Genomic DNA, 60,948 nt, shown 5'->3' on the forward strand with positions numbered 1-60,948 from the left:
TCTAAATAAACCAAGATAATTTAGAGATAATATTCATACTTTTGACCAATCAAAATTTAATCATTGGTCATTTAATTTATCTCTAATAATTATATTAATTTAGAGATAAAAATTAATTTTAATTATTTAATTTATTTCTAAATAAATTAAGATAATTTAGAGATAATACCTTACTTTGGCCAATCAAAGTTCAAGGACTTAAGGCCCGGCCAATCAAAAGACTTTTAATGAGTTATCATAATTTATCTCCAAATAAATTAAAATAATTTAGAGATAATTCATAGAGACTACATTCCCATCAAAGTCTACCACCTAACATTATAAATAGGGAGCTCCTCCAAGCCATTTTCATTCATTCTGAAGCATTCGAAGATTGAGAGCATTTTAGAGATCAAAAAGTAGAAGATTTCTGAAGTGAAGATCAAGCGACAGCGAAGTTCATGATCAAGATTAAGTCATAAAGACCCTTGAAGCGAAGATCAAGCAAGTTTGTGATCAAGACTAAGTCCAAGTTTGTGACTCTTGAAGACGAAGTGAAGAAATTAATTAGAGGAATTTTTAGAGATCATCACTCGCATCATCAAATATTTGTATTTGTCTCATAATTTTCAAGTCCAGAAATTTGGATGAGAAATTTGTGTGTACAAATTTTTGGCATGCCTAGTGGGACAATCTCTACCTCTCATCTTCTTTCTTCAAGCAAATCTCCAAATCTCTCCAAGTCGAAATGGCTCCTAAGAAGAATCTCGCCAATAAACCTACTGTCAAGCCTACTAGAGTGAATCTTGCAGTCTTTACAACCTCATCATCAAGCACAGATGCTCTAACACATCTTTATGGTACTTGGACAAAGACAGAAGCTCTTACTAAATTCTATAAGCAAACTTTCCCAATCCTCAACCAAAATCCTTTATATGATGCTTCTTCCCCAAGTTTTGAAGAAGTCTTTACCATGCAACTTGCTTCCTCTAAAGGATTAAGTACCAATCAACTCAAGGAACATGATGGCTACTTAAGCAATAGCTCTGTTTCATCATTCGCTCGCCAAAGTTCTTCGTCAAAAAGATTCTGGAATGATGGTTGTCATGACAACTAGAACAGCATCTCTTGAAGAACAAGTTGTGCCTTTTGAGAAGATTGTGGAATCCCTGACAACAAGCATCAAAGAAAAAGATGAACAAATTACCTCAATGATGGCAAAAATTAGTAGCCTTACTGGAAAGGCATCAATGGATCTTGGCCAAAATCAGCGCCAAGATAATAAGGAGAATTCCACAATGGAAGTGGAAAATAATCTCCAACAAAAATCTAATGAAGTGGTTACCACTAACCAATTGAAGGAATTCATTAAAGAAGCCATAAAGGAATAGGTGGAAAATGTCTCTCAGCCTTCATACACTTATGCCAAGCCATATTCTCAGAGGATTGATTGCATGAGGATGCCACTAAACTATCAACCGCCAAAGTTCCAACAGTTTGATGGTAAAGGAAATCCTCGTCAACATGTTGCACACTTCGTAGAAACTTGTAACAACGCTAGCACTTATGATGATCTTATGGTGAAACAGTTTGTTCACTTTTTAAAGGACAATGCCTTTGATTAGTACACAGACTTAGAGCCGGGATGATTGATAATTAGGAGCAATTAGAACGTGAGTTCCTTAATCATTTCTATAGCACGTGACATGTGGTGAAAATGATTGAACTCACAAGTTCGCACCAATGGAAAGATGTGCTTGTGATTGATTATATCCACAGGTGGAGAAATCTCAGTCTCAATTACAAAAAGCGACTGTCCGAGCCCTCAGCTCTTGATATGTGCATTCAGGGGATGAATTAGGGATTACGCTATATTCTTCAAGGCATTAAGTCTAAAACTTTTGAGGAATTAGCTACTCGCACTCATGACGTGGAATTAAACATGTCAGTACCTGAAAATCAAGGACCTTCAGTGTAAGAACCCAGGAAGGGTAAGCAAGACATCCGTAAAGGGGGCAAAGCTTTGGTAGATAAGGGTGAAGGAAAACAATCTATGACTGTAAATACCAAACCCATCAAGGTGACTACCAATTCAAAGAAAACCTAAGAAACAAAGCTTGGTCCCCCACAAGGATAAAAAGAAAATGTCTTTGAAAGAAAGATAAGAGAAAAAGTATCCTTTCCCTGACTCAGATATCGCAAGAATGTTGGAAGAACTTCTGAAAGCTAAGCTCATTCAATTGCCAGAGATGAAGCGATCGGAAGAAGCTGATCGAGTAAATGACCCCAACTACTACAAATACCATTGTTGAATTGGTCATCCTATAGAAAAATGTTTTGTCTTAAAAGACAATATCATGGGTTTATACCAGTATGAGAAAATTGAGTTTGAAGAAGAAACGACTACAACAAATGTAGCATCAGCAGCCAGCATGCTTTCTCCATTTAATGTGTGGAGCAAGATAAAGTTCAGCTCCTTTGACTATATAATGTTAGCTCTGAACATAAAGGAAACATTCAATCCTCAAGATAATGGGGGCAAAGCTTGTGGTTCTACAAGTGAGGATCTAGACAATTAAGGGTGGATCCTAGTTACTCGTCGAAGAAAAGGAAAGAAAAGTCCTCCTAAGGATAAACAAGCACCAAGAAGATCCACAATGGTGAAACAGCCATTTAGGAAGATGATGCCAAAGGTAATGCCAAGAAAAAAACATATGGGCAAGTGTAAAAATTTGATGGTGCAAAAAACTAGACGACCAATCACTTTGAATGATTTCATGCCAATGCAATTCAAAAATCAAAATCCAATTCCCACATCATGTTTAAAAATTGATGAAGATGTTGGGAATGAAGAAAAAATTAAGTTCGATTCTAATTCCTCTTATGGTGTAGAAATCACATTTTTTGACAAAGACTTATTGTTAGGGTCTACCCCTCATAATCAGCCTCTTTTTGTTCAGGGATATAGTTGTAAACAAAAGATTAATCGAATCCAAATAGATGATGGATCTACTGTCAACTTACTTCCACTAAAAACAATGAAAGAGCTTGGGATGCCTTTTAATAAATTATTGAAAAGTCACTTGATGACCCAAGGTTTCAATCTTGAAGGGCAAAGAGCTATAGGAAAAGTTAGACTTCAACTTTTCATTGATGATATGGAATCCAATCCATTGTTTCATGTGATTGATGATAACACAACATAATCATGTTGTTAGGACGACCTTGGATACATCAAAATGGTGTAGTATTGTCAACACTTCATAAATGTTTCAAATATTATAGAAATGGTCAAGTGAAGATAGTCATAGTGGATGCTAAGCCATTTACTATAGCAGAGGGACATTTGGCTGATGCTAAGTTCTATTTGGAAAATACTTTTGTGGAAAAGGTACAATCTAAAGGCGATCAGGGAAATGATGAAGGACAATCATCAAAGGAAAAGGGAAAGAAACTGTCTTCATCTACAAAGGAAAATAATGATCTTATCAAAGGCTTAAAAAATTTGACTTTGCCATTTACTAGTCTAGAAGAGTCAAAATTCGCTAAGTCTCCATTGAAAGGATTTGTAAGGCCAACAAATGAGCCATTGGTTGAACATGATGATCTTCCCTCTCAAAGAGCTAATGGTTTCGACCCTAATGCTTATAAGCTCCTAATAAGGGTTGGCTACAAGCAAAAAGAAGTTTCTAAGTTGGTACACAAGCCTAGTGAACCAACCAAAGAAACTTCACAAGATCCTTCCAAGAATCGTAAAGTTTGGCAAAAAAAGATAAATTTTTTCAAAGCCACAAAATCAAGGTTGGGATTTACACCCTTAAAGTTAAAGATTCATAAAGAAGCTTCAAGATATATAATGACTAAAGAAGTCGACGATGAGGAAGAAACCCTAGTGGGGTTATCGAGACTTTTAGTTTTTAATCGCTTGGGCATAGCCACAACTCGAACTTCAGTTTTTGATTGATTAAGCATGCTTTCAAATCGAGGTTCAGTGCTCAATCATATCAAGAAAGATTATACAAAAGGGATTTCAAGAAGTTTCGTCAGCTTAAGGTTAAAAAGAAAACCTTCACAAAAGAGGAATAAAAATAGCCTCGTGACACATGAATTAAAGAATTTTCATAGCATCATCCCTTCATGAATGAAAAGAAAGAGTGAATGGATTGTAACAAATGATGAAACATTAAAGGCTAGAAGGCGCATTGTGGTTGTGACTAAACAAACCTCATTTTCAGAAGAGGAAGAGCAAGAAGAAATGGAGATCTTCACATGTAATCACGTGTCTATAGTAAAAAGTGATGAAAAATCTGAAGAAGAAGATATCCAAGAAGCTCCTCCATCATTAGAGGAAGGAAATCGGCCTACAATTGATGAATTAAAAGAAGTTAACATAGGCACTACACAAGATCCTCATCCAATTTTCATAAGTGCTAATTTAACTTTTGAAGAAGAAAAATCTTATCTTGAACTTTTGACAAGGTATCGACACGTCTTTGCATGGACTTACAAAGAAATGCTAGGATTGGACCTTAAAGTTGCTATGCATCATCTAGAAGTAAAGAAAAGTGTTCGACCTATTAAACAAGCTTAATGACGTCTTCACCCTAACTTGATTCCCCAAACAGAGGTTGAGGTCAATAAACTCATTGAGGTTGGCTTTATTCAAGAAGTTAAGTACCTTACTTGGATCTCAAATATTGTGACACGGGCTTTTAGTGCAAGAAGAGCCAACTGGTCTATGTTGATGTCGGTTGTTGTTGATTTCGTAGAGAATCAAAACCCAAAATTAAGCAACAACACCACCACCATAAAAGCTAGAATGAACTTAGTGTTTCCCATGAAGTTATGTAGAAGTAGAACTTGTGAAAGGAAAAATTTTGAGTTATAAGTGGGAAAGATGATGTTTCTTCTACAATATATACAAGGTGACAAATATTGTGACAGGACCTTTTCCACATGCTTCCACCGCCCTTTCACAGTGAGAAAATTTATCACTTGGCATATTGCAGAGAATTCTTAAAGAGCAAAGTTATCATTACTTTATTCAATTTTATTAACATATTCAAAGGTCTAAAAAATGTATTTTATTGATAAAATTATTACAAGAAGAAATTGTGAGAAATAGTCAACCTCATATGATCATTTCAAAAATAGCCCATAATATAAAGTTAACTATGTTTACCTAATTTTTACCATGACATGACAAAAATGCCCTTGAAGCCATTTCAGATAAATTAAACCACTTATCACAATTTCTTCTTCCGATTTCTCTCTCGCATCCATTTGTTGTGCTTTCGATTTCTCTCTCACCATCCAACTCTTTCTAATTTTATCGATTTCTCTCCATTGTCATCCAGCTTTCTTTAATTTTACCGTTATCGCCATCTCTTTTTATCTATTACTCATCATATCATCATCAATCTACAGATCAAAAAGTAAAGATAACATCAATGTATGTTTTTGAGTTAATTGGTTTACAATCATAGAACCCTAAAGTTGATAAGTTGAAGTTATATGTGAAATTTGTGAATTAAAACACTGTCGAGAGTTGTTACACGCCATGCTTGCATGTAACAACTTTAATGCACTTGACATGTAACAAATCTATTGAATATAGCATGGTTCAAACATGGCATGTAACTTGATTCCTATCTCTCTATTTTACTAGAATATAAACTCTTGGAGTTAAACACCTTAAATTTGACGTGTAACAACTTTTTTTTTCAACATGGCGTATAACTTGGTCTCTATCTTTGTATTTCACTGAGACATAAACTCTTGGAGTTAAACACCTTAAACATGATGTGCAATAACTTTTTTTTTCAACATGGCGTGTAATAATTTTTTTTCAACATGGCATGTAACTTAATTTCCATCTTTGTATTTCACTAGGACATAAACTCTTGGAGTTAAACATCTTAAACATGACGTGTAATAACTTTTTTTTCCAACATGACGTGTAACAACATTATACCCCCAATAGCTTCTGCAAATTAATGGTGAGTATTGGTTCTACCATAGAAGAGGTATGGAGAGAACTCTAGGTCGGTCTTGCACTTTTCAATGTCAAAATCTTTTGTTAGTAGTTGTTGAAAGGTTGTCTATTAGTCACACAGGCTTTAGCACGTAAAGGAGTTTTAAGCGAGGTGACAGCTGTGTGTTTGCTTTGTCAGAATGAAAAAGAAATGGTTAGTCACCTTTTCTTCGTTTGCCAAAAAAATTGGTTGATTTGGGAAAGTGGTGTGAACTTTGGAATATTCAAATGGTTTGTCAATGTGAACTGTTTACTATTTTTGAAAGTTGGGCGGGCCTTAGTGGGTATCTCAAAAATGGTATGGTGTGGAAAATGGTGTTCTATGCTATCACTTAGACCATATGGCTTGCAAGAAATGATGTGGCATTTAAAGGCAAGGAATTGGATGGGATCTAGATTTTTGAACTTGTCAAGACTAGAATGGCCTGGTGGATCAATGCGAAATGGCCTAACCTAATGTCTCAATTGGGGACTTAGTGAGATTTCCAATGGCTGGAAATAACGCTGCTAAGAGTAGGAAAAATAAAGCTGAGGTATAGTGGACTAGACCAGAAGAGGGTTGGCTAAAATTTAGTATGAATGGTGCTTCTAAGGATAACCCAAGTACTGCAGGAATAAGAGGGATTCTTCGTGATGAGACAGGTACGACCCTCGCCTAATTCTTCAAATCTATTGTGTATACTGATGCCAACTACGTTGAACTATTTGTGATTAAGCAAGCTGTTAAAATTTAAGTGGCTTCAGTTTGGATCTCTAACAAATTAATCATTAAATGTAATTTTCTTAATATGATTTATTGGGTTCAATGTTTTGATAAATTCCCATGGAGAATGAGGAAGATTGCTATTCAAATTTCTAATCTTCTTAGCAGAGTGCCTACATGGAGTATCAAGCATGTCCCTTGGTTAGCCACTGATGAGGTTGATAATTTGGCTAAAGGTGGAGTTCAGAGAACACATGATTTTCTTTGGGTTCCAATTTTACTCATGACCTTAGAGCAGAATCCTCCTCAATAACATGGTTAAACACATTATCTCTATTGCAAAGCCAAATAGTGCTCACACACCTTTGCTCCGACTATGCCCATTCAATATCCTTCATGTCATTTGGTTGCCTTTTTTCCTTTCCTAACAAAGGACACATCAAACCTTGCTGCACAAGGAGATCTTTCATCCTTTTTTGCTACTGCGTGAAACTAATCTTCCCATCAAACTTCTCAATAGAAAAATTTGTAAAATTAGGAACTTTTGACATCTTTGTTGAATCTTGAATTTCTAAACCCAAAGCTCTGATACCAGTTTGTTATGGAAATTACCTAAGAAACAACAAAGATAAAACCTAGAGAAATCAAGAGAATTAAAAAATATAAGAATTTATGTGGTTTAGTCTCTTGCCTACGTATCTATTATTGAGAAATTAAAGTATAATAAATTGACCTCTATGATTTCCCAAACCAACTCAAGATTCTTTGCACACACTTTCTCAATAACCTTTCAAGAATGCTCACCTGAATCACTCTAAAGCTTAGAAAGCACTAGTCAATTTTCTAAAGCTTAGAAATCTATTTTTATAATATAAAAGTTTAAAGTAAAACGTGATTAGGAGTTGATGTGAAACAAGAAGTTTAAAACCATACAACTACTCAATGTTGTATACAAACAAAAATCCTAGTCAAGTAAAATTTAAAATTCTAGTCAACCTAAAACTCAACAAGATCAATAGTGTAAAAATATTTAACTTATTTTTTAATTAAAAGCTAGAAAAAATAATCTTCTAACTTGTTTATTAACCGTCATTTTAATGCTGAAATTAAAAAGCCAATGAAGTTTTCTAACCCAAACAATACGCTATAATTGTAGCTACGTATGACTTGAAGGCAACATTTTCCTGTGTTTACAACTTGTAACTAAGAAAGATTGTGGTTGACTGAAGACTTATATGATCACAATATTCTACCATCTAGCTCAAAATGCAAGTTTAAGTTGCACTCTTGTCAATTCAATTATTTTCAACGAGACATTTCATAGATAGAAATCAACCAAACACTGACAAAAGTAGACAATGATTTTATCAAAAAGACTACTGAAGAGACATGAGATATTTTTATCAACATATTTTATCTATCACAAAGCCACCTTCCACCTTGACTAATGTTTTTTCTGACAATTAACATGGAAAGATGATAAGGGTAAAGATTGCTACATCACACTGAAGTTTTACTTTTTGACGTTCCATAACAATGTAGGCAATCTTCCATAAGAATTTGCTAGGTCCTCTCAATCTCTCTGATCTGGTTGCTCCAAAAACAGAATGTGTTGCTTGACACCACTGTACATTTTGAACCTTCCTTCACAAATTATGATACGAGAAGGGAAAATTAGGACAACCGACCCATAGGCAGGTCTAACACCGTTGTTCATAGAAAGGAAAAGCATGAAGCGTGTTGACTGTTTTGGTTCCTATTTAACGGTACATATTCAAATTCAATCCCTTTCACACAGTTTTTTTCAAAAGATTAGTTTTTTTCTCTGATCCTTAGCTCACGTTACTCCCTTTTCTCAAGGTTTTTAAGTTCTAGCCAGAACAATACGCTCTAAGTGTACAGAGTTTATGGTTGACTTAAGTCTCATATAGTAAACAAATTCTACCATCCAACCCAAATTATAAGTTTCCCTCACAGTCTTGTCCATTGTTTTCAATAGGGCATTTTGTGATTAGAAATCAACCAATATAAAGAAAAGACATGTAAAATATTCTAATATATATACAGCAAAAAGATTACTATGAGATATTTATAAAAGAGATATTTTGATTTTAAAGTTAATATAAATTGTGTGATAAAACATGACTTTCATAATTTATATGTAAAATTTATGCTCCGAACATAGCATAATTGGAAATTGAAATAAACTTAGAATTTTTAATAGAAAACTAGGAATTCTTTCTTAACTCTATTGAATTCTGCTTTGAATCTCTAGAAAAACAAGAGGAATATCAATTCTTTTGATTAGGAGAAGAGATGATTGAGATACACAAGAAGCAAACAGTCCAACTACAAACATATTACAGCAACTGAGATACACCACTAGAAGAAAACAATAAAAGATAATCAGAACAAGTACCAATCATAACATTCAATTGAATTACTAATGAAACCGAGCAGAACACCATTACCCATTCACGAACCAGAGCACCACCATGAAAACCATCAACTGAATTCCTATATACACAAAAAAAACCTCAGTCGTATTGCCTATTTTTATATCGACATACATAAGTTAATATCTAAAGAGGTAAACATATAATATTACGAATAAAACTAATTGGAGTATCAATTTAGATAAGATAGTTTTGAGTATAGAAATGCTTTTCAGTAAAAGTTGTAGTCTATAAACTTAAAGAAATATTAAATCAGAGTACAAGAACAATTAGAATACTAATTCCACATAATAGCACATATAAGTGTGAAATTGTGCATCCAAGATTTTCAACTATTTTCTTTGTATTCAGTCTAGGATTTTTTTTTTCGTCTAATTCTAGTTGCTGGTGAAATTGTAGACACATCCCTCCCATTTACCCTCCTGCATTCAGTCAAGGTCCATCATTGATCAGAAGAGTTAATTAAGTCATCGTCATGTCAATCGCCTAATCTATACTTGGTAAAGAAAAATTGTAGCGAGTCGTGCACGGCGAAGTTATTGCAGTTGGCCATGTGTCCCTTCAAATAGACAAGCTGCTAGTTTTTCTTGTAACGTGCTTTCCAATTCCCATCTAGTCATTATTACTCAATTGACTATCTTTCTTTTTTAAAGTGGGATTCACACTTCCAATTTGAATATGTAAGACATTCCCCGACTTTCAATTGCTTTTCCATATTAATTGACAAATGATACTTGAATAACATGGCTGGTTAAGATCACTACTAACTTCCCAATTCCATGATTAAGATTGCAACTATGCAAAGGTGCACCAAGATTTGGATCTTGAATCCGGCTGGTCTCATTGGGCATCCTCTTTTAAAGCCTAAGTTTGATTCCAGTCCTATCTATAGATAATTAATTTAGATGGATAATATTTAAATTAAATCATAATCTTAATCTAATCTAATATAATTTAAATTTAAATTTAAATATACATAATAAAATTTAAGAGTTAAAATTAAATGACACTCGTTTATTTGGCCTGCTGAACTGTTTGATCTGCTAAATTGCCTGACCTGGTTGGAACTCAATAATCACATTCATACATATATCATTATATTTATTCCATTTGTCATATACACAATGTTTAGTCAAAAGCTTCCTTAAATGAAATTGTTAAGTCAATATTTAAATGGCCAGAGAAGCACTAGCAGGATAAAAGGAAAATTTGTAAAAAGCAGGGGAGGTTTAGATGCCAGGCGGCATAGACCGCTTCCAAAGAGCATAGGCAAAACATTGATTCTTAACCTTAATTAGTGACAAATTTTTGGTTTATAGAGTACGACTACAACTATACAATTGTTAACTAAGATTTGAATCTTGAATCAGGCTGGTCCTATTGGGCTTTCTCTTTTAAAAGCCAACTTCGATTCCGGCCTCCCTATTTATTTGTTAGTTATTTTATTATTAATTTTATATTAATATCTTAATATTTTAAAATTAATTTTAAATTTAAAAATAATATAATATTATAACTTAATTGAGCTCATACTTAAAAAATTCATGCCTAAGCCTAACCCGAATCAAGTCAAAATCCATGAATCTAGACAAGTAACTTAATCTTTGAACACCTTTAAAAGTTGTATTTGTACCTGTTTCTAATTTTTATTTTTTCTTTTTTCCTATAAAAAATATAAGCAATATAAACTAAATTTTATATCTCTATAAGTGATTTTTAATGAGATTATATTTACAAGTAAAAATTATAATTACATCAAATATCATTAAATATATACTATAAAATAAAACATTTATAAATAAACTAAAAGTTTTTGATCCATAAAATAGATTTATATAATACAATAATAAAATTTATATGGGCTTAGTTATCATAGCATAACATAAAACTAAAGACAATTTTGAAAATTTAATAAATTAAAGACATGAACATATGCAAATGCAAAGTGGGAAGTCTTCCCTACACGTACCTTGTAGCAGTCACAAGCACAATAGGCATATGGCAGCCGGTCATCCAAAAGATTGAAGGCAAGGTTGCTACATGGAAAGCTAAAACCTTATCCATGAGAGGTAGAATCACACTTCTACGGTCAGTGCTTAACATTATGCCTATTTTCTACAGGTCTCTTTTTCAGATGCTTGCCTCTATTAGAGCTTCTATAGATAAAATCTTGAAGAGATTTTTATGTGGAGGCCTCAATCTTGTCCGCAACCTCCACCACGTAAGTTGGGCTTCTGTGTGCAATCTCCGAACACTGGGAGGCCTTGGACTAGTGGACCTTGGTCTTAAAAATAAGGCGTTGTTACACAAATGACTATGGAGATACGATGATGAGCCTGAGAGTTTATGGAAATGCATCATTGATAAAAAACTTGACACTCACAACAATGATCTTATCCCATATGGGGGACCAATAGCGAAGTCCCACTCTTATGGAGAAATATTGTCAAACCTCTCCATGGAATAGGTGATCACAACCAATCCATTATTGATGGCCTGTGCGTTTCCCTTGGAAACGGGGCACGATTAATTTTTGAGATGATGAATGGATTGAAGGTTACATCTTTAAATTTGCATTCTCAGGAATCTTTGCCTTGGTTGCCAAAAAAGAAGGGAAAATTGTCCAATTTGCAGAATGGCGTGGAAATGATTGGAGCTGGAAAATTGATCTAAGGAGAACTATTTTTGATTGGGAACATGAGCAATGGGAAGTATTTGACAACCTCATAAAATTCCAAGCCATTGGTAAGGGTTTTTGTGACAAATTGGCTTGGAAATGGAGTCCTAGTGGGGAATACTCCTCAAATTCTTTTTGTAGACATGTCCTCACGTCTAATTCCACGCATAGTAGACACTGAAAGCTGATTTGGTCTAGCCTTGCACCTCACAAAATCAAGGTCTTTTGTTGGCAACTTGTTCGTGGCAGGCTAGCTGTTAAGGACACCTTCCTTAAGAGAGGCATCATCAGCATCAATGCTGAAACTTGCTTATTGTGTAAGCATGAAATTGAAACAATTGAACATTTCTTCTTTTTTTGTGAAAAAACTTGGCCCCTATGGCAGCAATGGAGTGCTTTGTGGAGCTTGGAGTGGGTTTCTCATCACTCCCCCGAGGTTTGCTTTACTACTTGGTTTGACTTCGCTATTACTTTGAAAAATGACTTGATCTAGAAAATGGTGTGGTATGCCATTATTTGGAGTATTTGGTCTGCCAGAAATGACGTGGTTTTTTAACGGCAAGGTTTGGGATGGTTGTCAAGTCTTCGAGCTCATTAAGGTTTGGGATGGGGTATTCTTTGCCACACTCTCATCATTGAATGTGACGCCAGCGATGTTGTGAAATGGTTTAAAAAACCCAAAGAAGTGCCTTGGAGACTAAGACCGCTGATTATTCAAACCCATACTCTGCTTAGTAAGATTCCTCAATGGGGTATTCGTCACATTCTGAGATTCGAAAATGGTGACGCTGATTCTCTTGCTAAGGAAAGTGTGTTTCATCCTCATGACCTGCTTTGGACAATTAGTGACGCTTTGACTGAGGAACATCATACCGTCGTCTGCTAACACTTAGGCCCTCTGCCTCCTCTTTGAGTTGCTCTGCTGGATTTTGCTGAAGTTATTTCTATCCCACCCATTTGCTAGTGAGGCTATGTCCCGATGCACATCTTTTGCTTGTAAGTTAATACTCTTGAAGTTCGCATTGGCTTTGTGCACAACTGTGTTCATATGGGTCTCTCTTTCACTTTTGCTATATAGTTTTTCAGTAGCAAATATGTTAGGATAGGCTTCCTGAGGTGGGCGAAGTTGATGGCTCCCCTGTTTTTGTTCTTGGTTTGAGGCACTTTTGTTCACTGCTTCAAACTGTCTGTACAGGTCCCTCAGTTTGAATACATAATGCTTTTCAAAAAAAAAAAAAAGACATGAACATCCTAGAACAACCAGCTAACAAAGAAAAGAAAAAATCAGGAAAGGCACTTGCCTTCAAAACAAAGAAAACTAGAAATAATGGATTGCTAGGTAAAATAAAAGCACCTTGACGTTGATACAGTTGAACCTGCACTCAAACTTCATTTTCTTGATTTGGGATTCAAAGGAGTCGAATGGAAACGCCAACAACATGATGGTATTTTCATCAGACCTGCCTGTTCGAATCCTTCAAAAACTTGATTTTGATCGTCGTCAACTTTGCAACAACATTTTTCATGTCAATCCTTTCTTCAACATTCTAACGTCAATTGCAAAATAGAAAATGCACAATCCTTTACTGGAAAATGTTCTTGCTCCTTGCTATGGATTAGCAAATTGCCATCTATAACTTTAGTTAATGCAGATGGTAATGACTTTGTCACCCAATGTTTAAGCTTACTATTCCAACAAACATTTCATTCATGGGTTTCTTTTTTATTAAGGTTTCAAGTAGAAGAATACCAAAACTATACACGTCGCTTTTTACATAAACAACTTCTTGCGTTCCATATCCTACATGTAAGTCATTAAAAATATCGTCAAAGCATGCAATGATTTTACATGAATTATCATAACGAATGAAAAAAAGTCTAAAGTTTAAGCATTACTTGGTAGTGCCATATACCCAATTGTAGCTAGTGTCATGGTTTGTACAGTTGAATCCTCCTCACCTAACAACTTTATAATGCCAAAATCACCCCAATGTGCAACCATATCTTCATCTAATGGAACATTGTTGGGTTTTAAATCACAATGGGCCACAGGAATTGTTTGTCCATGATTTAGGTATTCTAATGCAGAGGCCACATCAATCATAATGTTCAACCTATGCAAAATATCAAGAAAATAGTTATGAGAATACAACCACTTCTTGAGACTTCCATTAGGCATGAACTCAAGTGCCAAGGCTTTAAAATCAACATTGCAGCACCTACTGATGATTTTGACTAAATTCCGGTGGCGAATGTTGTGCAAGACCTCACACTCAACGTCAAAGCTCTTGAATGATCCTTCTACCTCAAAATTAAAGACTTTTATGGCAATGTTCAATCCATCTGAAAGAGCACCTTGGTATACCAAGCCAAAACTCCTTGCACCAAGTAGTTTGCTTTCACAAAAACCATTTGTGGCTTGATGAAGCTCTTGGTATGAAATTCTTCTTCGCTTTGCTAAACCAATCAAATTTTCTCGATCAATTTTTTGCCTTGAATGCTTTCTTCAGTTTTGGAAGAAAAAGACAATTTGAGGCTAGAATTAATAGCGTTGGGCCAACTGGCAATAGAATAAATTCTATAAGCTTAGTAGCTTTCCTTGAATGTTTACCAAAATTACTTGTGCATGGTGGGAGTCGTAGTTGAGGTGCACCACATAGTGCTTCACTCCCCATAGATGATTGAATTGAGTAGTTGGCAAAGGGTCCTCCATTAGGAATTTCTCTATGCAGTCTATTGAATGAGACATTCAAATACTTGAGATGCAAGAGTTTTTGCAAGGACTTTGGAATAATTCTTGAGAAATTATTTCTCGATAGATCCAAGAATTCCAATCCTATCAGTCCACCAAATAACTCAAGAATAGACCCATACAATCTGTTACCGGATAATGAAAGATAATTTAGATCTTCAAGCTCATCAATGCTGCTCGAAATTTCACTTGACAATTGATTTTCAAAAAAATCAATAATTGTAATCTAACACCCCATAGCCTCGTATAGTAGTCAAAGTAACCATTTCGATAAGACGAAGGGTCACTTGATGTAAATTTAAGTGTCGAAGAGCGGTTACGGGTGAGAAGAATATTCTAGAATAAAATATTATTTTATGAATAAAATGATATTAAAATATTAATATTTTATTAATTACGAAAATTAATCCGAAAGAAGAGTATATGACTAAATTAAGTGGGGGAGAAGAAGTACGGAAGAATTTTGGAGAAAAACGACGATAATTGTACCCGCTGATTTTATTAAATCGAGCTAGCGCGGGTAAGTAAATATTTAAATATTATGATGATACCGCGTTGAAGTGCAATTTTGATATTTTGGCGGTACACGTATAAAGGAAGATAGATAGATAGAAATTGAAATTTAAAGCACGTCAGTGTCGTAACGTGCGAGTCCGGGAACCCGACCACTAGACGAGAGTGAAAACTTACTAAAAAAATTAGGAGTCGCCACCAATCTTTTTTACTAGATGTGATTTGCCACCTATTGTCTCGATTCTAATCGATGAAGCCTTAAATTAATTTTAAGCCCACTGAAAAGAACCTTAAACTGGTCTACATTTTTCTAGATCTAAGTTCGGGAGTACGGTTACGCCTGGGGAAGGATTAGCACCCTCGGGACGCCCGTTCCATGAATGGTACCATTTTTTAAGATTATCCTAGGCTTTTATTATATTTTCTTAGTTATGATTCTCTTATTTTATTCTCTATTTAACCTAAAATAGAATGCAAATGTGAGGCAAAATGAGATGCATGGCGTGAGATAAAAATATGTCGGACAAATAACCTTTTATCAAGGACGGTTTCCCGGATCCGCCCATCATACTGGTGGGATCTGGGGTGTTCTCTCACCTTGGGAATTATCCGAGAAACTCGCCTTCGCAAATTCAACGAATAATTCCCATCATCGGAGTTATCGTACGTCTTTCTTTAAAAAAAATAATATTTTTGTGCATAATGAACCTAATACGGGTAAAAGCCTTTTATTAAAGATGTTTCCCCGAGCCCTCCCATCATACTGGTGGGACTTGTGGACATCTTTTCACCTAAGAAACTTTTCGAGAAATATCAGCCTTCGCAAGATCCTCGGAAGATCCCATCATCGGGGCTTAAACTCGAAAACAGAAATATTTATATGCAATGATATGCATGATGCAATATATGTTACGCTAATGCAATTGTCTATTTTTTTATCATTTTTTATTATTTAATTATTATTATCATTTTATTTTATTCTTTATTATCATATTTTCTATTTTTATTTTTTATACCTTACATTTTTTATTCTAAGTTACTCTGATATTTCCCTTTTATAATTAGATAAATTGTTTATAATTCCATGTTATTTTAGTGAACAAAATTTTATTTTTCTTTTACATAACATTTTATTAATCTATAGTTTATACCATTAGATATTTAGTGCTCTATTTTAAATTACTTATTGTTTTGATTTTTTTATTTATTTGTCTATTTATTTAATGTCATGTATATTGCATTTCTACAAATTTATTATTTTATTATATTTTGAATTATTTTTATTTATTATTTTTATCCCCTTTTTATCTATTGTTATTTATTTATTATTTTTATTGAATAACTTTTGTATAATCAAATTCTTTATTTATTAAAATTTCGGGATCTTGAAATCGAGGCCCTCCCATCATACTGGTGGAGCCTTAATTCAGATTCCGAACCTAGGAAAAATTGGTCTGGGATTGCGACTTCTCGCATCCCGAACGATCATCCCATCATCAGTACCGAGTTAAATGATTCTTTATCTATATTAAATAATTTATTATCTCATCCCATTTCATCAACTCTATATTTTACGTAAAATTACCTCCTTTGATTTGCTTGTCATTTACCGATTTTATTCCATTACATTTTACGTGTATATACTTTATATTTTTAGTTTTAGCAATTAAATGTATTTATTTGTTTTGTTATATATTTTATGTATATATTTTTTGATCTACTTTTGTAACCAAATATCTATTTCTTCCTAATTTTATTATTACTTATTATACATTTAAATTTATATATATATATATATATATTTCCTATATTCTTATCTACCCCCATTTTTTATATTATAAAACACTCTACTTTTATTCTTACCTATTTCATTTTTTGTTTTTGTATTTAACTAATCATCTTTAAAATGAAATTCTTATTATTCTAACCTTTGCATCTTTGCACTTTTGCTCACACTAATTTCCCAAATTACAGAATGCTATTTGTAGATTTTAGAGCATTATACTGAAATGATTAAATTTTGTTATATATCATCAATTACCACAATAAACCCAATCCATTCAAAACACAATAAATTATAAAATAAATGTGATTTTTTTTGTACCTCACTTGGAATTAGATGGCAACCCGGGTGGGAGAATCACGGCCCACTGGACCTTTTTACCACGCGCACCGTGGGTAGCTAAAGAAATGATTTTATCCCCTCTTGAACAGTGTCGTTTTGAGCCTTTTTCTGCACCAAAGTTCAGCCTCCCTCCTTCAAAACGGTATCATTCTGAGCTCTTCTCCAACTCCCACTCCTTACCAGCAAAACGGTGTCGTTTTGCCCATTAAGCTAGCTATATAAACTGACTTTCTTTTCTCTCTCTTCACTTCCTCCCCTATTTTCTCTCTCTAGCGGTAGTTGCTTTGCCTTCTCTCTACCCATTCTTTTCTTCTTCTCTATAAGCTTTCTTGCCGACGTCGCAGGCGACAACAGAATCCCCACCTACGGCTTCTTCTCTTAGCCTTCCGCCGATTGGGTTTCTCTATCTTTTTTCTGGGTTGTACGGCGGTAACTTCTAGCACCAAATCCGACGTCGGATTCTTCTCCAGATCAGTCGATGGCACTAGCTCAGCTCTCCTTCTATCGATCTTTCCCTACCGTCGGCCACTAGCTCACGCCAGACCTCCCTCTGCCGGCTGCCTAGATCTGCTCTCCCTTTTGCCCAAATCGGGCTCTCTAAAAATCAACCAAAAATTCACCCAAGAACCCAACCATTTTCCCTCTCTCATTATGCATATTTTCTAATTTTTTGGTATTTTTTCTGATGTGTTTTTTTGTTTTTTGTGGATTGTTGTGGCTGCTAGAGCCTAGGGATTTTTGGATTGCTGCTAGGTTTTTTTGATTTTTTGTTTGCAGGTTGTTTTTTCTTCAATTTTTGGTTGCCCCCCTATCTCCTCTACTACAGTGGGGCTTTATACACTCGGCTTTTTGGCCGAGTGTAGTGCCTCCACTACCCTGCCAAACGCGATTTTTTCACGTCTGGCAGGAAGGGTGGTTCCTGGCAAGGTGTGGACGCTCCCTGCCAGACGTACCTCCTATCTTTTTTTTTTTGTTTTCTTCTTTTCTTCTTATTATTATTTTTTATTATTAACACAAAAAGTATGGTGTCTACAGTCAGAAGAGCCAAATTGTCAGAGAGGAAAATTTGAGGATTTAAACTAAAAAAAAAGGAAAAGAAAGACCAACATGGGTCGTCGCCAATGTGGTCAATTGAGAAGTCAACAAGTATTTCTTTTAGTGTTGAATGGTGTAGGGGTCGGCAAGTGAAGAGAAAAATAGAGAAAAGACAAGAAAGAATGGAAAAAGAAAGAAAAGAAAAATAATGGAGAAAGAAGAAGAAAAAGGGGCGCCAGCCAAAGCGAAGGAGAAGAAAGAAAAGAAAGAAAAATAGTGGTTTGGAGAGTTGGTACTCGAGTAAGAGAAAAGAGAAAGGAAAGAAAAAGAGATAAGGAAATTCGGCCAAACCAAAGAGAGAAGAAAGAAAAAAAAAAGAAAAAGAAAGAGAGAAGGAGAGCAGCGATGCCAGAGGAGAAAGATGAGAGAGAAGAAAAAAAAGAAAAAAGAGAAAGGGAGAGCGGCAGTGCCGGAGGAGAAGAAAAAGAGAGAGGGAAGAACGAAAGAAAAAGAAAGAGAAGTAGAAGAGAAACGTTGGCTGGAAGGAAGGCCGGCGGCAAAAGGAGAAAGAAGAGGAAGAGAAAAAAAAAAGGGAGGAACAGGAAAGAGAAAGAAAGAAACGAGGAAAAAAATAAAATAATAAAATAAGAGAAAAAAAATAAATAAAATAATATATATATTAAGTGGGTTTCAATATTTAAGGGTAATAAGTAAAGGTGGTGTGCTGTGGTGGTAAGTCGGAGAAAATAACGAGCAACTAGTAAGAAATAATAGCTAGATACACGCACAAACCAATAGCGAAGTAGTGTCCCGCTATTGTGAGGTGAGTGGGTGCTGAATTTCAAAAACTATATCCCTATAAATATATTATATATGTTACATTTGATAATTGACGAGATTGTGGAAAGCATGAGTTTGTAGAAAGCACTAGGTTGTTTATGATTGCAATCAAGGATTTTGAATCCGTTTTTTTCTATATTACACATAAGTATATATTTACATGCTTTTAATTACGGGGAAACAAACCTTTGACTGGCTTTTCTCTTCAAAATCATACCTTGCAAGCTTGTGTAATGTTTGGGCCAATGGTAATTACTTGATTCATGGGATTTGATAAAAAAAAAATTATCGATTTCACTTAGCATGCTGATTTGATGGATATGCCATGCCTTGAAATAAATTATGCATAACATTCAATTTATGATTTTATTGTTTTTTATCTGTCATGTTTTGCAAATGTATTAAATTGCAATGATTTTCATTTTAACATGATTGAGATTCTCTGGATAGGACCTGTTACCACACCAAGTTAAGTGTGGTTTTTGTGCACAAAGTAGTTATTGTTTATTATTGATATTTGATTGTAAAAAGGGGACCTGAAGCCCCGATACATATTGGATGACGTGAGCAGTTCCCACGAGTAGGTAAAAGGGGACCTAAAGCCTTGATTTGTATATGGTGGCATAGGCAGTTCCCACGAGTAAGTGATGATGTTTGAGAGAGTAAGTCTAAAGGCGATACTAAACCTACCCGAGGATGATAATCACTTGTTGATTTTTGTTATGCAATGCATGGCATTAATACTTGAAATTTATCATTGAATGGCAAGTGAAATTTACGTATTTATTGGTGACTAGTTATTTCACATTTTTATGTTTGAGACTCTTCATTCTACACTTGCCATTGGATTTACTGTTGACAGAATATCGAAGTTGAAAGATTTTCTGGCACTCTAAATATAACCATTTTCTTATGTGTTTACTTGTGATTCATTATTCTTAAGACTTGTAAGGTATAAAAACAAAATCTCTTAGTTTAATGGAGTGTGTTTTCTATGCTTACTTTTGGATTTATAAATATTCCATCTTTATGTTTGTTTCCCCTCCTCGCCTGCTCACAGAGCCAATGATCACTGAGTCTGTGAGACTCACACCCCTCTTATTTTCCCTTTTGCAGACAGAGATTGGCCTAGCATGTAATCATCGATGCATACGATCCACCGCAGATAGGTAAAGACATCTCATAGCATTTTATCTCGAGTCGCTTCGCTGTTAGAGGTCGAGTCGTAGCTCTTTGTTCATTAAGTTGTAAATAGATATTGATGTTGATATAAGTAAATAATTGGAGATTGTGGATTTCAATGTATAAACTTGTGATTAAATGGTTTAAAGCTTGAATCAATTATTATGTTTATGGTTCAAGTCACGATATGAAAGTATTGTTTTAAGTATCAATATGGAATGGTGATTGTATGTAGAGAACTAATGGGCATTTCAAGAAAGGCTTGTTCGAGACTTGGTGGGTCTTTCTCGAAGGTCTCAGACGCCGGTAGCAACTAGAGAGGGGTCGTTACATGTAACAACCTTCCACTTTCCAATGTCAATTGGGAGAACCCCACTAAGAAAATTGGAAGACAAGTTTAGTTGCAAGATATCCACAAGCCTTGTGAAGTTCGAGGGTATTGAGCCAATTAACTTGTTGGAGTCAACAATTAGATCTCTAAGAGCAATGATATCACCCAAGCATCCTGCTATTGATCCAGCCAATTGGTTACTTGCGAGATACAAGAAACCCAAACTCTTCAAACGGCATAACTCAGATGGAATGGATCCTTCTAACTTATTGCCCTGAAGAAAGAGACCTTGCAACTTTTCTAATCTTCCGATTGTGGTGGGAATAGATCCAATCAGTTCATTATTACATATGTACGAGCTGATCAAGTTGCTTAGGTTGCCAATCTCTCCTGGAATGTTGCCTCCAATGTTGCAATCTGAAGCATAGAATTTTTGAAGAGAAATAGAGAGATTTCCTATAGAGATAGGAAGTTCAGCATCGATCAATGGATTATGACTAAAAGATAAGAGTCTCAAGTTTTTGCAATAGGCTAAAGATGAGAGAAAGCTCATTTTTGGAAATGAAGGTGTGAGAGCTAAATTATTTCTTTGTAAGTTGAGCAATTGTAGATCTCTTAGATTTCCGAGGTCATTGGGAATATATCCAGAAAATGAATTAGATGACAAGTCAAGCTCTGTTAGCTTAATGGCATTAGAGATGGAGGTAGGTATTGCTCTATTCAACTCATTAGCATCAAGTAGAAGCCATTCAAGTTTTGGAAGCCAAAGTCCTATGCTCCATGGAAGACAACCTGAGAGATGGTTTAACTCGAGTGCAATGAGCCACAGAGTTGAGCTATTAAAGATATGAGTAGGGATATGTCCGAAGATACTGTTAGATTCCAAATTCAAACTTTCTAATTTTGGTAGGTTGCCTATCTCAAGTGGTATTTTACCTGCCACAATATTAGAAGAGTCATTTGAATTTGATCTAGTGATCATGAAGTAAATAACAAAATTAATCATAAAAGTTTTGCACACATTCCTATTTTTATATTTTATAATGTAGATATATAAAACAAAAAGCCTAACAATTAGGATTTGTAAATAATATTATTCAAGTATTTACAACAATTTTAGCTATACAAAGAAACTAAACATACATTAGAAAAATGTAACTTATTACCTGTCAATTTATTATTACCAAAATTAAGCATTTTTAGAAGCATTAGGTTACCAATCTGTTGTGGAATTTCACCTGCATAATGAAATTCATAAGGCCCACTTGTTTGTCAAACGGAACAATCAAAATTACCAAAGAAAGTTTAGAATTTACAAAGCAATATAATCTTACTCTTTGTAGTTAATTTATTATTTTCCTTTTCAATTTATATAATATAATAAAAATAAATTGAAAAAGTCTAAACCACCAACATAGCAAAGTAGATAGTATATTTGAATTTTTGGTTGAATGATTCGTGAATAGAATAGAAATAAAATTATTGATTGTAAAAGAAAAAGGAATTAAAATAAAGTGACTCTATTACCAAAAACCAGAAAAATATAGAAAAGAAAGATGTAGAAAATCCGGATGATATCATAGGCCACAGAAAGAGGTAAATTATAAACTATTTTGTTACGATTATTAGTTGATGCAGTATAATTAGAACATTTGTTATTTTCAATACAAAATTTTACATTTTTTTGTTTTGTTTCACTAAATTGCGTTTTCTTAATCTTAACTTCACATAAAAAAGAAAAAGGATAAAATATACATAAACTTAAAAGTGATCACAGTGAATTTAATAGAAGAAGTAATAAGGAATTAAAAGAATCACTAAATTGCAAAAATGTGACAATGTTAAAAAACAAACCCTATAAAAAAAGAAACTAAAATATTGTAGGCCCAAAAAGAGAAAAAAAGAAGAAGGCTCTGCTATTGTGAGAAAGAAAGGACTAGAAATATGCTAAAAATGCGTCTCAATATTTATTTTTCTTTTACCTTTGAGGTTGTTGTATCCAAGACACAAAAGCTCGAGCATAGTCAAATTTCTTATTTCAGTCGATGTAGTCCCCTCCAAACGATTATAAGATAAAGATAAAACTTTTAACTCTTGGCACTTGAATAAACTCATTAGACTTGGACCAGAAAGGTGGTTAAAACTCAAATAAAACCCTTTTAATTTAGGCAAACGATCAAACATATCTGACGAGATATGATCAGTAAGGTTATTAAATGTTAAAGCAATTTTTTGCAAGGAAGACAGATTGAGTGGGATGGAAGGTATGGAACCAATTAGCTGATTTCGGCTAAGACTAATCACTAGCAATGAAGATATGCTGAAGACTGAGGAAGGTATGGAGCCCGAAAGTTGATTTTTGTCCAAAATTAAAAATCTCAAGCTAGAAAGATTTCTAATTTGCACGGGGATATGTCCTTGCAGATTGTTGTCATACAAATTCAAGAACTCTAGTTTTGACAAAAAGCACAAAGAAGATGGGATAACTCCCACGAAGTTATTACCCGACAAATTCAAGTTTTGAAGTTTAGAGAAGGAACCAAATCAGGATGGGACTTTCCCGTTGAAATTGTTGTTAGGCAAAATTAGATATCTCAACCGGCGCAAATTAGCCAACTCAATAGGCATCGAACCATAAAAGCCGTTGTTTCCAACGTTGAGGAAAGCAACGAAAGACAGATTTCCCATGTCTTGTGGTATGGTTCTAGAGACATTCATGCCAAATAGATCCAAAGCAATGACTCTATGGTGTCGAGATCCGCATGTGACACCAACCCAATTGCAAATAGAGGTAGCAGTTGATCAGTTGGTTGCCAGAAGATCACTGCTGAGTCGGGCTTCTAGTGCAAGAAGAGCCAACTGGTCTGTGCTGATGTTGGTTGTTGTGGATTTGATAGAGAATGAAACCCCAAAATAAGGCAGCAACACCACCACCATAAGAGCAAGAATGAACCGAGTGTTCCCATGAAGCTATGTAGAAGTGGAACTTGTGAAAGGCACATTTTGAATTATATGTGGGAAAGATGATGTTTCTTTTTCAATATATATAGAAATTGTCAAATTTGTGATAGGACCTATTTCCACATGCACACTTCCCCCGCCCTTCCACGGTGAAAGAAAATTTACCACTTGTCATATTGGAGAGAATTGTTAAAGAGAAATGTTATCATTTCTTACTCATTTTATTGACATATCTAATGGCCAAAAAAAGTATTTTTATTTGTAAAATTTATTACAATATCAATTTAATTCTTTTATATATATGGTACACAATTAGATAAGCAGAAGTAACTCTCTTTCTTTTCAAAAATCTTATCGTACTCTCAAACCACGATTAAAATATAAGATTTCAAGTTAGAAATGTATATTTTAATCCCCGAGGTATCGGTTCAAATATAAGCAGAAACAATATCTTTGGTGTTTTAGATCAAATTATGAATCAAAAATTTTTTAATAGTTTTGGTCAATCTAATCAAAACTACTTCAAAAATACTAATGCATAGGAACAACTATTTAATGAAATTTTTTATAGTTTTACTTTACTCTTGGATAATTCATAAAATTAAGATATTAGGAAACAAATGCTCAAGTAAATTTTCTCAAAATTTCTACAAGAATATACACATAGGTCATAAATACAGTCAAACCTTGATAAATTAATAACTTGATTAAATAATATTTTTTACCGATCCCAACTTGGGACCAACATGGTAAATTAATAATTTGCTAAATTTATAAGATAATACAATTTAAAAAAAACACATAGGTTCCACTTGATATATAAATTAATCTCCTTATACAACAAAATTATATATACACTTGACTCAATTAGGAGGTTTTTGTAAAATATGATTCCAATGTTGCTTGTTTCTTTTTGAAATTGATGTCTTCTTGGACCTCATCTTCAGCTTTTCTTAGTGCATTAAGAAGCTCTACTATAGTGTTCTCATATTGTAAGAGAAAATTGATATTGACTAATAAATGCTCTAATGACCTATTGATCGTATTTGATATTGTTGCTTAGCTCACTTGTAAGTTAAACTTTTTTTACTCCCACTGCTGCAATTGCTTTTGGGTGCAATTTGGATTTTTTATGTTGTATTCCCACAATGCTTTACGCATTTCATCCATCATTGTTGATTTCATTACACCTTTGAGATGAGAAACTATTGTGTTTAGTTTCACCGTTTGTGATACTATATTTTTGTAGATATAACATGTTAATTATTGACTTCATTTCTGTAATGGGATTACCTCTGCTTCATTTTAATAATATTGACTACTTTTTAAAAAAAAATCATTATGTATGAATAAATTAAAGCAAGAAATCCACTATAAGTCCAAACCCATAGAATGGAAAACTGCCAACTAGTCAAGCATGGTGAGATCAAGTCTTTGAGCAATGCCTTAATTGAGACTCTGTCGTCCACTTCATCCGAAAAAAAGTCTTCGTTAACCACTTCATCCACAATTCTCAAAAAATGCCAAATAGTTTATTTCTAATGCTTTGATTCTACATCAGATCATAAAATGGTCTTGACTTGGGTCTCCTTCCCACTATAATTCTTCTCACAACTTTGTCAAAATGAGTAAGTGCACCCGTCAACCATGACATCCAAAGCCTCCTCTAATTGGGGTCAAATCTTTCTTAGTTATTACTCTAAGATGGATATAAGATCTGTAAGTTTACAACAAAAATTTTGAATACTATAATTTGCAAGACGTGCCAGTTGACCTAGTTTGATTCTATTCTAGACTTGACTACTACTTGTCGTAACGTGTGGGTCCGAGAACCAGACTGCCAGACATCGGCGAAAATAAAATATCTTGGAGTCACTACCAATCTTTTTTATTTAGGTGCGATTGGCCACCTGTTAACCTGATTCTAATCAACGAAGTCCTAAATTAAAATTTAGGTCCGTTGAAAGAACAAGAACTAATCCACGTTTTTAGAGATGGGCTCGAGAGTGTAGTTACGCACAGAGAAGAGTTAGCACCTTCGTGGTGCCCGTTCCATGAACTGTACCATTTAATCTTAAGTTATCCTATTATAGCCTACTTTCGATTTAATCCCTACTTATTAACTAATTTTTTATTAAATTAACTGACTGAGTCTTTTACTCAGTTTTACGTGTGCACATGATGCAAGCGTAAAATGATGTCATGACTTGTTTATTTTAAATAATGGGGTTGGCAATTCTTTATTAAAAAATCATTCAAAGACCATCCCAACGCTTTGGTGAAGTCTCGAAATTTTTCTCACCTAGAGATATCTCCGAAAAAACTCATCTCTACAAACTTTTCGGGAAAATCCCATCATCGAAATTCTCGCACCATTTGCAAGATAAATGTGGCATGCTATGACAAGATAAAATGATGATATCTACATGCACGCGTTTATTGACTTAGGTGATTCATAATTCATCTAATTATGTGTTTAATAATTTATCACCTTGTTTATATGCTTATTATTATTTGTTATTTTTTTATGGATTATCTATTTATTTTATTATTTTATTATATTTTTTGTTTTCTATTTAGATCCATATCCTTTAATCAACGTTGTTGATTAATATTTACTTGATTATATAGCTTATCAAATAAATAATTAATTAATTTTTTTAAACCATTAAATTAACTTTATTTAGTAATATTTATTTAAGCTAATTAACTAATTATATTAATTTAAGTTCAGATGCAACATTATGTAAAATTTTTTTATATATATTATTTTTTAACAACGATTATTTGACTTGACGGATCTTGAAGTTTAAAGTTTGGATTTATCCCGACGCTTCGGTGAAAATCCATCTCGAACTTCGCACAAAAAAAATCCACTTAAAAAAGGTAACTCTTTGCCTTTATTAGGTGGAGTTTCTCAAATAATCATTTTATTTTATTTTTATATTTGTATCATGTATTTATATATATATATATTATATTTACAAGTATCTAAATATATTTATACTATAAATATTTTCTTCTTTTTAAACATCTCTTTTTTTTTTACTATTTATCCTATACTTTAAAATATTATCTAAAATACACCTTAAGACACTATACTAAGTAATTTAACTTAATTTTATGCCATCTAATTACATATTTAACCTAATGAATTGAACCAAACCCAAGCAACATAATTCATAATGCATTCATAAAAAAAGAGATTAAATTTTTACCTAATTTGAGTTTTAATAATGACTCAAATAATTTGTGTATAACCCACTAAATTCTTCAATCAATTGGGCCGTTGGAGGTCCAAAAGAAAAAATCTTTCCTTTTTCAAAAGACCCAATGCCGTTTACCTTTATTCTTTTTTTTTTCTTTCTCTTTTTCTTTCTTGTTCTTTCCTTCAGCCGCTCCCCCCTTCTTCTCTCTTTCGTTTTCTTTTCTCTTTCTTTTTTTCTCTCCCAGCCGCTCCCCCCTTCTTCTCTCTTTCTTCTTTCTTTTCTCTTTCTTTCTTTCTCTTTCTTTCTTTCTCTCCCTGCCGCTCCCCTCTTTTTCTCTCTTTCTTCTTTCTTTTCTCTTTCTTTCTCTCCCAGCCGTTCCCCCCTTGTGTCGCCAACCACCCAAACCTTTTGTGCGCCGCTCAGATCCGGCACCACTCACCCCCTGTCTCTCCTCACGTTGCTGAATAGATCCACACTCACTGGCTCTCTCCGATTTTCGTTTCTTTTTTTTTTTGTAATTTTTTGTAACTTTTTTTTTTATTTGTGGATTGTGGATTGTGGTTCTTGGCTGCTAGATGTTTAGGATTTTTTTTATTTTTTTTTGTTTCCTCTGGTTTTTTTTTTAATCTCCCCCTCTACTCCAGAGTTCTTTAGTGTTCTTATAGAACCCAGTTGTCCAAATTTTTGGACAATCAGATAGGGCAATCGTGCTTTTCAGCATGAATATTGGATGGGTGCCTTAAAGTCAAAAACGGATCTGCAGGACTAATCTTCAAATCCCAACCGTCGGAGGAGCATTTAATGCTCCGTTTTTGTTGACTGTGGAGGCCGGGTCTCCAGACTCATCGCCTTTTTTTTAATTTTATTTATTTTTATTAGATGATTTTATTTATTTTTATTATTATTATTATTTTACTTGAATGGGTGTCTACACTACTTGAACCTAACAAACGTGTAGGAACTTGTGGAAGGAAAACTTTTGAATTATATGTGGAAAAGATGATGTTTCCTTTTCAGCATATTAGATAGAAATTGTCAAAATTGTGATAGGACCTATTTCCACATGCACCCTTCCACAGTGAAAGAAAATTTACCACTGGCATATTGGAGAGAATTCTTAAAGAGCAATGTTACCATTTCTTATTCATTTTTATTGACATATCTAAAGGCCAAAAAAAAGTATTTTTATTTATAAAATCTGTTACAATATCAATTTAATTTTTTTATACATGTAGTACACAATTATGTAAGGAGAAGTAACTCCTATTTAAAATCAAATATTGTGTAAAGATGGTTTGTAGAGAAGGTAGGTTTTTCTGATCAGTTGTAAGCTTCCTTATAGGTGGCAACATTACTGATTTTAGGATATTATGCAATATAAAGCTATAACATCTTGAAATCAGGATTTTACATATTTCCTTCATTAATAAAACACCTCCATAATTTTTTTTAAGAAAATGTTGGCCCCAAAAAAACAGAACCTTAAGTGAGTGTTTGACTTAGTTCATAGAAGTGATTTTCTACAGCAAAAGCAGAAACAATATGTTTGGTTGTCAAAATTTTAAAATTTTTGGTTTAAGTGGAAAGTTCATTTGGTGTTTTTGACGAAATTATGAATCAATTTTTTTTCATATTTTTGGTCAATCAAATTAAAACTTCAAAAATATTAATGTACACTAACAAATCTTAATGAAATTTTTTATAGTTTTACCTTACTATTCAATAATTCATAAAACTAAGATATCAGGAAACAAATGCGCAAGTGTAAATTTCATTGAAATTTCTTTAAGAATATACACGTAGGTCATAAATATTTCAAAATGGTATTTATGAATTAAAACATAACATCTTTTTTTTTTTTATGTATGATATCTAGTATAAGTCCAAAACCAAAGAATGGAAAACTGCCAACTAGCCAACCATCGTGAACTAAAGTCTGTGAGCAATGACTTCATTTAGACTTGTCGACCAATTCATCCAAAATTCTAAAATTCCAAAAGCAAGTCTTGGTCAACCAGTACTTCATCCAAAATTCCAAAAAAACAATAGCAAGTCTTGGTCTTCCAAATTCTAGAAAACAAAAGAAAATCTCTGTCAACCATATCCCCAACAAAATTAATTTTAATTAAAGTTATACACATCTAACATAATTCTTCTGAAAAAAAAAAAATTACAAGCTCTTTGCGTAGGTGTTTATATTTTACTGTGCCTGGACATACTCTTAGATTCCTTTATTTAACATATTGATTAATAATGGATATCAAGTTTATGATGACAATATTCCTTTTCATGTATATGAATAATATCCCTTTTACTAGTTCACTGCAAGAATTGAACTAAAAGGAGAATAATGAATTCGTCCTTTTGGCCCTTTAAGGAGAAAGAACTGAAGAATACATGTTCTTGATTTATTGCAAACTACGATTTGAATCATGCAGCCAGTAATTAACAACCACTAGTGAGGCTAATCACATATTAAGCAACATTAATAATCAATCGGAGGTATTAATTATGCCAGTGATTGCTACATCATCAACACTGAATTTTCACTTGTTGATGTTCCATGACAGTCTAGGCAATCTTCCGTAAGAAATTCCTAGGTCCTCTCAATCTTTCTGATCTAGTTTCTCCCAAAAACAGAATGTGTTGCTTGAAATCATTGTTGAATCTTCCTGTACAAATTACAATAACATAGGGAAAATAAGTAGTAGATGTCAAGAAAATTTTTTTCTTTAAAAAAATGCCAAATAGTATATTTCTAATGCTTTGATACTGCATCAGATCATAAAATGGTCTTGACTTGGGTCTCCTTCTGTAACACCCCATACTTTGCTATGTTGACTAATAGAACTTATCGGATACCAATTGACGTTAATTAGAATGTTTAAGAGTGATGAAGGGTAAAGGGATTATTCTAGAGTAAAATATTTCGCACTTGAAGAAATAGTAATTAAATAATAATATTTTTATTGAGGATGAATTAACGATATAAAAAGTTATTCGGAAGTGAATTGGGGCCAAGGAGACAAGTGAAAAATTTTAGAATAAAATAATATTTTATTAATAAAATATTATTAAAATATTAATATTTTATTAAGTATCAAAATTTTTAATGAAGAAGGAATATATGGTCAATCTAAGTGGGGGAGAAGAAGAACGAGAAAATTTTAAAAAAAATGACATTAATGGGACCTACGTGTCTATTAAATAAACCTAGCGTGGGTAAGTAGTATTTAACTATTGCGGTGATACCGCGTTGAAGTATAAATTTGATATTTTATTGATACAAGTGTTAAGAAAGAAAAATAAAAAGAAATTGAAATTAAAAGATTGTGGGAGGATATAATTAAAAAAAAGTGAAAACATTAGAGGGCAAAATAGTAATTTTACCGTTAATTTGGTCAAAGCTTCCAAAGGAAGCTTTGACTCTTCATCCGTATCCCATGGTTGGTTCTTATCTCCAGCCAAAAGATATTTTTCTTCTCCATCTTCCATGCTCCCAATGCCATTTTCATGCTCCCACACCATTTCACCTTGCCACCATGCATTTGAAAAGAAAAATGGCTTTATTTTGAAAGGAAAACTATACTCTTGGAAAGAAAATAGATGAGATCAGTTGGAAGAAAGGAGAAAGAAAAAGAGAGAAAGGAAGAAAAAGCTTGGTTTTGGTGATTCAAGCAAGGAAAGGTAAGGATTCTTGTTTTTAGCTTGAGTAATCTTTGAAAATGAGTTAGTGACTAAAAGAAATATCTTGTGACAGCAAAAGTTGGCTTGATTGGAGAAAATTGGTGACATACAATCCAATGAACCCGTGGGTACATGATGGACTTAAGGTGGAAAAGTAAAGCGGTAAGCTTAACACTATGTTTAAAGCCTACAGTTAGTTGAATATTGTGAGGAATTATGGTTGTTGAAAAGATCTATTTGCATAAGCTAATTGAAAATTGTTAAGTTTGTATGGCATGCTGTTTAAAAGAAATGAAAAATGAATATTGTGGATGAAGGATGGAGAAACAAAGTATTGAAAGTTAGATAGATAATGATGTATGTAAACTTGAAAATAATTGAGTGAAAGTGAGAATGATTGTTGCTGCTATATATATGGGTTATGTGTGAAAATATAAGATGAATTTGAATGAAAATGGCCGAAAAAAGGTTAATATGGGTGCTAGAGTCATAAATAAGTTGCCGGTAATTATAATTTAAAGAGTTACGCAAGCAAAGGATAAAGGCAACATTGGTAAAAATGTGTCAAGATGTATATGAGTATGCAAGGTTAAGTCAGGAAAAGTGGTGATTCTAACATAGTATGAGTTATTAACATGATGGTAATGTTTGAATAAGGAGGAAAATAGGAATGATAAACACTAAGATTATTAGATTTGGTTTATTGCTAGGAAAGTTTGCCGTGGTGGCGTACCGGGCAAGGAAACAAGTGACCAGCAAGTAGAAATGCGAGATACGCACCCGAATCAATAGTGACGAAGCGTCTCACTATTGTAAGGTGAGTAAGGGGTGCCTATTTCAAAATTTTCCATAGCTATATAATGTTACACGTTTTATAAATGTTGTCAGATTTCATTAAATGCAATTGTGGAAAGCATGAGCTGTCAGACTCGATAGGCGATTTCTAAATGGATTTATAATGATTTATATACTGTTATTATAGAAAGCATGGGCCGGTAGGACTCGTAGTAAATTGTGGATGCAAGTTGTTTTGAAAATTATTTTGGATATATCTATAGATGAGCTATATACGTAAAGTGTTTAGAAACTGGGAAACAAGCCCTTTTATACTATTTTGCATTCAAAATATGTGCCTTGTATTTTTGTGTGATATGCATAGTTTACATGAAATAGTTAAATGATTTAGAATGCAAGATTTGAGCACCGGTTTTAGTCCGATCTTTGTATAAGAGAATACACCATGCCTTTTTATGTGAAAAGTAATTTGAAGGGTTATTGAACCTTGGTTTCAAATGGTTTTAAGCGAAAGACTTGGAAACATCAATGTGATTTTTGAAAATGGTTTTGACAAACCAAGTGCTTCGAAAGTAGGCCGACTGTCACTTCGGTTAATTGTGACCCTCGTACACGAGTGAGCTTTAGTTAGAGAACCTTTGGGTCACTGACGGGAGGTTAGGCATGGCGAGGGCCACGACCTATGATTTCTATACGTGGCTAGGCCATAAGTGATCCGGTAGAGTGAGACTCCCGGATGTGCACGATAGCAACCGCTTGATTCTCCGATGTCGGCCAAAATCATGGAGATTGCCATGGCTATGGGAATCCGATGGAGTAAGACTCTCAGATTGTTATTACGTGGAAGTGGGTCCATATATATATATATATATATATATACATACATAACCACCAATACCACCACAACCTCACCCAACTCATGTGCAACCCCCACATCGTGCACATAGCTGGAGTCATTGTCTGCATCCCCCACATCGTGCACAACTAATATCGCCATGTGCATCCCCCACATCGTGCACAGACAATATCATCATTCACACTCCCGTAACCGTCATCACCGGCATGTGCTCCCCCACATCGTGCACATGCTCAGTTATATTTACAACAATATTACTATCAATACATATCATATATATTTAGGTATATATATCAACATAATACAAGGCACATGGATTCATCACAGTCACATTCCACAACGCAAAACGTTTCATTCAAAAGCTTGTTCCCATGCATGTTTTAGAGAAAATAGATGAAATATTTCAATGGATTTAATCAAACACATATACCCTAATCCCAAAACATTTTAATGCAAGTTTACTTACCGATATTTGTTAAATCTTTACTCAATTCCAACTTCCTCTAATGGTCCAAATGGGGCGATGGAGCTTCGTTGGAACCTATCATCATAATAGCATCACAATTAACTCAATTCACATAAATATAGTTCTAAAAGCTATCTCCTAAATCATGTTCTGCTAGTTATTCCTAACTAGTTTCCAACTACCATTAAGTGGCTATCTATTTCACTATTCTAATCACACTAAAATGAATAAATCATCTTAACTAAAAAACACTCACAGATCTAACCACCAGCCATTCTCAACAACTAAAAATATCAACTCAATTTCAATACTCACCTTGCTAGATTTGTAATTGGATTCCTCCTTAAGAATTCCCAAACTATTATAAAGAGTCTTTCTTTCTCTCTCTAAAACACCTAGCTAGTGAGAGAAAGTATTAGTTTAAGATTTTTGAGGGTTTTTAAGGTGAAAGAGTAAAAGAGCACAAAGGGCTTGTGAAAAGGTGCACAAAAGCATGAAATTTGAGACTAACTTGAGAGAGTTATGGAAGCTTGAAGAGAACTCCCATGGAGGATGAAGAAACGTGAGATGAAAAGAAAGATGAGAAGAAGAAGTTGCTGGAAATATGAAGAAGGCTACTGAAGAGTAGATATTTATAGTTAAAGTTTATCTAATTTTTCATGCAATTGCAATAATGCCCTTAACAAAGCCACTTGTCTTTCTCGTTTTCTTGTGCAATCTTTCTACTCTTTTGACACTGGGAAAAGGTCTAAAATCTTTTGATAAAGGTCTCTTAAATAGCCCTCAACAGCCTTAGCTTCAAAAATCCCCTAAACTTGTTATATTTTGAAAATTACGATGAGGGCCACGGCTCTCAGTTTCCAGCGCGGCGGCGCTCAAATGTTTTGTCCAAATCTGTTCTTCTAACATAGTACTTTCATTTTGATAAAGATTTTGACCACCTTCCTGTCAGAACTGGGTAAAGTAGTAAACATCAAAGTTGTAGCCCTACCTCTTAGCTTTCTAATGGTTTAAGAATTATGTTATTTGGACTTTTGTAGTGGGAGATATGCTCAAAAAAACTAAAATATATATAAATAGAGCAACAGCCCATTATGCACCTTTCTTCACCAATTGAAATCATTATTTAATCCTACTCTTATAACGACATAAAATAATTATAAGTAAAGTAAAACTAGCATCATTAGCTCAAATTAAACCTTTAAACATAAGTTTTACCTCTAGTTATGCATCTATGAAGGTCGAGGTTTCACATTCTCCCCTTTTAAAAGAAATTCGATCCTCGAATTTAAATCAAACTATAAGGCAACGTACCTCTACATATTAAAGAGGTGTGGATACTTTGTTCGCATCTCCTCATCGGCTTCCCAAGTTACCTCTTCACTGGTGTGGTGTCGCCATAATACTTTAACTGAGGCTACTTCTTTTGAATGGAGCTTCTTGACTTGTCTATCAAGGATAGCCACGAGTTACTCTTCATAGGTTAGATCATCTCTCAACTGAATAGTTTCATATCGTATTACATGAGATGGATCCGGATTATACTTCCTCAGCATCGACACATGAAATACAGGATGAATATTCAAAAAACCCAGTGATAGTACCAAACGATATGCCACTGCTCTAACCTTTTCTAAGATCTTGAAGGGTCTTATATATCGCAGACTTAATTTTCCTTTTTTGTCAAACCTCATTATCCCTTTTGTTGGTGAGACCTTCAAAAATACATGATCCCCCACCTAAAACTCCAAGTCTTTCCATCTGTTATCAGCATATGATTTTAGTCTACTTTGTGTTGATAACATCCTCTATCGAATCATGCATATTTTTTCAGTGGCATCCTGTACCAATTTTGGCCCCAGAAGTTTCCTTTCTCCTACCTCTAGCCATCCAATAGGTGACCTGTATCTTCGTCCATATAATGCTTCAAATGGTGCCATTTGGATGCTACCTTGGAAACTGTTGTTGTAAGCAAACTCCACTAAGGGTAGATACCGATCCCATTTGACCCTAAGGTCTATTACACATGCCCTCAGCATATCTTCCAATGTACGTATTGTTCGTTCAGATTGCCTATCAGTCTGAGGGTGGAAAGCCGTGCTGAAATCCAACTTAGTGCCCAACGTTTCCTACAACTTTCCCCAGAACCTATTGATGAATTGTGCTCCTCTGGCAGATACTATAGAAATGGGGATACCATGCAGTCGTACTATTTCATCCACATAAACTCCAGAGTACTGAGCAACCCTGTAAGTAGTCTAAATCGGAAGAAAATGGGCTGACTTCGTTAACCGATCTACTATGATCCAAATTGAGTCGTAGCCCCCATTAGTTCGAGGCAAGCCCGTTACAAAGTCCATTGCATCATGCTCTCACTTCCATTCGGGCACTGGTAATGGTTGTAGTAGCCCTACAGGCCTTTGATGCTTGGCCTTAACCTGTTGACAAACCAGGCACTTGGAGACGAACTCAGCTACATCTTTCTTAAGTCCTTCCCATCAATATACCTCTTTCAAATCTTGATACATCTTTGTAGCCCCTGGATGTACCACATAGGCTGCCATGTGTGCTTCCTCCAGTAATTCTCTCCTCAATCCATCACTATCGGGCACATAAAGTCTGGTTTCATACCTCAATACTTCATCTGTGCCTTTAGTCAACATCTTTCCTTTCCTTCCTTGAGGGTCCTTTAAGGCCTTAGTTATAAACTCATCTTTACTTTGTGCATCTTTAATCTGGTCCATTAAGATAGGCCTCACTCTAAAATGTGCTAGCAATGCATTTACCTTTGAAACTTCCAAATGTACACCCATGTTTCCCAAGCTATGTATCTCCCTAATTAAGGATATCCTATCTGTAGAGATATGTGCCAGACTCCCCATGGATTTTTTACTCAAGGCATTCGTCACTACAGTTTCCTTACCGGGATGGTAAAGAGCAATTCAATCATAATCCTTTAGCAACTCCATCCACCTACATTGTCGCAAGTTAAGATCCCTCTGCTAAAATATATACTTTAGGCTTTTATGGTCTGTATATATCTCACAAGTCTCACCATACAAGTAATGTCTCTAAATCTTTAAGGCAAACACGATTGCTGCTATCTCCAAATTATGTGTGGGGTAATTCTACTCATGCCTTTTAAGTTGCCTTGATGCATACGCAATCACCTTCCCATGCTGCATTAATACACACCCTAAACCAACCCACAATGCATCACAAAATATCGCATAATCCCATGTGCCTTGCAATAGACTTATTACTGGAGCTGTGGTGAGACATGCCTTAAGCTTCTCAAAGTTATCCTCACAAGCATTTGACCACTCAAATTTTGTATCTTTACGTGCCAGCTTGGTCAGAGGGGCAACTATTTTGGACAAGTCCTTCACAAAATGACGATAATAGCTAGCCAAACCCAAAAAGCTTCTAATCTCCGTAACTGAGGTTGGCCTTGGCCACTTTTCCACTGCCTCAACTTTCTTTGGATTAACCTGTACCCCATTTTTGGATACCATATGTCCCATGAATGCAATGCTTTCAAGCCAGAACTCACACTTGGAGAACTTGGCATACAATCGATGTTCTTTCAAAGTTTGGAGCACTATCTTAAGATGCTACTAATGCTCCTCTCGGTTCTTCAAGTAGATCAAGATGTCATCAATAAACACCACCACGAACTTGTCTAAATAGGGCTTGAACACTCGGTTCATCAAATCCATAAAGGCCTCAAGGGCATTCGTAAGCCCAAATGACATCACCAAGAACTCATAATGCCCATAAATTGTTCAAAATGCGATCTTTGGTATATCTTCATTTCGGATCCTCAACTTATGGTACCCAGATCGCAGATCAATCTTGGAGTAACATTGTGCTCCTTGTAATTGATCAAATAAATCATCTATTCTTAGAAAGGGGTACTTATTCTTCACCGTCACTTTATTAAGCTGTCGGTAGTCAACACACAATCTAAGTGACCCATCTTTCTTCTTTACAAATAACACTGGTGCTCTCCATGGTGAAACACTACGATGGATGAAGCCTTTATCCAACAAATCTTCTAACTGATCCTTAAGCTCTTTAAGCTCCGCAAGTGCCATTCTATATGGGGGTATGGATATAGGTCTAGTGTCGGGAATCAAATCTATGCAAAATTCAATCTCTTGCTCTGGAGGCAAACTTAGTAGTTCCTCAGGAAATACATCCATGAACTCATTCACCACCGACACTTGGCTTATATCTCCAACCTTCGCTTGAGTATCCTTCACAACAGCCAAGTAACCTGAACAACCCTGTCTTAATAACCTTCTGGTGGACATGATTGATATCTAATTGGTTGAAGCATTACTCTTATCCCCCTAAATACTAAATGATGGTTCACCAGGAAAATCAAATCTAACCAATTTATGATAGCAATCCACACTAGCATGGCAGGGTGATAGTCAATCCATTCCCAAGATCACATCAAAGTCTAAGGTGTCTAACACCACTAGATTCACCAAAGTGTCTTTGTCCTTGACTCGAACTACACAGGACCCATTCGGCCACAAATACCTCCTTTAAAGGAGTAGACACCACTAATTGTTCTTCTCTCTTAACACGATCCTTAGCCAAACGAAATGCAAAACATGAAGAAATAAAAGAATGGGTAGCACTAGAATCAAACAATACTCGAACGTCCATATTACAAACAGAAAGAGTACCTGAGACCACTACATTGGATGTTTGGACCTCTTGGGGTGTTAAAGCATATACCCTCGCTTGGCCCTCACCCTCTGAGCTTTGACAACCAAACCCAGATGGCCTGCTCTGAGAGGAAGCAACAGCACCTCTACCTCTCAATCTGCTAGCCTCCTGACTAGACAAGGCAACTACTGAAGAAGTAGACAAAACTAGTTGAGTAGAGTTACGGGCAGAACCTTGCGATTGCTGAGCCATCGGGCAACTCCTTTGTAAATGTTCAGGTTGACCACACTCATAACAAACTCTCATAGTACGGAAGCATTTTCCTCTATGTCGTCCCCCACAAGTACTGCAACGACTGATAGCTTGGCTACCTTGCCTTGAATCTTGCTGCCTCCCCACATTAAAAGTTTTTTACCGTGATCCCACGCTGGCACTAGTCACGTCACTCCCCTTTTGGGATAATCTTGAGTCCCTCTATGGGCCTTGATGGCTAAAAGATGAATACTACTATTGAAGTCTCTACGACTTTGATAGCCCTTTATCTTAGCCCTTTTTGCTCTATCCCTCACAACCCTACTCTCACTGGTCCTTATCTCAATCCACTGAACACAATCCATTACTGCAGAGTAGGTGTTGAAATCTTGGGATGCCACAGCCTTAAACAATGGCTCCACTAGCCCATCCACAAACCTCTGAATCTTTATCTCTTCAGTAGAAACTAAATAGGGCGCATACCGAGCTAGCTGCTTGAATTTGATGTCATACTTAGTGTCTGTAATAATGCCTCAAACTCTCTAGCTCGTGCATTATGTACATTAAGTGGTAAGAATTGATCTAAGAAGGCTGTATTGAACTCCGTCCAAGTCAACGGCGTTGCATCTGCCGGCCTACCTCTACACAAGGAGCCATACCACTTTTGTGCCACGTCTTCTAATCGGAAGGCGGCTAGCTCAACTAATCTAATACTAGAGCATCCTAGGGCCTCACAAATCTTCTCCATCTTATTTAAGAAAATTTGAGGTTTCTCTAATGCATCAAACCTTGAAAATGACAAAGGCTTAAGCTTCAAGAAATCAGAAAGGGAAATCTCTAAATGACCCCTCTCAACCTCAAGATGTTGGCGATCGGCCTGTCCTTGGGAACTATGAGATTCTTGTACTAGAAGTCTCCCCTCCACTATCCTCTGTATATCGTCCATACGGGTTGCCATCATCTCTACAACTGGATTAACTCCCTGTAGGCCTACCACCAAGTCCTCGATGGTGATGCCCCTAGTTGGATGTCTATTTACATCGCCCGAAGACTGTCCGTCATCTCGTCTACTCACAGGCGTATCCACCCTCACTATCCTAGTGGCCCTACCACATCTACCTCGCCCCCTAAGGGTGGATGCTCGTGGCCTATCGATCAGCTCATTAGGAGCATCTTGCTCCCCCATCCATCTTGAGGCGGCTTGTGTCTTAGGCGACATTCTTACCTAGACAAAAGCAAACACCTGTTATTAACACAGTTTTACAATCATAGCTAAAGGAAAATGTGGTTTCTAAGATAGGGAATCTATGTAGTTTCTTGGTTATGAAGTGTGTCGCGGTTCACAGTTCATTACCAAATATCCCACATAAAGACTCAACACTCCGCTGGACCAACAAAAAGAAGTCCTATGACCTAAACAACCTAGGGCTCTGATACCAAGTCTGTCACGACCTAAATTTCGAGCCATGACCAGTGCATGGATCCAATGGCCATAGTTCACCAAGCCCAAGCAAGCTTATTTATATAATCTTGCTCATCATTCCATCAATTATTCTTAAAGTCACCTTTCATACTTTCAACCTATAAGTACCTAATTAATGCGCTATAACAATCAAAAACTGTATTTCACATTAACCCAAAATAATATTAACCATTGCCAACTCATGGTAGCATTACCAATCACAATATACATACCTTGTCTAAGACACCTATCTTAATACTTTACATCACATGAACGTATTCACAAACAAAATGACTTTTTGACTTCCAGCAGAGTGACCTTGGCAGAGGTTCAACTATTGAATGCTGAGATACCTACCTAGGAGATGAATCTACATGAACACCTCAACCTAGGTTTCGATTGCTTCTTGATCTGAAAACATGAAGTTAAAAACGGTGAGTACAAACCCAATGAGTGAACAAAGGAAGGGAACAAGCAAACGATAAGGAAAGGTTAAAGAAATCATGATGCACTTATTTTCAAAACAATGCAATTTAGTTTAGTTCTTATTAAAACCCCTCATTTCAAACTTGATTAAATAAATTCCTTAATGTTGAGAGTCCATGATCAACTATGGTGCTAAAGAAATGAAAAATGGGGCAACAACCAAACAAGGTAGCAAGCAAAACAAAATGTTTCTCGTTGCAATGACAAAATCAACTTGAAAATACTTAACAATTTCCAAGGTTCAACATGCAAGATTTCACATACATTACAACCATATACCATATTCACCCAACTCATGTGCAACCCCCACATTGCACACATAGCTAGAGTCATCGTGTGCATCCCTCACATCGTGCACAACTAATATCACCATGTGCATCCCCCACATCATGCACAGGCAATATCATCATTCACACTCCCGTAACCGTCATCATCGGCATGTGCTCCCCCACATCGCGAATATGCTGGGTTATAATTACAACAATATTACTATCAATACATATTATATATATTTAGGTATATATATCAACATAATACAGGGCACATGGATTCATCACAGTCGCATTCCACAATGCAAAATGTTTCATTCAAAAGGTTGTTCCCATGCATATTTTAGAGAAAACAGATGAAATATTTCAATGGATTTAATCAAACACATATACCCTAATCCCAAAACATTTTAATGCAAGTTCACTCACCGGTATTTGTTAAATTTTACTCAATTCCAACTTCCTCTAATGGTCCAAATGGGGCGGTGGAGCTTCGTTGGAACCTATCATCATAATAGCATCACAATTAACTCAATTCACATAAATATAGTTCTAGAAGCTATCTCCTAAATCATGTTCTGCTAGTTATTCCTAACTAGTTTCCAACTACCATTAAGTGGCTATCTATTTCACTATTCTAATCATACTAATATGAATAAATCATCTTAACTACAAAACACTCACAGATCTAACCACCAGCCAGTCCCAACAACTAAAAATATCAACTCAATTTCAATACTCACTTTGCTAGATTTGTAATTGGATTCCTCCTTAAGAATTCCCAAACTATTATAGAGAGTCTTTATTTCTCTCTCTAAAACACCTAGCTAGTGAGAAAAAGTATTAGTTTAAGAATTTTAAGGGTTTTTAAGGTGAAAGAGTAAAAGAGCACAAGGGCTTGTGAAAAGGTGCACAAAAGCATGAAATTTAAGACTAACTTGAGAGAGTTATGGAAGCTTGAAGAGAACTCCCATGGAAGATGAAGAAACGTGAGATGAAAAGAAAGATGGGAAGAAGAAGTTGCTGGAAATATGAAGAAGGCTGCTGGAGAGTAGTTATTTATAGTTAAAGCTTATCTAATTTTTCATGCAATTACAATATTGCCCTTAACAAGGCCACTTGTCTTTCTCATTTTCTTGTGCAATCTTTTTACCCTTTTGACACTGGGAAAAGGTCTAAAATCCTTTGATAAAGGTCTCTTAAGTAGCCCCTAACAGCCTTAGCTTCAAAAATACCCTAAACTTGTTATATTTTGGAAATTACGATGAAGGCCGCGGCTCTCAGTTTCCAGCGCGGCGGCACTCAAATGTTTTGTCCAAATCTGTTCTTCTAACGTAGTACTTTCATTTTAATAAAGATTTTGACCAACTTCCCGTCAGAACTGGGTAAAATGGTAAACATCAAAGTTGTAGCCCTACCTCTTAGCTTTCTAATAGTTCAAGAATTATGTTATTTGGACTTTTTTAGTGGGAGATATGCTTGAAAAACCAAAATATATGTAAATAGAGCAACAGCCCATTATGCACCTTTCTTCACTAATTGAAATCATTGTTTAATCTTACTCCTATAACGATATAAAATAATTATAAATAACGTAAAACTAGCATCATTAGCTCAAATTAAACTTTTAAACATAAATTCTACCTCTAGTTACGCATCTATGAAGGTCGAGGTTTCACACAAATCTTTCTTAGTTTTTACTCTAAAATGGATATCAAATTTGTAAGCTTACAACAAGATTTTCGAATACTAATTTGCAAGGTGTGCCAGTTGACTTATTAATTTGCAATGATAATTTAATTTCAATGTAAGGCCGAACAAAAAACAAAGAAAAGCAACAAATAGAATTTTAAGTTATTTATTTGAATATACGCCTAATAAAAAGGAAAAAAACTATATTATCAATTGCAATTAATTAATATTAATTATGTGAGGATCAATTTGCTAATTTGGTAAACTAATAAGAATTTAAAAGTGCAAATAATAAGAAATATATATACCTCTATGAATTTCAAATCAATAATTTATCTTCAAATGTTTATTTGAATTATAATTCCAATTAATATTACTTTTAGTAGTTTATTTAAATTCAAATGTAAATCAACCTAAAAGAAATTAGATTCCTAATTAATTGAATTAGCCTATCTCAAAGAAGGCAAGCCTTTCTACTTTTCATGTCGGTAACCTTCCAATAAATACTGGAGTAATTAATTAGAGCGTGACCCCAACATTTTTAAACTTAATTATTCATTGGACATTATCAAATTCCAGAAGGAACAATATATTAGTTACAAATCTTTCTTATAAATATTACCTTAAAAATATATATATTGGGATGTAAAAGGAAACTTATTTGAAAATTGAGACAATAGCAGAATGTTAGGGAAATGTTGATATCCAAAGTAGTTACTAATATTTTCTTTTAAAATTACTAAAAAAAACACATCACTTAGTGTACCATATATTCTAAAAATAATTTATCTTCATTTTTGGTTTCATTTGATGTCGGAAATTGAACCTAACTCTTTGAATAGAATATATATGTACTTACTATTAAATCAAAAACTCGAGTGTAAGAGGTTTTCTATTCATGTGTTTGGACAGGTGATAATCACATGGGTCAACACTAACAAGGTAACATGTATCCTTATTAGTGGATATGGATGGAAAATATCATAAACTAAAAACTAGAGTTTAATGTACATGGTTATCTGATGTTAAAAATAGTACAATCCAAGTGAATTCAATGTACAGTAGAGTCTATCAGAATTAATGTGAAACTATATAAAATCACATTTTCAAGATGCACCGGATTCAATGTTACTATTAAATCGTTGACTTGAAACAAGAATTGAAATGGGTAATTCTGTAAGATGAATTTGGAAATTAACTGTTGTTGAAAGATATGAAAAGAGGATTACTAGAGGCCTATGTTTACACCATATTTTCAAGTCAAAGCTTTTTAAAGTGTTTTTTTATTGACAAAGAAGAAAAACAAGTTTTTAACGATCATATATCGAACAGTCTAAAAGATATTTTAAAAATCTACCAGCCACTACAAATTCACTAAATGGCCTACTCAAAATGCTGTCTTTTTGGATTGAAACTTTCATACAGTCACCAATTACAAGAATTAAGCAATGTTATGTGCTCAAAGTAAATCATTGCCTTGTTTGTGTGTGCATATACATGTACACAGAGACATACAATCATGTCTATATGCATATATCTTATATACACACACATAAATACATCCATTAGAACAAGTTTTGCCTTGAAGGTCTCTACCTAATTATTCAATACTATCCTACCACTTGAGCAAACCTTGAGTGGCACCATTCCAGGAGTTCTCTTTTTACTTTCCTTCGATTCCTTTTGATATCCCCAAATAATTCACGAATGGCTTAAAAGGACAACTACTCTCCTGCCCGCAAGCTGCTTCATCATGTCTAACTCCCACCAGTCACCCAGGAGAACTGCAAGCTCCTGAGCTAGTAGGACATCTATGTACCCTTTCACCCGAATTTATGCGAAAGACAAACTCACTCTGTTATATGAGACAGGGAGTATCATATACATTCCAACTATAGCAAGACAGACTGCTTCATTTGTGCCGCTTCATGCCATTATATATGCAGAAGGAAGAGGTCAAATCAAGCTTATGATGATTGCTTGCTCACCATGTTAAAACTAGAATATATCTCAGCTTCAATGGAGGGTGACTTGATGATGGTTTGAATAGGTGGAGATGAGGTCACAAGCAGCAGCATGTGACTAGTTTAAAGTAGCAGTTTATGTGTTGGTTATTTTCAGTTTTTTGTCTTCAGCATTATGTCAATTCAGCAATATGGATTTACCATGTTGAGTTGTGTTTATTAGGATGTCAGCCACTAATATCATGCTACAGCTAAACGGTTATTGGTGGTTTAATTGCTTAGTTATGTACTGGTTTTTTGTTTTGTATTTTCTCTCTCTCGGTTATGTAACTACTGCATATATATATTCAATGAAAAACAGAACAGTCAGTGTCTTTATCTTCATAATTTTCTCTTAGCTTGATTAAGTCTTAATGCTTGTATAATTCATTCCTTTTTTGAACATGGTATCAGAGCCTTTCATCTGTTCTTAAGGGACTTGTGAAAGTAATTTTTTTAGAATACTTAATCTTGCTGTCTCATATCTTCCATTAGAATACTTAACCTATGGCTTCAACCAGTTTCAATGTTGTAGCTCCACCAGTGTTTAACGGAGATAACTACCCAATTTGGGCAGTGAAGATGAAAGCTTATCTCCGTGCATTTGACCTCTGGGAAGTTGTGGAGGTGGGTGGAGATCCTCCGGTTCAAAGGCATGCCAATCCTACAATGGCACAATTGAAGCAGCATAGTGAAGAGGTTGCTAAGAGATACAAGGCCCTTTCGTGTATCCACTCTGCTGTATCCGACTCCATATTCACTAGGATTATGGCTTGCGAGAATCCTAAAGATGCTTGGGACAAGTTGCAAGAGGAATTCCATGGAAGTGATAGGACTCGACAGATGCAAGTTCTTAATTTGTTGAGGGAATTTGAAGTTTTAAAAATGAAGGACAGTGAGACTATTAAGGAGTATTCTGATAAAGTAATGAAAGTTGTGAATCAATTGAGGCTACTTGGGGAAGACCTTTCAGAGAAAAGGATTGTGAATAAAGTCCTAGTAAGCCTACCGGATAAGTTTGAAGCTAAGATATCCTCACTTAAAGAGTCCAAGGATATCTCACGCCTTACTGTTACAGAGCTTCCAAGCACAAGAACAAAGACGAGCTCTTAAGCAAGAAAACACGGTAGAATGAGCCTTCATGACTCGAACAAAGGAGAAATGGAGTGACAACAACAGAAAGAATGATTCAGAGAAGAGAGACAAGGACAGGAAATCTGGAGATGGAAAACAAGGCAAGCCGAGAGCTAAGTATCCTGTTTGTTCTCATTGCAAAAAGAGAACACATCTTGAAAAATATTGTTGGTATCGTCCAAATGTTAAATGCAGGTCATGCCATCAATTAGGACATATTGAGAGAGTTTGCAAATTGAAGGGAAACAGACCTGAGGAGAAGGCTGCTGTTGTAGAAAATCAGGAAACAGTTGATGAATTTTTATTCATGGCAAGGAAATCTGAAGTTTCAAACAAGAAGCACACATGGCTGATTGATAGCACTTGTTCGAATCATATGACCGGGAAGGAAGAAAATTTTATTAACTATTTCCTGATGTTCTGCAACAGCAGCCTTCTCCTCAGGTCTGTTTCCCTTCAATTTGCAAACTCTCTCAACATGTCCTAATTGATGGCATGACCTGCATTTAACATTTGGACGATACCAACAATATTTTTCAAGATGTGTTCTCTTTTTGCAATGAGAACAAACAGGATACTTAGCTCTCGGCTTGCCTTGTTTTCCATCTCCAGATCTCTTGTCCTTGTCTGGACAAGAGTTATAAATCTCAGGTTGAGATTGGAAATGGACTTAATTTGCATATTCAAGGGATAGGAGCAGTTGCGGTGCATACACTTGCAGATTGGATGAAGGTTAAGCATAAAGCTTACCAATGCTTGTCCACTAATTCTGAAATTTGTCACCGTAGATTGGGGCATGTAAATTACCGGTCTTTAATGCATATGATATCCAACAACTTGGTTGAAGGACTCCCTAGTTTGACTCAAACAGATAGAATCTGTAGCATTTGTCAATATGGTAAGCAATGCCGAGTCTCTTTTCCAAAATCTAGCAATTGGAGAGCAAAACAAAGGCTTCAATTAGTGCACTCATATGTGGGAGGTCCTATGAAGACTTTATCATTGAATGGGAGTTTATATTATCTGATTTTTGTAGATGATTATACAAGGTACGGTTGGATATTTTTTATGAAACACAAGTCTGATGTGTTCAATTTGTTTACCAAGTTTGTTGCAGCAGTGGAAAATGAGTCTGGGAGCAATTTAATGATTCTTAGGACAAATAATGGAGGAGAATTCAACTCAACCGAGTTTAAAGAGTTTCTCGCTCGAAAAGGAATCAAACACCAGTTGACGGTTGCCCATAACCTTCAACAAAATGGAGTTTGTGAGCGTAAAAATAGGATAGTGATGGAGATGACACGCTATTTGTTATTTGAAAAAGATTTGCCAAAGGAATTTTGGGCTGAGGCTGCTAATGTTGCTGTGTATTTACTAAATGTTCTCCCAACAAAAGCTTTAAATGTTAAATGCCCCTATGAAGCTTGGCATGGTACAAAACCATCAGTAGCGCACCTCAAAGTTTTTGGGTGCATTTGTTATGCCAAAATTCTTGATGGTAAGAGAACAAAACTTGATCCTAAGTCTCAATTGGCAATTCACTTGGGCTGCAGCAACCTGTCAAAGGGATATCGATTGTATGATCTGAAAACTAAGAAGGTTTTTGTAAGCCATGATGTGAGATTTGACGAAGACTTGAAGTGGAATTGGAAAACTACTGCTGTTGAGAAATCAAAGTCAAATAATACCACTGGTGATGTGAATGAAGGTTTGAAGTGGAATTTGGAAATAGCTGCTGATGAGAATAATGTTGATGGTGATGAGAATCTATTTGATGATGAGGAAAGTGTGGATGAGAATGATGAAAGCTTGGCTGTTCGAGGAACAAGACCACTCCAAGAAATTTATGGTAGATGCATTATGGCAGTAATTGAACCAAATGAAGTTGCAGAAGCTTTACAAGATAAGAAATGGAAAGAAGCAATGGATGCTGAAATGCAAATGATAGCAAGGAACAGGACCTGGTACTTAGTAGACAGACCTCAAAGGCAAAAGGTAATTGGTGTTAAATGGATATTTAAAACCAAGCTGAATCCAAATGGGTATGTTAACAAATTAAAGGCCAGATTAGTTGTAAAAGGATATTCACAAGTTCAAGGAGTGGACTTTAAAGAAACCTTTGCACCGGTGGCTCGATATGACACCATTCGAGTCTTAACAGCACTTGCAGTCAAAGAAAATTGGTCCATTTGGCATATGGATGTGAAATCGGCTTTCTTGAATGGGGTTATATCAGAGGACATTTATGTTGAACAACCTGAAGGTTATGTGGTACAGGGAAAAGAAGACAAAGTGTGCAAGCTTGTCAAAGCTCTCTATGGACTCAAGCAAGCCCCAAGAGCATGGTATGACCGAATTGACAGCTACATGCGAGAAAAAGGATTTATTCGCAGCAACAATGAAGCTACACTCTATGTTAAGAAATCTGGTAATGCCGTGAAACTGATTGTATCATTGTATGTTGATGATTTGTTAATAACAGGGCCTGATGATGAGTTTCTAAAAGAATTCAAAGCTCAAATGAAGTTTGAATTTGATATGACCGACTTAGGAAAGATGTCTTACTTCCTAGGCCTGGAGTTTCAACAATTGGAAGGTCAAATTTGTCTCCATCAAAGTAAATATGCTGAGGATTTACTTAAAAAATTCAAGATGAACTTTTGTAAACCAGCTCCAAGGCCACTAACTATGGGTTGGAAACTCAGCAAAGATGATGGTGAGATTAAAACTGATGCTCGACTTTATAGAAGTATAATAGGATGTCTTCTATACTTGTTAGCTACCAAGCCTGATATTATGTTTGCCACAAGTCTCCTATCTCGATTTATGCAGGAACCATCAGAAATGCATATGAAAGCTACAAAAAGAATCTTGAGGTACATCAGAGGCACAACAACATTTGGGCTTAAGTTTGTGAAACAGGACAGTAATCATCTGCAAGGCCATTGTGACAGTAATTGGGCTGGGAGTGTGGACGATTCAAAGAGCACCACTGGCTATTGTTTCTCATTTGGAAGTGCAATCTTCTCCTGGAACTCAAGGAAACAGGAGGTGGTAGCTCATTCTTCTGCTGAGGCAGAATATATAGCAGCATCTTCTGCAACTAATCATGTGTTATGGCTCAGGAAATTGCTTGATGATCTGGGTTTTAGGCAATTTATTGGCACTGTCTTATGGGTGGATAACATGTCTGCAATTTAGATAGCAAAGAACCCAGTGCAGCATGCAAGAACTAAACATATTCGAGTGAAGTTTCACTCAATCAGAGAGGCTGTGAAGAATGATGAAGTTGTAATCAAGCACTGCAGCACCAATGATCAAGTTGCTGATATATTTACAAAAAGCTTGAACAAAGATAAGTTTTATTTTCTCAGGAGCAAGCTTGGAATATGCGAGATAAATTCCAAGGAGGTGTGTTAAAACTGGAATATATCTCAGCTTCAATGGAGGGTGACTTGATGATGGTTTGAATAGGTGGAGATGAGGTCACAAGCAGCAGCATGTGACTTGTTTAAAGTAGCAGTTTATGTGTTGGTTATTTTCAGTTTTTTGTCTTCAGCATTATGTCAATTCAGCAATATGGATTTACCATGTTGAGTTGGTTTGTTAGGATGTCAGCCACTAATATCATGCTACAGCTAAACGATTATTGGTGGTTTAATTGCTTAGTTATGTACTGGTTTTTTGTTTTGTATTTTCTCTCTCTCGATTCTGTAACTACTGCATATATATATTCAATGAAAAACAGAACAGTCAGTGTCTTTGTCTTCATAATTTTCTCTTGGCTTGATTAAGTCTCAATGCTTGTATAATTCATTCCTTCTTTGAACACACCACCCTCCCGAAAATCTGTCAAATGTATATCCTGAATAGAGGAAAAATTAGTTACAGTGAATCCACGCATGAAAGGATTCAATTAAGATATTTGCTTTATGGAGTGAACATAGTTTAGGGTAAATCTGTCAATTCATTCACACGATTAGAGTAATAAAGTCAATTCATTTCCACAATTATTTTCACTACAATTCTGTAATAATTCAATCCCAACTATCTTTAGTGTAACAGACCACTTGTATGTAGCCCCTATGCACCCCATAAGCATGGATGATTAGATGATATGGACTCACTACTAAATAGAAATGCATCGTTATCATTGTGACGATAAATGTTAGTGACTATTCCTGCTCTTACCATAATGGCCATAACATAAAATTCGATTTTCAAAGTCCCAAACACAACAAGCACAACCACAGAAATAATAAGAACCACATAAAAGAAACAACAACACACCTCGACAATGCCTTTTCGAGGTGAATGAATGGCTAAACAGAGGCAACTCTTTCCCGGTACATAGTAAGAGGAACTTGACCCTATAGCTTCTCTATTGACCAACATGTCCATAAAGAAGCATTTTGCATCACGATATCCCTGAAAGAGTGTATGAAAAAAATATGCTTACAGAAAGGGATAAAGGAACTATTGCTCTTCAAGAAATTGAAAACCATAGGTGCAGAAGAAACCTTCCATAGTCGCACTACTTCAAGTGCCTGGTATCTAAGAGCAATATACGACCAAGTGAATCTGTAATAGCAGCCAAAGTACCACTGGGTGATAAGGTGAGCTTTTCACCCTTTCTTGGGTGATCCTTCAAACATGTCAAAGGAGATGCTGGCAAAATATCATGACATAAAAAACTTATTCGATAGGTTTTGGAAAAGAGGCAAAAATGAGAACTAAAGATCGGTTAAATGATTCCGGTAACAACAAACATTCCTGACCAATGGAAATCAGCTTCAATCACCTAAAATTTGAATCTAAGAAAATATTTCTTGAAAGAATAATCATAAGAATAAATGAATTTTGAAACAAGCACATATTTTCAGAGATTCACGCTACATAATTTACGTTTGTTCTCTTCTGACTTCCTGTTTGACGTTTGTTCACTCCGCCATATCATTTTAGAAAAAGAGGCAATTGTGGAAAATGTTGCAGGCACAACTTTTGACAAAATAGCTCCTACCAAGGAACGGTTCCTATCTTCTGAAAGTCTTCAACATAATTAAACAAAAATTTAACAATAAAGCGCCAATAGAAAAGCAAAAGAGAAAAAAAAACCCAGAAAAGAATCTGATCTTGTAATGAAAAATAAATCGTATTATATTTCAAAATGCAACGAGACTAACCTGAAAGCTGAGATCAAAGCATCATCTTCAATGGTGACTGCACAATAGTAACATTGACTTGACTGACCAACAATAAAAGGAGCTGAATTCAAATACCAGAATAACTTCAGAAAGCTGCACAATAGTAACGTTGCAGGCACAATTTTTAACAAAATAGCTCCTACCAAGGAATGTGTTTCCATAACTGGTAAGGTGATCTACCATAAGAGTTTCCTATATCCGCTAAATCTTTCTTTGGTTTCTGATCCCAAAAACGAGAATGTGTTTCTTCAAATGACCTTTGAAGCATACTCGACATTACACATTTAAGTTAGTCATCTAAGTTGGTCAAACATGTACACAAATCTAATGCTTTGCTTCTGCATGAGATAAACAGGCAAGGCTCTTGCCATGTTCCAAAATAACTGTTACACATTTAAGCAGGGAACTCACCTGAATATCAGACACATCAAAACGTGCAATCACGCCAGGTATGACAACACAAACCTCCTTTGAAGATATATCTTGTGTCATATCTTTCTTTCTTCTACGGACTCTTAACTTTACAGTGTGTCCTGGATATACCATCTAAAATCAAAAATTAAACTAATAAGTTCACCATTCGAACAAAGATTTATCTCTAACCCATTTCAACCAAATAAATTTAGATCCAACTGATGTTAACATGAGAAGACTTCATTCGGCTCATCAGTTAAAAAACACATTCAACCTATAAGTTTACATGAAAATCTACAAAGCACACAAAATTATGTTCATTTCAGTTTGCACTTTCTACAACTGTATCATCCATTGAAGGTAAAATTAAGAAACTGAATACATAAATAAATCCAGCATTCAATAAATACATCAAGCTAAGCAAACGCAAGAAAGCAATCATTTTTGAAGAATTAAAAATAAAAATGTAACTTATTTAGATAATGGAATGCATAATTCTAGTTTTATATGAAGTAACTAATTATTCCAGTCATTGTTCGTTTAATCAATTATAATTTTGCTTCAAAGCAAACTTTCAAGCAATAGCAATAACAACCAAACCAAACTCAAAACAGATAAAAACAAAAAAACAAAAATTAAATAGAAAAATTACCTGTCTTTGAATCAAATCACCACGCAAAGAGTAAACCAAGATAAAAGGAAAGTGGTGCTGGCGTTGGCGATGCGGATAAGAGATCGGTTAGCGATCGCAAGACAATGAGCATCGAGAGCACAGAAGAGAGAGGTGCTGGCGTTGGGGGCAGCGCCGAACTCGGACAAGTCTTCGTAGGCGATGCAGCCGAGATCCGTCAGGTGACGATGGCTCTGCTTCGACATTGCGTCGGGCTTCCGGATTTGTTTTTTCTGCGTCCCTTGTTTCTTAGCAACTGAGATTACGGATTAGAAAGGAAAGAATTTTGTATATGAAAGGAAAGCGGTGACTGTGGGATCCACGTGTAGGGTTGGGAAGAAGATTCAGAAAATTAATTAAAAATTAAAATGAAAGCATTGGAACATTTTTATTTAAAATCTTGCAAATTACAACACTTTCAATACAAATCCTAAATTCATCAGAAAAGAAAAAAAAAAAAACCTTCCTCAAAACTTGTCTATTCCACGTAAAACTTCAGATAAATGCTGCTGAACATGCTTCAGATAAGAACACCTTGAATAGTTGAATTGTTCAAACCACTGCCATGGAAAAGCCAGAAGCTAAAGAAGTAGGGTCCATTGGATTCGGTTCGAAAGCCACCTTGACAAATAGAAAAAAAAAAAAAAGGAAAAATCAATTGTAGATTACAAAAGCAATGAGACCTTTGTTGTAATTCTACTTTGGCAAAAAAAACTCACCTACGCATGATCTGGCTGTAGTGCTAGTTTCTTCTTCCTCTGTTTCTGCGAATCCACTTTGTAACATTGTTTTGCCAATCTCTCTCAACCATTCTGATAAACCACCATGGTCTTCCTGTTGTGAATACAATGTATCCCATGCTCAATCCTAACACCACTCCACATCCATAGCCCATCATTACAACTTTCCAAATAAAGGCTATTTCAGAACCTTCATCTTCTTTAGGCATTGGTACCGGTGGTTTTGGTTCCTCATCATTGCCGCACTGCTTTGACAGTGGGGGGCCACACAAATCCCAAGTTACCACTATAAGAATCATTCTCAAAAGTATCAAATTGCTTCCCACGGGGAATTGGTCCGGCAAGAGCATTTTGTGAAAGATTTAACACTGCAAGGAATGTCAGATTCGTCAATTGGGAAGGAATTCTGCCACCAAGCTTGTTTGACGAGAGATCTAACGATTCAAGTGCTACCATATTTCCAAAAGATGTTGGGATAGGACCAATTAAGTGGTTGTTAGAGAAGTTGAGTGCTTGGAGCGAAATAAGTTCTCCGAGTTCCTTAGGAATTTGTCCATAGAAAAAATTACTCGAAAAGTCTATAGACATGAAAATGTCTAAGGTTCGTGCTAACTCAATCTCCAATCTTTTCATTGTTACATTCACAGAAACATTCATAGAAATTTGCTGATAGACACTTACATATCCTTTTCCACCATTAGCTGTGCAATCCTGATAGGAGTATCTACAACTTTTTTGAAGGGAACCATCAGTGTCACCTGTAACGTCAATTACAGAAAGCTTATCTTTAGAACGCGTATACCCCCGTGAGCTTGAACCCTGATAAGGCATATACCCCTGTGAGCTTGAAGCCGGATAATGCATATACCCCAGTGAGCTTGGACCCCGATGTCTCTTTTGAGGTACATCTTTCATTGCTCTTAAATTTTGGAAGAATTTTGTTGGCAAGGGGCCAGTGAGCTCATTATGAGAGAGATCAATTATTTGCAATGAGGAGAAGTTAGACGAAGCTATAGAATTGGGCATGGGACCATACAATTTATTATTTCGCAGAAGAAGAACTTGTAGGTAAGGAAGTGAAGTTAACCAATGGGGAAAGGTATCGGTTAACTTGTTGTTCCTTAAATTCAAAACTTTCAAGGAACTGCAATTAGCCAAAGATTCCGGCAGTAATCCTTCCAATTGGTTGTCATTAAGGAGAAGATATCTCAACTGATCATTTGTAAAAGAATCAGGGATTTTGCCATAAAAATTATTCATCTCCAAATTCAAGAACTTGAGATAAATGCTGAAATTTCCAATATAATTTGGAATGGTTCCATTCAAGGTATTTCTAGACAAGTCAAGAAACACAAGTGAACTTTGATCGCGGATCAAAAGATTTGACAGAATTGGCCCTTGAAGCAAGTTGGACCGAAGGTCAAGAACTCGAAGATTCTTTCCTGGAAATTGCTCCAAAGTGGTCAAAGAGTTATTAGAAAGGTGCAACTCGAGCAAGCTTTCCCACCCTTCTGCTTCCCATTTGGAAATTCCACCGCAAATCTTGTTATAGGAAAGATCTAAAATCTCCAAATTTGATTTTTGAAAGAAACTTGGGAATTGTCTTGTGCTACAAAAAGAGAATGACACAGTAGCAAGCCGGGGGAAGGAATTGTTTACATCATTACCGCTTGTGCTTAATGATAGTAAACTATTATTTGAAAGATAAAGATGGGAAAGATTTTTGAGTTTTGCAAGCATATTTGACTTGATGACACCACTCAAGTTGTTTGATGAAAGATCAAGCTGTTCAAGGTTCACAAGATCGAAAAAAGAACTGGGTATTGGACCATGAATGTCATTAGAACTCAAATCAATATTTCGGATAGAATTAGGCTTTTGAATTTGGCCTATTGGGCCGGTGAGTTTGTTATGGCTAAGATCTAAATCTTGCAATGATAGCAAAGTAAACAGCCAAGATGGTACTCCACCACTTATAAGGTTATTAGATAACCAAAATCCTTCTAGCAATTGAAGCTCACTGACATGATTTGGCAGTGGACCTTCTAATTGATTATGTGACAAATCTAGTAGGGTAAGTTGTGTGAGATTGAACATAGTTGTTGGAAGTTGACCACTAAAATTGCAAGAATCAAATTTCAAAGTAGTCAATTTGTTAAGGTTTCCAAAAGCATCTGGAATCTTCCCTCCAAAATTGTTTTGAGAAAAATCTAGGAAAATTATTTGAGTGAGATTTCCCACTGATGTAGGAATTGAGCTAGAGAATCCAGAACGAGAGAGATTAAGATGGGTCAAACTCACTAACTTATTAAATAACTCTGAAGAGATAGAGCCATCGAACTTGTTGTGAGCAAGGTTGAGTTGTTGGAGTCCTTGAAGGTTGAAGAGGTTGCTGTTTTCAAGAAGAGAGCCATGAAGGTCGTTGGAGCTAAGATTGAGCCATTGAAGTCTTTGAAGGTGGAAGAGGCTGCTGTTCGCAGGGAGAGTGCCGCTAAGGCAACTGTTACGAAGGTCGATGCCAATGACATGACCCGTCACCATGTGGCAATAGACTCCATCCCATGAACAGCAATCTGTGCTTTCATTCCAAGAATTTGTTGGGTAATCAACACAACAATCATGCAGAGAAATGGTGTTTTTGAATTCGAGCAAGGCAGCTCTCTGTTCTGGGAGGCATAAATGAGCAGAATGAAAATGCAAGAACGCTAAAAGCAGGAAAAGGATTAGATACAACATGCTAACTACCTTTCCCATATTTTCTCTAGAAAAAGGAAGTTTGAAACTAGGGTAATCGAAAAACGGCAAGCGAGGGAGGTGAAACTGAAATGAGTTGTGGTTGAGGTTGAGGAACATTAATTATAAGTGAAGTACCTGAGAAGTGGAGACATCTCTTTTTCAAGTCTTTGCAAAATGTTTTAAATTGTTTTATATTAATGAATTTCAAGTCAAGTCTTCTCAACTTGAAAATTTATGTCTGGAATCAAAATTAAATTAATGGAATAAAAAGGAAAAGTGTATGCGCCGTGTGTGACAAGATGGCACTTAACAATATTAAAAGGAAAGCTTCAAGGTGAAAGAAAGGAGAAGAACCAGTAAAGTGTACAAGCATGTTTTTCTCACCATTTCATTGCATTTTCAAGTTAAAAGCACCTACTAAAAGTTAGAGTAGCATTATTTTTCGTTATATTTTTGTTTTTACTATTTAACTCATCCGATAAAAAATTAAATAATTTAAAAATAAGATTTATGAATTTATGATAAGTCAATTTATTTGTAAATACAATGTTCAAAATTGAATCAATTTATGATACTTTGATCAATAGTTTAAAACAATCGAAAAGTAAAAATTATGCAAAAACAAATTTGAATATTGTTTTGAAAACAATCCAAAAGATTTGGAAGCAAAAAGAGTAATAAAATTTATCATATAAGTGACAATTCAACTGTGAAAACTATCAAGTCAAAAGGAAGATGAAAAACAATTCATTTCTCCTTAGTTCTCTTATAATTATTAGTATTTATTATCGTGTGTGTTATACATAAAATTCTTTAAATTTCATGATGTGGAAGATGAGATTTTTTTTTTTAATTGGCATATAAACACTGAATTTTGGTAATCTTGTAATACAATCTAATGAAAAAAACTAGAAAATATGGGATTCTTTTTGGTTCTTTTTCAAAGAAATTATGATATTTTTGTTGGTCATATATTCCAAAAAAAAATTATTAACAGCCAAAAAAAGTATATTGAAAGAATAAAATTTGAAAAGCCAAAAGAATAACAAAAAGAAGCATTATAGGCTCAATATATTCGTTATCCTTAATAAAAACTTAAGGGTAATAAAATAAAGAAGACAAGGTAGACTTAAAAAGGTTAAATTATGTTATTAGTTTTTATATTTTATAAAAAAATGTGAATTTAATCTATGTACAATAATTTATGAAAAATGTGAATTTAGGCATGGTGAGTGAGAGCATTTTTATTTGGCTTTGGAATACAAAATTAGACTTCTAACCAGTAAACTATCACTTGCAATGATGATAAACTACAAGTCTACAAATAAACTAGAACGGATTTAGCTTCTTCTTCTTTTTCTTTAAAGGCAGAGAGGGTTTAACTTAATTGTAAACATGTCCTGAAAGCAGCTAAAAGGTTAAAATAAGTGTGTAGTTGAGGATTTTCGCCAATCTTTTTTGTTAATCGGTTGTTAATTTTTTTCTTTTTCCCTGATCTTTTTAGTTAATCTCATGTAGTTTAGTTAATCTCCCTCTATTTGATTGTTAATTTTTTTTTGTTTCCTAATTTTTTTGTTAACCTCATTTAATTTAGGGTTAAGGTGCTTGAGATTAAAATTTGATGGATTTTTGTCCATTGATATCCACACCAACATTTTCGCCACATCAACAAGTGCCATGTCAACATTTTCACCACATCAACAAGTGCCATGTCAGCAAAATGCATCTTATTTGTTCAATCAATGTCATGTCAACACATAGTCAACACTATCTACAATTTTTTTTATAAAATATAGAAATTAATTGTAAAATTTAACTATTTAAAATTATTTTTATATACATCGTCAATGAAATTTTTAAAACCTACAAGCAGAGTTAGAAAGTTACCATGTATTACATATTAAATTAATAGATAAATTAATATAATAAATAAATAAACATATAAAAATATTCTAACTTTTTTTGTTAAATTTAAGAACTCAATAGGGGATAATATCTAGTCCAAAAAAGATAGTCTTTGTTTACATTGTCATGCTTTATACACAGTTAGTCTTCGGCAACTTTCCCAGCAATTACTGATTACTTCAAAGGTGGGATATCCTGTTGCTTTTCTTTGGACTTAATTAATTAATTTACTTCGAATTCCCATTACATGCTTTAGCTTTTGTTTGGTCTTTAATTAATATATTTACCATGACTCTTCAGCTGATATGACTTCTCTTTTCTAGGTGTTGGGTGTTAAAACAATGAAAGGGTCCTCCTTCCCACTAATTGGGTCCTAATAAATCAAGCTTTTTTACTATCGCAAATAATTATTTAAGGCTTTGTTTTCCTAATAATTTAATGGTTTCGAACAAACCAAGACCAAGTCATGACTCTCTTTCAAAGTAAATCTTAAAATGTTTCTGTAGACATAATTTCTAAGCATATAATTTCTTAAGCATGCTACTTATATTGCTAGTTTCTTCATCCTCCATTACTATTATAGGTGATTATATAGGTGCATTCCATGTAAAATTTTGTGTTTGAGAAAGTACTTCTAGAAAAAAAATAATAGTAATGAGAAGAAAAAAAATAATTTTTTTTCTTTTCTCTCAAGAGCAATTTTGCTTTTAAAGTGATTTTTTTAAAAAAATGATTTTATTAACAATAAAACCAATATGCCATCCGAAGTCTCTACACGATTGCCAAAGACTTCTGTTAGCGTATAATTCTAACTTCGGCATCATCAAGACCTATGAGATCTTCTCATGTAAATCCTTACAATTGATATTATAGCAGCATAAAACCATGGAGGACCAATTAGCAATTCAGTTGAAAAGCGATGACAGCAATAAATAATTTTATCATCTATGGCAAAGTTGTTAAATGTAACCTTTATCAAGTTTAAAGTTTTTTTTTTTTTTTTTTATAATTGGAGGAAGGAAAATTCAAATTCTGCTCTTTAAGCAAGAGATCATGCATCAAATAATAAGTCAATGTTCAGATGCTTTATTAAGTCTAAAGTTATTTTTAATTAATTCATACATTTGATTCATTGATACAATTAAATCAAATTTCTCTTTTTTTAAAGAAAATAAAATAAAAATATAAAACGGACAAAATAATGTCTTGTCATATAGAAGAGCGTCAATAGCTGTCTAGTTCACATTTTAGAAAGCCATTTTTATGGGGGGTGGGGGTGCAACTTCAATTGTCCTTTTCAAGAAAGCACCAGCAACATCATAAGATATGAACTAGTAATTACACGGCTTCTTAATGTTCCATAACTGGTATTCTATTTTTTTTTTTTCTTCTGGCTATTCCAAAACGGAATCTGTTGCTTGAAATTACCGTTGAAGCATACTGTTACTGTAAGATACCAGCTGAGGGAAAAATTATAGTAAGAACTTTACTTTGCAATGCTTTTTTTTTTTAGGATTTAGAAAAAGGAAATTTCAAATTTTATTTTTTAAATAGAAGATTATATACCACGTCAAATGTTTGAGTGCAATTTTACAATGCTTTACTCCTGCATCATATCATAATTAACACCATCTTGATTCGTGTCTCGTCCCAACTTCACCATCTTGAATTTTTTTCTATTTTTTTTCAAAAAAAAAAAGAGATAGCTCAAAAGTAAGAATTCATGTCACAAATAAACCGTGTGTGACGGGATGGTACTTGTTTTTGAAAAAGTGTTGATTTTATTGAGCCAGCCTTCAACCTGCCTCTTCAAGTCTTTAGTCTTGATTGACTAAAGACTCTTGGTGGCATAAAAGTTGTTTTAGCTGGGTAAAAGCCTGTACACTTGTGAACATAAAGAGATCTACCCAAAGAATAATTGGCACGACATTCCCTGAACAGAATCCAGCCTTAAAAAATAAAGCATCCTAAAATCAACCCGGTTCCAGACAGCAAGACCCTCCCAGTGGTAACAAAAGAGCACTCCTTATAACAAAAGAGCACTCCTCCCAGTGGTATCATCTCAACGCAAGCAAGAAGTCACAAAAAAGTGATCAAAAAAGGACGTGAGAAAACCGCACCAAACTTAACAATATTAAAGGAAAAGCTTCAAGATAATAGAAAGGAGAGGAATCGAGAAATTGAGGGAAAACTTTATAAGCATGTTTTTCTCATCCTTCCATTGCATTTTCAAGTTAGAAAGCACCTACTAAAAGTTAGAGTAACATTATGTTTCCTTATATTTTGGTTTTTACTATTTAACTCATTTGATAAAAAATTAAATAATTTTAAAATAAAATTTATCAATTTATGATAAATCAATTTATTCATAAATACAAATATTCAATATTGAATCAATTTATGATACTTCAGTTGATGATACAAAACAAATGAAAAGTAAGGATAATACAAAAGCAAAATTGAATATTGTCTTGAAAACAATCCAAAAGATGGTAACGTGAATTTTGAAACAAAAAAAGTAATAAAATTGAACATATAAATGACAAAGATATGATAATTGAAATAAACATTTAATTTTTGTTCCTTTTGATTAACAAAAAATTAAAGTAAGCTTCATATTTTAGTTATATAACTTTTAAAATAAATTAAATATAAAAAATCAGATAATTGAATTGAAAATTTCCCTAAAATACCCCGTTTGTTGGAGTTTTCGGTTTTACCTCTAAAATTAATCCATAAATTTCTGTTGGATTTTCCTAACAGAAAAATGCAACTATTAAATAATTTTTGTATGTAGTTGAGGTAATAAAAAATTAAAAATTTATTGAATAAAGGACCTTCTTATTATAGATTGCAACAAATTCAGGTCATCATCAAAACAACTTTAAGAAATTGGAATGATTATTATTATTACAATTAAAGTGAGGACCGGAGAGATAGCTTTTTTTGTTTGTTTTTTTCCAAGAAAAAGAGAGAAAGCTCAAAAAGGACGAAATTCATTTCACACGCAAGAAGCCGTGTGTGACAAAACTAAAACCACTTTCACATGCAATTAAACTGCATTTGCATTTTCACCTTAAATCCACTTTCCTAAAACTTGAAAAGGATAAGCATGAAAGCGTCTTCATTGTTTCAAACAGTTTTTTCTCAAAAAATTGGGCCTGCTACTCTCCACTCAACAAACTTAATTCATTCTTACGTGGATCCTTAGCTTCAAAATTAAACAAATGACAATAAAAGGCTATGAAATTACAAGAATATAATGAAAGTATGTACTACTACCTTTTCCATCAAATTTTTAATTTAGAATATCTAAATTAAACAAAAGGTTAACAATGTTTTGAGTTGTTTGCATTTTTCCCTTTTCATTTCTTTATTATTTTTTCATTCATTACTTACCAATCGAAAATATAGAATATAAATGATAATAATTGGATTTCTGGGACTTTATTATTTATTATCTCATGTGTTATACATAAAATTCTTTAAATTTCATGACATGGAAGATGAGTTTTTTTCTTAATTGGCATATAAACACTGAATTTTAATAATCTTGTAGAACAATCTAATGAAAAAATTAGAAAATATGAGATTCTTTATGGTTTTTTTTACAAAGAAATTATGATATTTTTGTTGGTCATATATTCCAAAAAAAATTATTAACAGCAAAAAAAAAAACGTATATTGAAAGAATGAAATTTAAAATGCAAAAAAAATAGAAAAAGAAGGATTAGAGGCTCAATATATTTGTTATCCTTAATAAAGCCTTAAGGGTAATAAGATAAGGAAGAGAAGGTAGATTTAAAAATTATTTTTGTATACATCGTCAATGAAATTTTTAAAATCTTCAAGCAGAGTTAGAAAGTTATCGTGTATCACATTTGAGTATATTAAATTAATATAATAAATAAAAACATATAAAAATATTCTAACTTTTTTTGTTAAATTTAAGAACTCAACAGGGGATAATATATAGTCCAAAACAGATAGTCTTTGTTTACATTTTCATGCTTTATACACAGTTAGTCTTCGCAACTTTCCTAGCAATTGCTGATTACTTCAAGTGTGGGATGTCCTTTGGCTTTTCATTGGTCTTAATTAATTAATTTGCTTCGAATTCCCATTACATGCTTTAGCTTTTGTTTGGTCTTAATTAATTTATTTAACATAACTCTTCAGCGGATATGACTTCTCTTTTCTAGTTGTGGGTGTTAAAATAATGAAGGGACCTCCTTCACGTTAATTGGGTCCTAATAATTCAAGCTTTTTTAGCATCACTCATAATTATTTGAGGATTTATTTTCCTAATAATTTAATGGTCGCGAACAAAGCAAGACCAAGTCACGACTCTCTTTCAAAGTAAATTTTAGAAATGTTTCTGTAGACATAATTTCTGAGCGTATAATTTCTTAAGCATGCTGCTTGTATTGCTAGTTTCCTCATCCTCCATTACTATTACAGGTGATTATATAGATGCATTCCATGTATAATTTTATGTGTTTGAGAAAGTAATTATAGAAAAAGAAAACATAATAATAATGAGAACAAAATCAAATAATTTCTTTTTTCTTTTCTCTATCAAGAGCAAACTATTTATGGAAGTTGGCATCTCCTCATGAAAATCCTTACAATTGATAATATTATAGCAGCATATATAAAACCATGGAGAAAAAAGGAATTTAGTGAAAAAGTGATGA

The 60,948-nt window shown here is 34.5% G+C and overlaps 2 protein-coding genes and 1 pseudogene across 2 annotated transcripts; all 3 read right to left on the reverse strand.

Annotated features, from left to right (window-relative positions):
- Positions 1 to 12,738: 12,738 nt before the first annotated feature.
- LOC18594189 (uncharacterized) lies at positions 12,739 to 37,590 on the reverse strand (annotated as a pseudogene).
- Positions 37,591 to 48,356: 10,766 nt separating this feature from the next.
- Positions 48,357 to 54,451, reverse strand: LOC108662678 (receptor-like protein 54). Its single transcript, XM_088807806.1, is given in 8 exon segments — positions 48,357 to 48,447; positions 48,873 to 49,010; positions 49,103 to 49,250; positions 49,766 to 49,847; positions 49,930 to 50,332; positions 50,853 to 51,491; positions 51,590 to 51,882; positions 51,884 to 54,451. Coding segments are annotated over 2 exon segments (2,751 nt in total). The 5' UTR covers positions 54,365 to 54,451; the 3' UTR covers positions 48,357 to 48,447; positions 48,873 to 49,010; positions 49,103 to 49,250; positions 49,766 to 49,847; positions 49,930 to 50,332; positions 50,853 to 51,491; positions 51,590 to 51,612.
- On the reverse strand, positions 49,117 to 51,076 carry LOC18594191 (uncharacterized). Its single transcript, XM_088808657.1, has 5 exons — positions 50,873 to 51,076; positions 50,198 to 50,332; positions 49,766 to 49,827; positions 49,488 to 49,630; positions 49,117 to 49,250 (listed from the first exon to the last, which is right to left on the reverse strand). The coding sequence occupies exons 1-5, from the start codon at positions 51,074 to 51,076 to the stop codon at positions 49,117 to 49,119; spliced, it is 678 nt and encodes a 225-aa protein (XP_088664783.1).
- Positions 54,452 to 60,948: the final 6,497 nt, after the last annotated feature.

Source organism: Theobroma cacao, chromosome 7 (genome assembly GCF_053813885.1).
Source record: "Theobroma cacao isolate CCN51 chromosome 7, ASM5381388v1, whole genome shotgun sequence".
Classification (NCBI taxonomy): Eukaryota; Viridiplantae; Streptophyta; class Magnoliopsida; order Malvales; family Malvaceae; genus Theobroma; species Theobroma cacao.

Coding starts and splice junctions, on each gene's coding strand:
- LOC18594191 (XM_088808657.1), bottom strand. CDS start 51,076: ATGTCGAAGCAGAGCCATCGTCACCTGACGGATCTCGGCTGCATCGCC. Junction 50,333..50,872: donor CTTGGTTTACTCTTTGCGTG/GTGATTTGATTC, acceptor TTTTGATTTTAG/ATGGTATATCCAGGACACAC. Junction 49,631..49,765: donor GCTTTGATCTCAGCTTTCAG/GTTAGTCTCGTT, acceptor ATTATGTTGAAG/ACTTTCAGAAGATAGGAACC.